At 40.5% G+C, this 66,426-nt stretch overlaps 3 protein-coding genes across 7 annotated transcripts in view; 2 read left to right on the forward strand and 1 right to left on the reverse strand.

The window, feature by feature from the left end:
- The window catches only part of ALG14 (ALG14 UDP-N-acetylglucosaminyltransferase subunit), a 20,641-nt gene extending 2,262 nt beyond the window's left edge, over positions 1 to 18,379 (forward strand). Inside the window, exons 2-4 of the mRNA XM_015636177.1 lie at positions 581 to 732; positions 4,945 to 5,067; positions 18,006 to 18,379. Coding sequence (XP_015491663.1) covers positions 581 to 732; positions 4,945 to 5,067; positions 18,006 to 18,236 — 506 coding nt within the window. The 3' untranslated portion in view covers positions 18,237 to 18,379. The remainder of the gene's footprint in view (positions 1 to 580; positions 733 to 4,944; positions 5,068 to 18,005) is intronic.
- A 15,303-nt stretch (positions 18,380 to 33,682) lies between these two features.
- Positions 33,683 to 57,251, forward strand: CNN3 (calponin 3). Of its 2 annotated transcripts, none has more exons than XM_015636124.3 (7): positions 33,683 to 33,837; positions 52,131 to 52,252; positions 52,700 to 52,766; positions 54,000 to 54,137; positions 54,596 to 54,712; positions 55,444 to 55,590; positions 56,145 to 57,251. In XM_015636124.3, the coding sequence occupies exons 1-7, from the start codon at positions 33,781 to 33,783 to the stop codon at positions 56,490 to 56,492; spliced, it is 996 nt and encodes a 331-aa protein (XP_015491610.1). In that variant the 5' UTR covers positions 33,683 to 33,780; the 3' UTR covers positions 56,493 to 57,251. The 2 variants fall into 2 exon arrangements, with proteins under 2 accessions (XP_015491610.1, XP_015491609.1); XM_015636123.2 differs by lacking the exon at positions 33,683 to 33,837 and adding an exon at positions 33,950 to 34,060.
- Positions 57,252 to 60,888: 3,637 nt separating this feature from the next.
- SLC44A3 (solute carrier family 44 member 3) overlaps positions 60,889 to 66,426 on the reverse strand; it is a 40,732-nt gene continuing 35,194 nt past the window's right edge. For 3 of the 4 annotated variants that reach the window (XM_015636118.1, XM_015636122.2, XM_033516505.1), the window contains 4 exons: positions 64,927 to 65,064; positions 64,218 to 64,454; positions 62,354 to 62,452; positions 60,889 to 61,142 (listed from right to left, as the gene is read on the reverse strand). In XM_015636118.1, the coding sequence (XP_015491604.1) occupies positions 61,137 to 61,142; positions 62,354 to 62,452; positions 64,218 to 64,454; positions 64,927 to 65,064 (480 nt within the window). In that variant the 3' untranslated portion in view covers positions 60,889 to 61,136. The remainder of the gene's footprint in view (positions 61,143 to 62,353; positions 62,453 to 64,217; positions 64,455 to 64,926; positions 65,065 to 66,426) is intronic. The other variant, XM_015636120.1, reaches the window with a different exon arrangement.

Genomic DNA, 66,426 nt, shown 5'->3' on the forward strand with positions numbered 1-66,426 from the left:
GGGGCTGCAGGGTGACACTGCCAGGTGACACTGCTGGGGCTGACATTGCTGGGGCTGCAGGGTGACACTGCTGGGGCTGCAGGGTGACACTGATGCCTAGCTGGTTTCAGTATGATGAGCTGGGGTAGCACAGCCCCTGCTCTGGCAGCTGGCAGCACTGGGCACAGGGCAGGAGCAGTTCTGCTTCCAAGGGGCAGCTCTGAGCCAGATCCTGTCCAGCTTCATTTTGGCCATCAGCCCATGGGGTGGCCTTTGAGTGCAGCCCACAGTGTCACTCTGCCTGATTGTTCTATGCCATTTACAGGACATTAAACACAAACATCAGACTCCTGTGTGAACCTGGTTCAATCCCATTTCACTGGAAAGCGTCCATCAATACTGCTTCCCTGGGAGCTGAGTTCCCTCCTTGTTACCTAACAGTCTCAGCCATCCTCTAATTGAATCCTTTCCACTGAAGATACTTTCTCACTGCTAGTAGTAATACTCATATGCTTTAAAATGAAAAGTGACTGATTCAGCTGAAGAAATTGAAAGTTACAAAACTTTTCAGTTACTAATTGCAGTTTGTTTTGTTTTACAGGTGGGCACACAACAGAAATCCTGAGGTTACTTAGCTGTTTGTCAGAGTCATACTCTCCTAGACATTATGTTTTGGCAGACTCAGATAAGATGAGTGAAGCTAAAATACGTTCTTTTGAACAAAAAAGGGCTGAAACATTCTCCGAGTCCCAGGTAACTTGTTAAACACTCATGTAAGAAAAATGCTCTTGGCATTCTAATTCAAGATAATTGGGAAACGATTCCTTGAAAGGACATTTATACCAGCTAGCAACTGAAGTGTTACTTGTAGCTATAAGAATACTGGAGCAAAAATATTGCAGAGGGAATTTTTTTTTTTTTTTAGTTTGGCATTTCCCTCAGTGACACATAATATTTTTTGAAAGAACCTATACAGAAAAATATTTTATCTAACAAACCTTAATATAAATTTTATTTGCTTTGTGTGTTTCTAGACTGTGTCTTGGTTGTGTTTTTAAAATGAAGTATTAAATGTGTGTTTAAAAGGGGTGCAAGGCCTCTGAATGTCAAGTTTCTGGCTAATGACCTGAGTAAATTCTGAACTCCTAAAAATCATGAAAAAATCATTAAAATATCTTGTTTAATTTTTTTCTCAGATGCTTGCTTGCTTTCAGGTAGTTTGCAGTATGGTTAACAGGCAGCAGCATAACTGCTGACCTAAAGTGTGATCTGACATCCAGTGAAATTAGTAGAAAGTATTAGCGGTATAAGTACCATGGAAATGAGTGTTCTGGCTAAAAAAATATTAAGTCCTTTTGAGCAAATAGTACAGCACACAGTAAATTAATTATTTGCATGGTGTTGATTTCATATGGTGCACTTCCATTGTTTCCAGCAGTGCTGTTGGGACAAAAGACTGTGGGACTCAGTACCAATGATTTTCAGAATAAATCCTTTTAATGTAAGGTAACGGCTGCTAAGCTGAACCACAGGCTCACTAAGGAATGAAATTTTTAAGTTTGTTTACCGCATCTTTCACCTCTTATTGTGCACCAAGGATGAATGTTTATTAATAAAGTGACCAGAGGTATTTCCTGTTCAGAGATGTCTTGTTGGGTAAATAGCCTTTCACACAGTTGTGCTCATTTAGCTGATGAATGTCCAACCCTAAATTATTTGATTTCCTAAAGAAACATATTTTCAGTATTAAAAGGTTATGTAGTTTTCATAGCTCACTTATTTTTGCTAAGCAGCTTCTCTTTTATAACCCCTCCAACTACTAACAGATCCTGTAGTTATGTTTTCCCTCAACACTGAAAGCCAGAGGAGCATTTTTGGCTGCATGTGAGTTTGATGTCTGGATAACAGATGCTTCTTTTCCTTTGACCATTCTCTTTCTACTGAGCAGAAGTATTTAGAGTGAAAATGAAAGATAAATTTTGGAAAGTAAATATCACATATCAAATATAAATATCACCCATAACATATGTTTGCTGAATTTCAGAGTGTGCTTTCATACACACACACACACACACACACACACACACACACACACACACACACACACACATACATTGCATGTGTTTTGTTATTTGGGACACTGGAGATCATGAAACATTTGAAAATTATGTTCTAGTAGCTTCTTGCAGCTTTGCATAAATGAAAGGGAGAAGTCTGAATGCTTCAACGCATGATCATTCCCTTCCTCATCCGGTTAAGGATGTAGATTTTTCCAGACCTAGGGACCAGATGGAAGACAAATTACAATAATGATGTATCAGAAAGCCAGTGATGTAAGAGAAAATTAAACACACACCTCCCCACCCCCACAAATATTTTTCTTTTGGATCTGTGCTCTAGCTGTGCTCTAACAGCTATTCAGGGAGAAGGAAAGAAAGCCAGAATGAGCATCTCGCTTGCAAGAAGAAAAATGCTGCACCTCAGCCCACTATGTCTCTTGAAAAAGAAATTAAAAATGCCTTCTATGAGAAGTCTCTGGTCCTGCTATCACTGGCTTCTTTGTTCTCTGTTGCCCCCCACCTGCAACCACATCTATTCCACATGGATGCCTGCAGAGCTGTTACTCAGGGAACCTTCCATGCTCACAGAGAGCCTGTTTCAGCTGCCAGTGACATACTCTAGCAGCAGAGAGACAACTTATATTTGTTGACTGAAGAACATGAATTCCTAGACCCCCACTGGTCATGTCTGAGATGAGCAACCAGATTAACTTACCTTTACATAACCCTCTTCTGACAATATGTTCTTTTCCATTTCTTGAGAGGCACTATGCTAAGAAATCTTGTTTCTCATCATGGAAAAGAATTATATAAACTCAGTTTCTTTGCAGGCATTGCAGTATTTTCATCTGAGCATATTATAATAATTCACTGTTTTCCACCAGCTTTTCCTTGCATCATTGCAAAGCGGCAGTATTAACTGGGTAAAGGTTTTGAAATTACATTACAGACTTGCCAGTTTGGAACATTTGTGTTCAAATTAGAAAAAAAATTCTGAGTGCATTAAAGATATATAAAAAAAAAATGCAACAGCATGACAACATAGTAGATAGGGGAGAAATCTTTTTCTGGTATCAGACATACTATGCAGTATTCCAGCAAAATATACAGGATGTAGCTTTGGAATGTTGACAGTACTTCATGAGATGAGAGACTGGGATTACAGAAGCATCTGGCAGTGGCTTTTAAACAAGCAAACAACAACACCCCCCCCAGTTTTGTTTTTTTATTTTAATACTTAGGAGTTGTTTGATGTGTGGACTGAAGTCCTAACATGACATAGACACTGATGTGCAGAGTTTCCATCATGTTTTTAGAAAAGCGTAGATAAAATCAGCTTGATCTTGACTTGAATTCTCCAAGCAAATTCCTACTTTGATACTTTTTGGAGTTCCTGCCAAGTTCTGCTGAAATTATTTGGGTTTTTTAAATGATGATGGAAATCATATTCAGTTTTTTTTTGTCAAATACTGTTTCAACACCATTCTTACAGTGAAGGTTCATCTGAATAGTTCCACTGGACCCTGATCTGCCTAAAGCCACCTTATCATATATATATCTTGCAGGGCTGAGTGCTACACAAGGGTCTAAACTCTACTTGGAGTCACTTTTTATCACCTGAACTCTTCCAAAGTTTTAAGAAGCAGAGGTAGAGATAACCAGAAACCTGTTGAATAGGGAGCAGGGGGTATGTTTATTTTTCCATATTCTGTTGTCTGAGTAATGCAATCAGAGTTTCAACACCTGCAAATAAAACATAAAAAAATCAATTTGTAACATTTGATAATGCCTTCCAGTATGAAAGCTGTTCAAGAAATGTATCACAGTGGAACAGGATAATGTCAGTCAAGAAAATTAACATTCTGCATTTATAAGTGTTGGGGGTTTTTTTATTCTTTCCACCTTCTATTTAAAAATAGTCCCAGTTACTGCTATTCAAGAGAGATTTGTAGTTTGTATTTACCATACAGCTTTTGTTAACATCCTCTTTCAGGGGCACAAATCATCAGGACTAAGCTATCACAATTAGCAATGTACACATGAAGTAACTGCGCAGTTTTCAATATTTGGAGTTTCTCACACCCCATATAAGTTCCTCCAGAGTGGTGGTGATCTGGTGTCCCATGTGAAATGAGGTAACAAGCACTAGCCACATGTCAGCATCACTGAATACTGCACTGCAGCCACTACACTTACCTTTCATTCATGCAGTCAAAAATGTCATTGGCATCAGGAGCGCCTTCTGACAGCAATAATTCTTAGGTGCAGCTCCTCTCCCTGGAGGTAAAGGCACCTGCAGGGAGGGCAGGCAACTGCTCCCAGGGTTTCAAAACAAAAGGAAAGCATCTTTGCTTCATTAATTTGATACCTTTTACACAAAATGAATAATCTTCATTTAGGGAAAGAACAAAGAAAGTTACTTCTTTACCTGTTTTTTTATTTAACAATAAGATTTTCTTTCCTGTTTCTTCATGCAAATATTTTGCATTTTGACTATACATCGTGCATATCATTTGAATACTCACTGAGTACTCATTTAGAGGATGGTGATGTGTGCTTTTACCCTTTGAAGGCCCTCTGCGGAGCCGGCTGAGCGGCTGCTGCGGTCGGTGCAGCGGCGGTGGCCGGCACTGGCGGCCCCGAGCGCCCGCGAGGTGCCGCCCTCGCCCCGCGCTCCCGGCGCGGCTGCCGGGACTGGGGGTAACCTGAGACCGGGCTGAGCAGCAGCTGCACGCCTCCGAGTCCTCTCTGTACTTTACACTTTTTGTACACAAGAGTTTCCAAACTAGACGAAGAAAAGTTAAAAAAAAAAAAAAAGGTTGTCACAGACAGATTGAATAAGAAGGAGCCACAGCATTCTCAGAAAAGTAAAAGTAACAGCTCTGCTCCTCGTGCTCTTTTCCAGTTCAGCCTTGATCGCATTCCCAGAAGCCGGGAGGTTAGACAGTCTTGGATCTCCTCTGTGGTAACAACACTGTACTCCGTACTGTACTCTCTTCCTCTGACCTACAAACGGAAACCAGATTTGGTAGGTAAAGTTTAATTTATTAAGAACTTGCTAATCCACAGCGTAGAAGCATTTGGAACATGCAGACTGCATCTCTTATGTGTGCTTAGGTTTACAATTCACAGGAAAACTATTTTTATTGTTAAATTAAATATAGCAGCAATACATCAAGGAAGAGAGAACAGGTTGCACTGCTGGCAAATTAGAATAGCAAATACCAGTTTTCCCTCTCAAAGTTTGCAAGTAACTTCAGAGAGTCACTCCCTTGTTATGCTGGTAGAGCCAGCAAAAACAAGATTGCTGCTTCCTGATATTATCTCTTCAGGATTGCAGCAGCACAAACTATGCCTGAAAGCCTGGTTATCCTGTTGGCTGGACTTGCTTCTAAAATGCTATGACCAGTCTGGCACAGACAGGTTCAGACCAGCATAAATATATACAGATTCAGTTCTTGTGCTTACATGGACTTTTGAGTTACAATGCATATTTATTTAATTTTTGGCTGACTGACATTAATTATCCCATCTAATGACAAAAAGCATCACTGCTGAAGTAGCAGCTCCTCAGCTCTTGAGTAGCTTTTTCAAGCTGTTCAGAAAACTGCACTCTCATGCTAATTACATTTATTTAAAAATATTCCACACACTTAAACAAGTCAGAAGCATTTAAGGTTGTCAGATACTAAGGTTGTCAGATACAGTGGAAATATTCAATCAAAAAACTTTTGTCTTAATACAAAAGGTAGTGCATACAAAAGGTAGTGGTCTCCTAGCTTTAAGTCTTAGTTTTGTAGGAAAAAAAACTACAGCTGGCTTCTTGCTAGAATTGTTGTCATCTTAAGGAGTAAGTAATCTAAACTTGAGGGTTTTTTAAAAAGTATTAGTTTAGCAGGACTTCAAATTAATACTTTATGAGGTTTAAAATACTTAAATGAAACATGTTAAAACTAGTGCAGTTACAAGGTATTTTTCATAATTTAGTGGTAGCATCTATACACACACAGATATTTGTAAGGATATTGGTAAGGAGACTTTATTTAAAATCCCTCTGTGAACTGTATGGCTAATTCTAAAGGGGATTTTTAATGTTTGTGATATTTTGAATGTCTAGAGAGGCTGCTGTGAGTAATGTGATCTCATTTGCTTCAGTAGTACTGGTCAGTTCCTGTCAGATCAAAAGCTACTTGCTTGCTGGACTTTTCAAACAGTTTAGTGTGCAGAACAACAGGAGTAGTTTTTTTTAGCAGTTACTGTTTTTCAAGCCTATTCTGAAAACTGGAGATAAGAACTGGGAGAGGGGAGAAGGTGGCATGCTATTCTTTCTACAGTGGTTTTAACTGGGGCAGTGGTAATAGTCAAGTTTGTTTACATGAGCAGACAGAAAAATGTGAGTAATGTATTTAGTAATCTTTGCTAAACACCTATGTTTGCTACACCTCTGTTAGGTTAGTATATATATATGTATTTTTTTTTTACTTACTGCAAAAGAAATTGACTGGAAAAAAATTCACTGGGTATCTTAATAAAGAAAGCAGGAAGCTACTAATCTAATTCCATGTTTTCTGTTTACCAAAGGAATTTAAAGTGACAGTGAGATTTACACAGAGTTATTCAAAATGGTGTTGGAGTTGATAAACTGTGATAAGCTATCAGAAGACTAACATTTTGAAAAACACTTGTGCTTGTAAAATTAAGGGTATGTTTTAGCAAGGCCTTTAAGCCCTTTGCTGTGTTTAAAGCAACCCCTGTCTCAAAATGAGATCCAGAGAGTCTTTATCCATGGTTAAAGCACTGGAGGGGAATGCAACCCCAATTACTTTTTGTCAGGTGCTATTATCAGCCAAAATTGCAGCTGGCAGAAGCATCCCTGGCATTATGGCAAATCATGTACCACTTGAAAGCTGCTCACATACTACTACTTGTATGTATATACTACTACTTGTATGTGTATCTTACTTTAAGAATTCTGCAAAATATAATAACTCAGAGAGCTGCAAAGATTTTAAAACATTTATCCAAGGAGTCTGGTTTGGGGATTAAAATGCCTCACATTGCCAGTAAAAAGACTGTATGGTATGTGAAGCAACTGGTAGTGTTTAATTGCCTTTCAACAAAAATGTTTGCAGTGAATTGAAACTCTACTCTACTCTTGGCAAAATGTAATGCTTAGTAATGTAAAGAGCTAGAAAGGCTGGGACAAATGCTGGCATTCACAGGACTCATCAATAACTTTGGCATGGAAATCAACAACCAAGTTTAGAAACAAGCACACTATTACATCATGCTGAGAGCTTCATATTTTTAAACAGGAGAGCTTACGGGAGCTGTACATTTTCAGTCTAGACATTGGTTTTGTTTAACTGCAGGGGGGAAAGACAACTTTGAGTTGCTTCTAAGTAATTTAGAGTGTGTATATCATGAGTGATCCCCAAATCCTTACACTTGCTTTCAGGCTGGTCAGAAATATGTGTATGTATGAAGGAATGACTGAAGTCTTCTCTAGGCAGCCAAAAGCTTGAGAAACACAGAAATGTTGCAGTTGTCAAGAAATGCAGGACAAGAAAAGTACTGCAAAGAGAGCCCAAAACCATTAGGTGCACAAAGGGAAGATCTGGAACAGATATGCCACTTATGCCAACCTAAGCCTGTCTGTGGGGTAAAAAGAGAAACAGCAAACCCAGTTGCACAGGAGTTACCTGATGAGCACTTGATATGTGCTTTACTTGATGGGCACTGTGTCCCTTTTGTATCTCACAGTGATCTGGCAAAGCTTCTTATTTACTTTTCCTGAGAAATCAGTTCCATCTAGCCCTTCTTCAAGACAGTAAGTTCAGAAAGAACTGAACAACTTCCAGGAGATCTTTGCTTCTTCTTCTTCCAGGACTTGACCCATGCTTGAAGTGGGCCTCCAGAGAGTTTAGAAAATGTAAAAGTTAGCTTAGTTGCTCAGCTTGAAATCATCTTCAGAAGGCCTATTTCTGAGTTATGAACATCTGCACTCTGCAAAGTCCCTTTAGAGATTAAGCCAAGTAACAATTAAGATGTCAGAAGTGACAATTGGTTTGTGTTTCTATAGCCAAGAATTATAGAAATGTGTCAGAGTGTTTTGCAGGTGAATGTGCGGTGGGATTTTTTTTTACATCATCTATCTGCCTTAGATAGGCTTCCTATAGAGAGACCTAAAATTCCAGGGAAGGAAAGGCTTGTGCCAGCACACACTGCCTACACCCACTTTGCCCCAGAAAAGCTTTTAAAACCATTCATCAGCTGCAGCCAGATTTAGCATGCAGTCTCTGAGATTGCAAATTCCTACCATGAAAACAGGCAGCTGGTCAGAGAAGAGAGAAAGACATTGTCTTCATTTGAGAGAAAGACTAAGAAGAAGCGTAAAACCAGAACAAGTTGTTAAGATCTATTATCTAGAAAAGGATGCAAATCCTTATTTACAGAAAATTACACGAGCTGCACAGAGATTTTTTTCCCAAAGATAAAGAAAATTACTGCCCATTACATAGATTATTTGATAGACAAGAAGGACTAAACTAAAGTTACATCTTTCCTTTAATATTCTTGAAGTCAGTCAGTACATACAAGTTCAAAGGAAACTGGTCTTCAGTTCTCTTGCTGCTTACAGAACCATTGTCCTTGGGCGAGTTTGCCAACCCTGCAACTAAGTTTTCAGGTGGTCTAGCCTTCTGTCTGGATCATGATTACCCTGCTCATTCTGGCATACCTGAAATCCAAACTGAAAATTAAGGATGTGCACCTACCACACAGCAGAAGCTGCAAAATATTTTATCCACTACTTGTTTTCAGCCATAGATGGATCAATGATTTGCTATCCTTTAATATAATTAAATTTCACCTACATTTGTGCAGAAATGCTGCATAAAGCTCCATCCATTAGTAGAATGCACATCCTGGACTCTTATGACCAGACTTTTTTTCTTTTCTAGGGACACCTCTCAACAGTTTCTACTGCCTCAGGGCTCTACAGAGCCTGAAATAAGTAGATATTTTCAGATGACTGCTATTTGGAAAAACCTGGGTTAAATCAGGCTAAGAAGGCGGTCCTCCCACATTAGGGCCTCCTTCCTGAGGGAAGTCTGTAGTAAGTTTACATTTGCACAGCAAGTACGTGCTCTGCTGTCTCTCCCTCCCCAGCAGCTGTCAGTTGAATGAGTCTCTCCTTTATAAACTTCTTTCTAGAAGGCTGAAACCTGCACAGCTCATCATGCTTGTAGCAATTGCCTCTTCTTTTATGACTGCACATCCCATCACATATGCCTGGTCCCCTGACTGGTTAAACTGACTAAGGCAGCTTCTGGTTACAGAAGGGTTTGCACAGTAAGCTAAATGAAAGGAGATCATTATTTCATTTAGCTAAGATTTTCCATTCTTTGTGGCCTGCCCAAAATGTCTTAAGTTCATAACACTCTCACAGATTACTGTGACAAATAGTAATTGTCCCTTATATCACGGTTCTAATTGGAACTTTGTGGAAAGCTACAAAATCTGGGTGGTGGCATTTTTTCTTCATTTCATAACAAGTGAACTTTGTATAATGCAGTTTTAGGACTATCTGCTGCATTCTTTTGTGCACTGAATCTTTCTGCAGTGTTTATAATTCTTTTGGACCAGATTGACTGTATGTCTGATCTACTAATGTTCTTCTAGGATCAAAACAGTCGAAATAATCAAGAGTAAGAACACTGGATTAAGAACTTCAGTGAAACTAATTTCTTTGTCTAAAAAGAAAACAAAGTGAAGGCATCAAAATTTGTTTAACTTCGCAGTGTTGATGAAAACGAGTCTTATTCACCCCTCCTACCTCGTGTACTGTCTACAGTACCCTGCAGACACAATGCAGAATTCCCCTGTGCTGAGCACAGATAAACATCTGAAGCTATTCCAGTCAGCTGGTTCAAAGCTGCTGTAGCCCTGCCCTTTCTGTGATTGCTAATTAGACTTTCCTATAGACACTCCTTTTCAGAGGGAGGACAGGAGTAGCAGTAAAGATGAACTGAGATCTTAGCTTAGATTTAAGGAGGCATTTTTAGACATAAAAGAGTCTTAACTCATCAGCTATCAGGTTGATTATGAACCTAATGAACACCCTGGTCACACTTCCATGTATGTTATAAAGCATAACAGTCTTGCTAAATCTAACCACTGGTATGCAGATGCAGACTGCCAACACCTCTAGGTTTTACACTGGGAAAATATTTCAGGCAGGTATTTGATGCACATTCTTGCTATACCAACTTCAGTGATTGGGCAGTAGTCCCAGAGATATTTTATGAACATTTAAATATCATGTTTAGTTAGCCTAAAATACTGCTTTCAAGCTGAAGTTAAACAAATACCTGATTAATGAAAGACACACTGAGATTTGCAATTAAAGGCTCATTTTAGGCCGCTAATAGTAACATATATGAGTATATTTGAAAGTCTTGCATTGAATTTCTCCTTTGGAGTAGAAGCAGACTACTAGGATAAGCAGTACTTTTTATATAAGGAGATACAAAAATTATTTGTAAAGAGGCTCCAAAAGGTTGGATAGTGTTTCTTGTGGTGACCAAAAGACTGTGGTCAGGTTCAGATTCAGCCAAGGTGACATTGCTGAAAGCCAGCTAGTACCTAGTGTTGGAGCTGGAGATGTAGTTCAGTAACTACAATATAATTTACTTGGCAAAGGCTTTTTACTGAATTCTTTTATGACCAACTTTTTCATCTATACTAGGTCAAATTTCTTCTACTTCCTACTAATTTGTCAGAAGCAATAAGCCACATACCCACTCCATAGTAATGTAGGTAGGGAGTTAGTTTATTTTCCACCCTGTATCTACTTTGGTAATCTTGTTCTTTTTTAACCAACCTATCCATCTCCCACAATTTCTCAAAAGACTCAGTGGTTGTTTTGTTGGTTCCACTGACAGCCTGGGTGTTCATCTAACACTTTAATAACCAACATTAACATTTTCACTGACTTCCGCAGCCTTAGTACCAGCCTCACAGCTGTCATTTATCATTATTTTTAATTGATCATTCTATATTTCTCATTTTTCATTTGGCAGCTAGGCTGGGAAGTATGCTGATGGAAACTACCACTCCAAAGAGCTTTTAATCCCAATGACAGACCTGTCACCTGGCATACAGGGGCTGTTAGGTGTGGTGCCTACAGTTAGACTCCTTAGAAAAAATTAAAGCCTGCATGTTTCTTTAGGCATCCAAAAGAAGATTCTCAAACCTTCCTCACTAAGCTGTTGCCTAACTTCTGACACTCTTAATGACCCCACTCATTTCTTTTCATCAGTGAAGCCCTTGGGCGTACCCACAAGCAGACCTGAGCTGTTTCAAGTCTTACAGTGTCAAATAGCCACATGCATAGCTAAGCTCCTCTGCTCTGCTGAAATCCAGGAGCTGGGAGCTTCCCTCACTGCTTTGTATTCGGAGGCTGATGCAAATCACATCAGCTGCGCCTCTTCCCTGGTCTCTTAGCCCTGAGGACAGTGGGTTGGTAACTCTGGGTCAGGCCTAGAAGGTGGAATTAACAATGCCTTATGCTGTTATGATTAAATCCTTACATCTAGTTCCCAGTGGTCTTGCAGAAGCTCTCCTTTTCTCCCTGGAAAAATACACTAGGTAGGATTTTTCCTCTCTCTTTGTCCCCAAACCTTTAGAAAGTGAGAGCTGCATAAAAGGTGATGCTTCCCAGTCTATTTCATTCTATAATGAAAGTAATACTCAGAAACAAATAGAACCCCAGCTGTGTAGTGTACTAATTTAAGTCCTTGCTCCTCCACTTCTCTCTTCCCCACTCTGGCATTCACTAATCTTATTTATCCTGGTTAGGTAATCTGCCTGTAGGACCACACATGCCTCTGCTTGTTTTGAAGAGCACCTCACTTACTGTCTGTATTGTACAGTAACAGCTACTGTACCAGTGAGATCCAGAGGTGAACAGGAAAGGTTTTCATGGCAGTGCCACAACCTACAGCTGCTGACCAGCTTGAACACAAGCTGTTGCTGTAGGACACTATAACTACCTTCTTGCACCCCTGATGACTCAAGTGATTTAGGCAGTAGAAAATAAAAGTGTACCTGGGTATAATTGAGTTCTGCCTTAATTACCTGATTTACATCACACTACACAGGTAGTATTTTGGCTTTTTTTTTTTTTTTTTTTTTCCTGCCTTGCATTCTGCAGGTAAGTTCAAACAGAAAATAGGGTGTGAAGTTTTAGTTGGTTTTATATGCAGGTGGTGGGGGAAAGTGAACTGGATAAGATCTTCCCTCATCAAAAAGAATAAACCAGTAAGTAGTTTAATGACCTTTCTATTGTGCAAACAGAACCTGAAATTCTTCTTTTTCCCCATCAATAATAATAAGGAATTGTTGAAAAAGGTTCCTGCCTTTTTTAAACCATAAAAAATATTAACAATTCTAAGCTAATTTTCTCAATATTTGAAACTTGAATTTTCAGACATACTAAAGGGCAAGACTAGCAAAAGCTTCCATAAGAACACTCCCTCTCAACGTGCTTAAGTATTTGAGTGTGAAGTTTTTGAAATAGTAATAAAATATTAAAACCAAACAAGGGCTGATGAGCTCATGAGATATTGTAATTTACATAGCAGAATACAAATGAATACATTGCAGAGTCTCTCGTGCCACAGAAACAACAACCTCCCCCACCAAAACAAAAACCACACAAAAAAATTCATTATTCCTATAACATAGGAATAACTAATAAGTTTTTTCCTACACTGTTATAAAGTAGGTATTGCATAGCAGTTAAAAGGTAGGACTTGCATAGATACAGATCATTCAGTTAACCCAGCTTTGGTCCATTTTGTGTCACTCCACTTGTCTTTGCCTCTTTCAGTAGTTGTCTATCAGCAGCACCTCCTATTCCCTCAGTGTTGTCTCCAGGTGTTCAGCACTGTGGAGTAGGGAGCCCTGCCAGAACAAAGGAGGCCTGAGCAGTGTCCTAAAGGTACTCCAGGAGGCAGCTCCATGCCTGGTAGGCAGCACAACTTCAGCTCACACATGCACATCCCCCCAGCAGCAAACAGCATCCCCACACCACCATCCTCCCCAGCCCCACGGAGCAGGGCAGTTTTTCTGCTCTCCACCAGGTGACAAAAGGCCAGTCTCTGCACAAGTCGTTAAGGAGAGCAGTAGGAGTTGCCAGTTTCCTATGCAAAGCAAATTGCAAATTAGTTTTCCACTTTCTACTAAATTTAGGGGACTTCTGTTGTCCTCCTTTGGACTGTTGTAATTTGGGCACATAAATAGTACTTAAACACTTGCTCTTTAAAAGATAGGCAGCAATTGTATATTTACATACTTAGGAGGAAAAATGCAAGTTTACTGCTTTACTCATTTTTGCTTTGACCAGTGACATTTAATCCCAGTGAAGCTGCAAGCTCTGCTTTCAGTGCTTTCCCTGGTAAATGTCACTCTGCTACAGTACTGCATTCACCAACTCTAAAGCAGCTTTTATCAGCAGTGGTGCCCTGTGCCAGTGTTCCTGGTGTTCCCAGACTGCTGGCTTAGCTTATTTTCTTTCAACAGCTGTGGAAAATATCTGAAACACAAAGAACTATTCCACTTTTATATAAAAGTGATTAATAGGAAACTAGATTTATAGAGCTGCTGAAGGTAAATGTTGTATTCTGATCCTTTGCTTTTAAACCTCCATTAATATACAGCTTGATTCCTTTATTGTACTGTTTAGAGTTTGGTTAGATTGAATTGGCAGAGAATTTTAGTATGTAGGACTTAGTATATTGGTCTAGCTGTGAGGCCAGGCAGCCAGTGGACCCATTTAACATTGAGCAGGACATTTCCTTGCATTAGAGGTTCTTATAAATGGTGTAGAGAGACCTGCAGCATTCTCTTCTGGAACAATCCATTACAGTTTCTTGGCAACGAAGTAGGGACCCCCAATGACCAGGAAAGTCCTTGGACAATTGCAGCTCAAGAGGTCACAAAAGTGACACAAAAATTGTCTTTGGCCCCTTTTTTCCCCCCTTTGTGATGCCTTATTAAGGAAGGCTGAACTCAGAGATTTTTAGAGGCACATCACAAATACTCCACAAGCAGCCTTGTGGCTAAAGTAAATAGATACTGAGGAAAACAGATAATTTTGAGTAGATACTTGAGGGAAACACCCCCCAATAGCTGCTTGACCTTACAGAGGCCCTGGTCCCTTTTTGTCCAAGAGATGCATGCCTCTTCCCCAGAGCATGCCATGGGCTTCACTGGGACATACTGGTATTTTGCTGATGGGGAAAAACAAAAGCTTTGGTCTTTTCAAGGTGTAAGGTATCAATCATTGTCCAAAATTTACTTTTGAATAGTGTTTTGAAATTCACAAGTAGGACTGCTCATCTTCTCATCTTCTCATCTTTGAGGAAGGCTGTAGGTGATTCACTCCCTTTCCATCATCCTTTCCAGTTTGTGTACAGGCAGGAGCTGAACAGCAGCATTTCTACCTTACACCTTCTGCAATGGTTCCTCTTCTTCATTATGTACCTATTTGTTTGCTCAGAAGTTTCCCCTGTATTCCTCGAGGAGTGTATGATACTGGACTCCAAGCAGAAGGACCACTGGTCTCCCTTCCTGCTGGCAGTGTGAGAGGGAGTAAGTAGGACTGGTCAGATGAGATTTTTTGGAGGGGAATTGCCACTGCAATTGCAACTGCACCAGTTCTAAGCAGGACATGTCTTGGACATGCACTGAAGGGGTTAACCGAAGGTTAATTTTTAGTTCTGACTTACAGATCACAGCTACCAGTTCAGATAGAGATCTGTTTGTGGGCTTTAGCAGGTTTATAACAGTCTCTTTCAGGGGCCAGTTTCTAAATCCAAGCATCTGGGGATATGAACATCTATAATCAGAGTATTATTGTGAGCATTTTGCATACAGAAATCCTATAGAGTCATATCTGCTTTGTCCTGTTTGAACTCATATGTGTGGAAGGGGAAAGAGCAGAGGACATGAGTTATGATCAGACCATGTTTTTTTTAAAGATGCCAAGCCCATAATTTTCCTGATCCTTTTTCCTGCATGCAAGTGCTTTTCCATGGATCAAAGGGCATCTGAGATGCAGCTTACAAATTATAAACAGTCAGTAGAAAGTATAAACTGAGTGCATCATATCAAAACCTGAATATAGGAGAGGTATTTTATTATGATTTTATTTTATTTTAATTTATTTTTATTTTATTTTAATTTTGATTGCTGTCTTTCTGTTTTGTTCCTCAACAAAGTAATAACAGCAGCTCAGTGTGGCCTTTAGAGCTACATAGAGGTTCACAAATAGACCCATTTACTGGTATTTCATTACATGATCTTTTGTGAGTACACTTAATTTGGAATTCATTGTGGCATTTACCTTTGTGTGTGCATCTAGACACAAGGATACCAAAATACCAGAAGGACTGGAGCTGCTGGCCAGGCTTAATAAAGGGGAGAAGTAGGATAAAGTCTATGGCTTGATAAAGACCATGATTGTAAAAATTCAGCTTTTTCTAAAACCTGTCCTACAGTTCTCAACTTCTGGGCTCAGTAGAATGTTATGATGGCTACCTGACCAAAATAATATCCACAACTGATACATTTTGTGTCAGACTGGGGAAAGTAAGGGACCAATATTTAAGCTTTCATAGTAGGTGGAGGCTAAAAGGGTGCAGAGCCATTCAAAAGGGAAAACAGCTGGAAGGCTGCCTGAGAACAGGGATGCAAAGAGAGATGAACACCAGTGATCACAAAGAAAACTTGGAAAGAAAGGATGGGTGGGAGACATCTCAGAGGATTGGGTAGAGTACAGAGAAATTGATGGAAAATGATGGCACTGAGGAAGGGACAGGAGAGAGGATGGCAATAGAACGGAGAAAGGGACAGGGAGCAGTGAAGATAAAGCAATATATGTACTCCAGGTAGTGCTGCTAAAGGAAAGTGGAGTTTCTGTTCAGCAGTAGTGCACATTTTTGTCTGTTCCCTTAAAGCTGAATTTTGAATAGAAGATCAATAGTTAGACTGTGTACAACAAGACTGTATATTAAACTCACAAAAATAGTAAGTAGTAAATAATTTTTGGGGGCTTCAGGTGCTTCTTATGCTTCTTCAGGGATGCTGGTGGGTTTTGCCTGCAGACACAGGAGAGCACATTATTTCCTATGCCTATATTTAGAGTACAGTAACAAATGTTATTACAAACAGAGATACCTAAACATGCCTTAAGTTACACATCAATAGCCATGTTCCAGTATCACAGTCAACATACAAATTAATCAATCTTTCCAGGAAATACTGCAAAATGCATCATTTAGTTCACAGATCTGGAAAAATTTCTTTGAAATGCAAAAAGGCAGCGTGTGTGGTTGGTTTATGTCCTTACTAAATGTAAAAAACAGATTTTCATTCTCAGTAGATTGTAGAGTAGGATTTAAGTGTGGATGGGCTTGAAATCAGGTTCTGCAGGAGGTTTGAAACCACAGTATTCTACTCTGATTTCAAAATTCTAGGATGCAAAGATGATGTGTTAAGTTTCTTAGCTATCTAATAAAAAATAATATAAAATAACTACATCATTGCAAGTTTCAAATTTGAGTATCTGTGGATGTTGATACCCTAAAATGTCAAGATTAAAATGGCATACAGCATATTACTTGTCAGGGACTCTGAGAAAATATCAGTGAAGTCTTGTATTAATAAATAGTTCAGTTAAGATCAACAATAAAATCAGGACATTTTTAGAAACAGTATTACAGTCTGTTGATTCTGGTCAGAAAACACAGCATTAGAGTAATCACATCCCCAAGCTGGATTTCTGGGGCTATGGTCAAGGCAAAGAATAGGTGAGAGAATTTGGAACTCCATAGCACCAAATCTGTTGTTGCTTTTAGCTAAAGTTAGGTGCTCTTAACCAGTTTATCAGTGAGATCGTGCCATGAAGCAGGAAAGGAAATGTTCTGAACTGTTACAGACAGCCCTGAAGCAGAAATTGAGATTTTTCTCCCAACCAGTATATTATCTTTCACAAGCTGGTGAACTTGGAACAAAAAAAAAAAGTGACTTTATGTGGTATAGGGCCATGATTTTATAAAAGAACTCTTTATTTCCATGTAACCCCAGCTGTGCAGAAAAGTGCTGATTACATGGTAGTATTTAAGTTTAGTAAGAAATTTCTTGCCTGAAATCAATTTTGATACCAAGTGGAGTGCCTAATATACCCCAATTTAAACCTTTTACTTTTTTAAACAATCTGTTTTTCAGTTGAACAATATCTAAAATTAAAAGAGTACTTTCTTTCATTGTTAATGTTATGTGAATTTGAGATCCTCTGCTCAAAGGACATGACATGTTTTTACCACTACGCCTTCCTTTTGTATTTGCTTTTAACTGTCTCCTAGTGTTTATTAAAAACAAAAAATAAAATCTAGTCACACATATCAGCTAACAGATTCTTGTGAAGGTCCTAATTCATCAGCACATTTTTGATGAATTCTTAAGTGTTCTGCTGACTTAAGCCAACATTCAAGATGTTTGTAACTGAATCCCAGGTTTAATCCTAATTAAATTTCTTTGGCTTTATTATGTGCACGGATTTAATGACTGATATAACACAAAGATGAGAGTGGAAGCTGTTTTGGTTATATACCCACAAGTCAAGGAATTGTAAACTTTTCCTTCATAGAAATAACTGTCCCATCTCAGAGGTCTTTTCCTCCTTCGTGACATGCAAAGAAATATGGTATTTTTGACAGCTACTTTGAAATAGTTTGTTTTGTTTGCCCCCCCTCCTGTTTTTTCATATTAACTTGCCTTTTCTGGGTTTAAAAAAAAATAATTTAAAATATAATTTTTGTGTAAATGCAATGTTAAATAATTCTTTACTGTATGAAGGAACTAATTATTTACTTTTGTAATGTGTTTCATCTCTTTTAGATACTGTGCAATGGACCAGGAACATGTGTTCCTGTCTGTTTATCTGCTTTTCTTCTTGGCCTTCTTCGAATAAAGAAAACAATCATCGTCTATGTAGAGAGCATCTGCCGTGTGGAAACTTTATCCCTGTCAGGAAAGATTCTTTACTACTTTTCAGATTATTTCATTGTTCAGTGGCCTGATCTAAAGAAAAAATATCCCAAGTCAGTATATCTTGGTCGAATAGTGTAAGATAAGCTAAGCTTTACCTGAAATAGACTCTGCAAGCTCCTCATTTGCATTCCTGTAGTAATTTATTTCCAATAATTCCTGTTAAGAAATTAGGCCAGTACTTTAAAATGAGACAATAAAGATTTCTCTACATCTAAGTAAAATTTTTGTGTATTTGTATTTATTGCTATCATGTGGGTCTGTTCACCAGTAACCCATAGTGGCTCAAAGTCTGTGCTGTCTGTTTTCTTCTAGTTTTCCTGCTATGTGAATGGTAATTTTTGTCTACAAATAAACATGGGACTTTGTATGAATGTAACATTTCCTGTAAGGAAGCTTTGTGTCATTTTTAAAATTGTAAGCAACAAAGTCTTTTTCTAGCACAACAGACTTTATTTCCTTTATGCTAGTGGTGAAGTCCCTTGTGAATCCTTCGAGTATAAAGGAAACAGTTATATTAGGTTGGCTTCATGACAGTTTGTACTTTACAGTCTTCCAAAACCCCCAGAGCACTAAACCAGTATCATTTTCCCTCTGGTCTTGTCTAAGCAGTCCTTATAATCTGTTGTGCACCTTTTGAAAATTCTTGCTCACTTCTTAAGATAAATAGAAAGGTGACAAGTGTCATGCTACAGGCATAATACTTACCCATTTAAGAAGACTTTCTTCAAAGCTTATGTGCAAAAAGCCTTACCAAATCGACATCAAACAGAGCAAAACTGTCAGCTGGGGAGATTGAACTGGTTCAAGCTCTGAAATAGAGAAAAAAAATCAGTAGTAAGGGAAGGAACAGAGTTTTCCTCTTTTTCTGATACAGTGAATTTGACTTTTGGTGTATCCTGTTTTCTCATTTTAAGCACCTTACTTTCAACAGTACAATATACAGTCAAGAGTTTGCCATGAAAAGTGGTATCATGTACATTGGAACAATTTTTAAAAGGTATTTTGTTGGCTGTGTGTGAGAGCATACTCCAGCATTTCACATTCATCTGGCAAAATGTAATTCTACAGCTATCCCACCTGTAAAGCAATATAAACACATCTGTCATCTGTGCTATGTGGCTGGCTATAGACACATAAACAAGGAGAAAAGCTCAAAGAGGAGTAGAACCTCCCTCCAGAGTGCACAGCCTGACTGGTGAAGCCAAGAGCAGCTCCTCACGCTGCCCCAGGAGGAGACTCTGGGAAGGCTTTTCCTCAGCATCGGGTGTCAAAACATTGCAGCAGCTATTCTGGTAGGGAATGGGGGGTGGAATTTAGCTCAACAGGAACAATGGTTCCTGCTGTTAGGAGACAAGGGTCCAGAGGAATTGGCTGCTTCATGCAGAAAACCATTAGGAAATGTCAGAAAACAGTGCAGAAACTTACTGTCACAATATTGCAAGGCCCTGCAGGGGCCTGTGGGGAAGCCAGCTGTTACAACCTGTCCAACAGGCTTAATAATCCTCAGCATAAGCAGAGTCCTTGATGTGGTCACATGTGAGAACAGGGAGTTTTTGTGGGTTTTAACCAAGATTATGTCTGAAATTGAAGAGCAGTTAATAGGTCAAGGCTATGTGAGAAGGACTTTATGCAGCACATACTGAGGTCCTGGAAAATTACTCGGTTGAAGTAAATCTGATGTGTCCAAGGGCTTTTCTCCCCTGAAGCAGAGTCAGGACAATCTTATCATGACTTTCTGCACAGTTGCAGCTAGTTTGATAAGTTGGAGACACACTGGGCTCTATTATGGCTCATGGTAGTTTGTTTTTGATCAGTGCTTTCTCTCCTGAATCTTGCTTTCTGTTCTGCAAGGGAACTAGAGTAGAGGGGAGAAGGACAGGCAGCCTCTTCCTCTTCTCTGGGTAAGGGGCAACAGCACCGGATCAGTGCCCTGGGTTCAGAGAAGCCAGAGCAGGAGGGGCCAGCCTCGGCCTGCTCAGATTTTATAGTGCAGTGAAAGCATCTCTGGCTGCTCTGCTGCTCCCTCAGAGCCCTCCCCAGGGCAGGATTTGGGGTTTTGGTGTGTGGCCCAACTGCGGGTTCATAAACTTTGTGAGCCTGCCTTTGAACACTGTGGAGTTCCAGGGATTTTCTTTCGCCTGTCACCTGCATGGCAATGACTACTGCTAAAAGAAAGAACTTGCCTGTTCAGATCTGTGACCTCCTATGTAAACACTGAGGGTAACAGTAGATTTCTTCACAAGAGGCTGTCCTGAAAAACTGAATTGCTCTAGGCCATCTGAAGTGGAGGAGTCTCATTGTCAAGGATTTGGGAATACTTTTCCCACTTTTTTTCACTGCCAACCTTCTGGGGGTGCAAAGTGAAGAGTGTCTCAGCCTATGTTGAGATGTTCACATGCATGTTCTTTACTCTGGTAAAGCACTCTGGGGAGCACAGCTTAAAACAGCACATATAAAGTGGTTTTTAATGCAGATTGTTGGCTGTGAGGGTGTGGGATGGTACCCATTCCCTGGGACTGCTATTTTCCTTACTGGTTCAAGTGCCTACTTGAGTTAAGGGCATTTACTGTTCAGCAGTTTCTAATTAGTTCTAGCAAGTGAAAACTTGGATTAGAAAGGACCCAGGAGACTCTAGAGTTGAAGCAGGTAGAATTGAAGTGGGAAGATCACAGCCTAACTGACCAAAGCCTTCAATGAAACACTGCATACAGTCACAAGAGATTGCTCAGAAAAATACACTTCTGCCTCCAATTCTCTTGAAGTTTTGTTATCAACCAGTGACTTTCCTTGAGAAGATACTCTCAAATAACTGCTAGTTCTCTCCAAAAGCACAGTGGAGCTGAAGTAAACTAGCATTTTGTTATTGAGAAGCTCTTTCTTATCTTTTGTTTTAAGAAGGTGGGTACAACCAAATAGTCTATTGTTCATGGGGAAAACTGCATTCTTCCTCTCCCAGCACAGAACAGAAAACAGCTCTCCCAGGGTCTAGCTAAAGACTTAAAGGTCACTGGCTGGATTCATTAAGTTTAGATTCTTGGGTTTGCTATGTCTCGTTTTTTCTCTTAAATATTATTATGGCAAACACATTTGCATTGCATACAAGGAATGTTTGATGTTAAATACATTACCTCTTTTTCTCCATTTCCAAATGAGGAAACCATAATACCTTATAGATTTGAAGCAAAATGAGGAAGAAATATATTCTTAAAGAAAACAAATATGACTTCACGGAAATATCATCATCAAAATTGGCAAAGATTTTCAATGAGAACAGAAGGCATCCAGAAATTCGTTCTCTGAGTCCTAGCATGGAAGCCAGATTCTACATTAATTTTCTTTATCAGATTGTTTTATCTAGATATGCATTAGCTGACAAATATTAAATATTCAGAGTTTCATCTCTTTTGACCTGGTTGTCTCCTACTGGAAAGTATCTAATGTACATCTAAAACCAGGAAAATTTTATTTTAAAAAAGTAGTAAGGGAAGGTAAAAGAGGAGCACCAGTTAGAATCTAATAAAATAACTGTATAAGAAAAGGTGGACTAAAAACAGCTTAAGAGATTATTTTCATGTTATACCAGAAGAAAGCTAACAGACAGATCTATTTTCAACCAATGATTCAAACTTTCACAACTCAGTCGTGACCATTCCAATAAATTATGCTGTTCTATTTTGCAAGACATTAAGGATTTCTGGAAACAGTAGTCAAAGTCTCAAAAACAACTTCTGAAGTTGTACTCACACAATTCTTCAGACACCTGTTATTCCATTCAAAAACACCCTGTCATAACATAGGACAGTTAATGCCTTGAAAAAAAGAGTGCTGTAAAAAATACCTCATAGATCATTTTAAACATACAAGATGCAAGTCATGTTTGTAAACAAAAAGATCCTCTAAATCTATGCAAGGACGCCCAGAGCATATCCAGACCCTAAGTGACCAACCACCTTTTCCATCCTCATTTTCACCTCTGAATGTGCTGCTCAGTGTGCCTTAGCCAATGAGCAATCACAGACTGCATCCCAGCAGCTGCCAGTTTCCTGGGACAGGACAGAAAGCAGAATGCCACAGGGAAGAGTAGCTCAGAGGGAGTTAGGGAGAGGCACTTACACAGAAACCTTTACTTTGTTTAGTGCCAAGGGGCACCATCCAATTAAAGATATTTTTGCCCCACACTTCAGGCAAAAAGCACAAAAAAGTCACTGTCACCATTTCGCTCTAGCAGCTGTGTCTCTTAGATCTTAATGGAAATGAAGGATTCTAACAGGCCCTCGGCAGGAGTCTCCAACACCTCCAACACATGGTTGTTCAAACACATTGCATACACAGTGCTTGTGCCTCCCTTCTAATCGTATTTGTGTTTCCTTTTCCCCTCCTGATCTGAGAACCAAGTCACTGTTCTGGGCTGGGGAGTTACTGCCACAGACACGAGCTGCTGATCTGAGAGCGACTTTTAGTTCTCCAAAGGAGCTCCTGCTCTCCTGGCAGGAGGCTCTGGGAATGGACGTAAGCAAACAAGGACTGCAGCCACGGCAATCCCACTTTGTTTCTGGTACCTGGTGCACTTAGTAAAAGCCTGACATGGATGACTACTAGGTCATACATGTCATAAATGTTGGAGCTCTAAAAAGTCAGTTTAAAAAATTTGATTTATAACTTAACTGTGCAATTCAGAAACACATTTTTATCTAACACTGGCTATTTTAAATCTATTGCAGGCTTAAGTGATAAAATTCTATTAATAAATATTTTCTACAAGTTGCAATACCCCTTTTAACCTTGTGTAGATAAGGGGAAATTGAATTCACATTGTCCCCAAGTGTATTTCACACATTTCCTTGGACACAGATAGTCTTCAGTAGCAGTCAAGCAAGGAGCATCAACAACCATGGTACATAAGAGCTTTGATCCTGGGGTATGTGTCAGACTTAGCTGTATTAGGAATTTATTAGGAAAATAGGAATAGACCATATTAGGAAATACTAGGAATAGACCATACAACCTTAATCTATATTTCCAGGCTGACTTCAGGAAACTAGTTCACATAGGTAATTATGAGCCGGTTGTTGACTTTGGTGTTTAGGACAAACATTCCCTAGGACATTAGTTTTTAAGCTTTATTTCAGCAAAATTGTCTTCACTAATTTATTAGTGAATGAAGGACAATTTACATGCTATGAATACACAGTGATTATTTAACTGAAGCTTATGGCCAGTGTGGTGGGAGGATGGTGTCTGTATTATGGGACAGAAAACCAAAGAAAGCAGAGCACTGGCAGCAGCATGCAGGGTTTTGGGGAAGCTGCCTGGCTCTCTGTCAGTTCTCTGATGGCCTCTCCTTCAGCTGGCACCACGTGCTGTGCCAGCAAACTCCTGCCCGTGCCAGGAGCTGGCTGAGGATCTAGGAAAGTAAGCATTGAGCCCTCAGGCTGCTCACAGCACAAACTGAGCTCTAGACCTTTGTGAAACTTGAATTTGACTTTTTCTGAAGATAGCATAGTGGTAGTCTCATGACCACTATTGTTGAAATCAATAGGAAGTACTCAGAGGCAGAGGTCACATTGCATGGGCTGCTTGGAAAGAAACAGAATTTTGCACAAGAATCCAGGAAATCCAGTAGCTCTCATGGTAACAACTTTGGACACTTTTCCTCTCATTGCTTTTTCATGCTGCAGTGGCAGTGGAGAAGGAAATGAAAGTGACATGATACTTGAAGATGGACCTTTGTTGACATTTAAACTCAGGTCACTATTCTGCAGAGGGTAAAATTTCCATTTAAAATTTCTTGTATCTATTTTACCCCCTTGCCCAAAAATTCTTAACATGTTTTATAATCCAGTTCATTAACTAGTCAGACATAAATATGCATGCAACTGAGATAAGCACATTTAGCTGTGCCTAGGATAGGTTTTAACCATGCATGCACCTATAAAAAGATGCATTTGTTGATTGATAATGTGAGTTTTACACATACCTTGTGTTATCTTTGTGTGTACCTGAGGAAGAAAGCTAAACAAGATGTTTGATGTGTTTGTTATTCTCTAACAAGAGACAGGGTAGGGGTAATAATATTTAACAGACAAAAATGGGGGAAATCAGGGTCTCTCTGAGGAATGTTTAATGTTAAAAAAAACTTATAACACTTGAGCAACTAAGATATTATGCATATTAAACAAGTTATTGTAAATTGATGAATTAATGAGTAGTAGCACAAACATCAGTTCCACCCAAAATGTTTCATTTGCAGTTTGGAGTGCTTTTTTTTGTTGTTGTTTTTTGGGGTGTTTTTTTTTGTTTTTTTTTAGGAAGTTTGTTGGGGCCATGGGTTTTTTAATAAAAAAGTCAGGTATTGATGACTATGCAGTGAGATGGCCTGGACTGTACTGGGTTTAGGCAAATGCTTAAAGAGATTTTGTATAAACTTCAGAGGAAGAGAAAGAGGATATAATAATAATAATAATTTTTAAAGGAGTCCATTAAAAAGTTGTAGTATTTTTTATAATACGGTGACTTTAGAAGTATTTTAGACCCTACAGTGAAATTGCTGTGCATAATCCTATCTCTTCTATGCATCGGTGCACAGTCGGTTCTTAAAATCAAAAAAGCCCTCTGCTTGGTTTGAGAAAGAGTGGATATTTGTAATGTTATATCAACAGTCAGATCTGCTCACTTAGCATTACGGTAAATTCTACTTTCAGCTGCCAGTAGCTTGGCAATTAGAGTTTCCTGCTTTATTGTTAAACACTGCAATTGAACTCTGCTGCTTTTCATTTGTGATCCAGCTTGGGATGTCAGCTGACACTGAAATGAATGTCCTAACCTCCAATTCAGTGGCTTAAAGGATATCTCCCCAACATTCACTGCCAAGATGATATCCAGAAATTATTATTCCTCAGCAGTAAACAGGGCCTGTTTTTGCAGGCACCCATTTGTAAAAAAGCAAGCATGACAGCTGGCAATTACAGTTAAATGTGCTTTTTATATCCACTCTGGAAAGCAGAATATTAAAAGTAATGTAGCTGTATTTGTGAAGAAGCACTTAAGTGATATCTTAGCAGCTCTGCATTAATACTTGTAGTAATTCCTTTAAAAATTAACTTCATAACAAGGTATACTAAGTTAGATTTCCAGTGGAATTAGATACAAAATAAATACCTCCAAAAATTATTGGTGGATCTCCACTATTCTGTCACTTCCAGATAGAAGATGACCACTGACAAGCAAAGGTAATTATCTCAGAGCACATCCCCATTCTAAATACACTTTTCATTAAACTCCAGACTAGAGATAATTCATGAAAATCTTTATCTAACTTTTTCTTTGAAATTTTAATTTAATTCTACTGAAGGTAGAATAGGCAGGCTGAGGAAATACAGAGGGAGATGCTTCCACGTAAAATATTACTTTGGAAAGGCTGAACAGGTAATTCTGAGAAGAAAGCAATTATTATTGCTGCCTTGCTCCCCTAACACACCTCCCACCCCAGCCAAGTTCTTTCAGGTTTATTGAAGAATCAGAATCTATGACAAAGCAATTCAGGTTTTACACTGGTTAGACTGAATTTGCACAGTTCAGCACTGTGATGTAATGAACATTTCTATACAGTCCTTTGCCAAGCTTTCCCTCTGAGTAAAGTTCATTATAGACCACAGATATAACTTTATTTTGTATCTGTTTACTTGCAGCTTTAACCTCCATGACCAGAATTTTCCTTTGTGTTTACAAGTAAACTTTACCAGTACTTTCAACTCCATCCCACAGCCCCTTTTGGAGATGGGTCAACACATGTGGGAACTGCAGATACAGAACTGAACCATCCCAGTACTGCGTTTGCTACTGAGCAAGCACACCAAGCACACACTAAGCACATCATATTGATGTAATTTAGTCTCAAAAAATAGATGCTGCTTGCACTAAAAGTTGAGCAAATAATTATTTAAAATATCAGTCTCTGTTTCAGTTTGGGAGGGACTAAAAAGAAAAAGAAGGGGGAAAAGTACTTTTCCGTAGCACCAAAGAAACACAAAGCCAAAATAAACAAGCAAAAAAAACCCCACCCAAACCATCAAAAAAAACCCACACTCAACATCTTCTGGAAATTCTGAAGTTTTGCGGGATGCAATGCGAGCATAAAACAGACAAGATTAATGATCTGGGATAAAGTGGCTAAAAACCTCAGCATTCTGTGTTCTGGGACAGTCTCAGTTATCTGAGCATCAGCTATTCCTAATTCCCTTCTCTCCCCCAAGTCTGAATCACATCCTCTGACATGTAGTGAAGTACATTAACAGTGACATGGATTATTTGAAACCTCTCTTATTCAAACAGATTTGGGATCCAAACCATTGTAATAACTGAGTTTCCATGCCATGGTAGCCAGCCTCTGGCTAAATGCCACTGTATCTCAGCCAGTCACTCATGTGCAGCACTCAGCATTCTTTGCTTCTTTGCACCATTCCAGTCCCAAATAACCCCATAAAGCACTCTGACCATCACTTGCTGTGTAGTGTTTTGCTCTTGAAATTATCTTCATTTCTAGTTATAACTTTATCATGAGATTTCACAGGATAATGAACTAAAGTTAACAGGCAAAAACCAGCACATTTTCTCAAGCTTGTGAGAATACCTTGTCAGAGGTGGAAAGTATTTCTGACAATGGAATTAGTCTCATTTAGGAACTACTGCCTAGATAATTAAAATTGGAAGAAGTCATGGAATTAGGCAGCAAGGAGAAGGTTTGTTGTTTTTTTTTTTTCCATATTAACATTTTGATAATTACAACTGAATGAAGATTATTATTACTGGATAATTAACCAACCTTTTAAAAAAACAGCATTGCCCAAGAGTAGTCTTGTTCCAATAAGTGAACATGAAGACTTTAACCATCAAATAACTGATCTGTTCACAGGTCAATTGTAATTATTTTGTGTTTGGCAGCCAAATTAATAAATTTGAATAATGCAACATGAATTTGCATATGATAAAGGTTACCATGTGCTATCTTGAATCAATCCTCTTTGAGGTTATTATTGGGGTCCACAATTGGAGAATGAAGGAAAAAATTGGTGTTAACACCAGGCCTTGAAAGACGCAAATTCATCCAGACCTGTTAAGAGCTGCACTGAAATAAAAGCAGAGAGAATGTGCTCACATGGCATAAAAATCAAGTTTGGGGGTTCAGGAATGGAGATAAAGTGTTGAAATCAATCTCAGATCATGCTGAGCAGGATTCAGCCAAATAGTAAATGTAATAACTTCTTCTGCATCCTGGAGAGACAGAAATTGCTTATTCAAAATATATATGTGAAAATCTATATTTCGTATGTATATATGGAAAGTTAAAGTGGTAACTAGAAGCCAAGAATTACAGAAGCACAAAATACCACAAAGTTACAGTTTTCTCCCTTTCTCTGATTCCCTGATATATCCCCTCCAAAAGAGAGGGCAAAACTGACTCGCGAAGCCTCATAGAAAAATAAGGAAAGTTGCAGACTTCAGAGTCATTCTGCATTAGAATTAACCTGTTATATCATTACCTTTTGCATCCATTCAGAGTTTAAGAGTGCAACACATCCTTAATATTCAGTGTTTATAATTCTGAGGCAGCAGGCATTCTCCTCAGGGCAGAGGTGCTCCCCCAGCTCCCGGAGCTGCAGTTCCCGTGAAGCTGCAAACAGCAGAGCTCATGTGAGCCTTGGCCTTTCCCTGTGTCACCACAGAACTGCAGTTCAAACACAGGTGTGGCAGTAGGGGTGTGTATTTGTGTGTGTGTCTGTGTGTGTGTGTGTGTGCCCATCCCCTGTGGCTCATCCTCTGCCGTGGGGAGGAGAAACTCTGCTGTGTGCCAGTTGCTTGGTCCCGGCCTTGGCTCATCCAGCGCTGCCAAGGAAGCTCGGTGAGCTTCAGGAGCTACGGTGTGACTGATGGGAAGTTTTAGGAAGAGCCATCAGAAGCAAAAAAAAAGAAGGAAAAGGCCACTTTAAGTGCTCTAGTGTTTGCAAGTGGCACAAAGATACAGTGCCAGGTTATTCACCTACCAAAGTCTGCCTTGAGATACAAGAGCTTAGTTTTTTGGTTTTCTTTCACACACATGAAATAGAACAAGGAAGAAAAACACACAAAGTCTTGTCTTCCTCGTAAAGAGCAGTTCTGGTAGCATATGCTGTCCCTGCAGCCATTTCCTTCTGTTGTGGGTAAATATCACTGTGAATAAACCTGATGGCTGCTAACACGGAGTCAAACACGTCGGCACCTGCGTGCTGGAGACACAGGCTGGCTGTGAGTGTTTATGTCCCACTGCTGGAGAAGTGCAGCCATCAGAAGAGAGGGAGAAATGGCACTCTGACTCAACAGATTGCTGTTCCTGTGCTTGAGGAACAGAACTGTAAAACATGTCAGGCATTCTGATTGCACAGCAAGCAATCTCAAGTCCTTGGTTGCCTTCTGCTTGTGAACTGGTTTTTGCAAGTTAAAAACCAGCACCAGCAGCAAACCTTTCACCTTTCAGGCTGGGAGGAGCCAGGGAGGGACATGTGACAACACAGGACCCCTAACAGAACTGGGTTGCAGGTAAATTATATCTGATTTTTTTTTTTTTCCTATATTACCACAGAATGTACTTCAGAACTCAACTATTCTTGAGCTATACCCCCACTGATAAGCATGCAGCTTTCACATTTTAAGAGGAGGTCATGAGCCTAAAATAAGTATTAAAAAAAAGCAGAAAAGTCTGCCTTAAGCTTATTTATGAACAGCTAGCACAAGCACGTAACAACCCCCTCCCCCATTCCCATAAAAGTATGGGGGACAGAAGATGACATCAGTGTTAGAAGCAATGAAAAAGTGATGGATTAAGAAGCAAACATTTAGATATTTTAATAAACTGAATATATAGTTTTGTTTAAATACAGCTTAATCTCTAAAACTACAAAAATGTAAATAAGTCTTTCCCTTCAGCAAGTTATTTTATCAGAAACATGAGAACATTTATGTCCTTAAAAATTAGTCACAAAGAGTAGTCTTTCCCTTTCCAGTTAAGACTGGGCTCCCCGTATTACAGCTGCCAGAACTGATGCTTAAGTTCCCTACTCAAAAGAGGGATTTCAACAATACACTTTCAAGAAAAATCTGTGTTTGAATATCTTTTTTCTTTTTCTACTTCAGTATTTTAGGTTTGGTCCTATGTGATTCTCTGAGCATTTTGGCATCATGCACATCTCAGAAAACCTCTCCATATAAGGGAATTTACTCAAGTAATGTAGGGAAAACACAGAACACAGATATCAGATAATAATTCCATCAAGGCTGAATTTGGCCCCATGATTCAGTTTGTGGTATTTGAAAGAAGTCTCTGTACTTAGTTTTTCCAGATGTTGATTTTAAGACACTTTCAAGCTACCTTTGGGTAGAATTAATGACTGTTGAGAAAATGCTGTCTTCTGTAGTCTGGTACAGAGGAAGGAGGAGTGGGCTACGAACACCTCTTAGTGGCTGTAATTGTTCTGCAAGGCAAGGGGATCTCTCATGGGATGAGAATGATCTGGTAAAGTAGTTGAGAGGCAATACAGCACACATACAGCACGGCATGTTTAATCAGAGTACCAAAGGCAATGCTGCATACCCCCAGATTGTTTCAAAATAAGTAGCAGTATGAACACAGCAATGCTTTAAAGGAGATATTTGAGGTAACATATGAATAAACCTTATACCAGCTTACCTAGGATATACATTATTTTGAAAAGGAATCCAAATAAATGGAAGATTAGGAACAGTTTTGGCTAGTGCTAAGGGTGTTCTTTAGAGGCCTTTGTTTGCAGTTTCAATACTGCTGCTAATGTTTGGTCTTGACCATCAGTAAGATGCAGGTCTTACTGGAGTCACAAGACATATTTATCCTACAGCAATTTTAATAACTTTAGTCACGTAAGTTAATTAAGCTAAAACATTACTGAGTGTGAGCGTCACTACCACCCTGGGACAGGCCATTTCACAACACTGGGAGTAGTTAATGCACTGATATGACAGCCTAAGAAAACTCCCCCAAATTCAAGAGAATTGCAAAAGGGCTAAGTTAGCTCCTTGTCTCAGCTGAGGCACATCAAAGGGGACGCAAGCAGCCCAGCCTTCCTTTGGCCTTACCAGGTCAGCTCACTCACTCACTGCTGTTTTTTTTTTCCTTAATCCTTAGGAGAAAACATAGTTGTAACTCAGAAATTCTAGAGTATCCCTCCCCTTCCTCAAGCAGCAGGCTACTGGCCAGCAGTGTCTTTAGCCAGCTCCATCGATGGCAGTGCAGGATGGGGCCCCTCGTCCCACAGTCACCTCCTGCTGTCCCCGGGCAGCACAACTCCTGCTTTAATTCTCCCTGCACTCCTCTGCTTCCAAACCCTGTAGCTCCCACCCAGGAACCTACTCCTCTGCTCCAGGCAAAAATCACACCCATGACCACAGTCACACACACAGTGGTGTATTTATTTCTTCATCTGCTTCCACCCAGCCCCGTGGCTGGCACCACCATTCTCCCCAGTTCAGAACCCCATTGCCCTCCCTCAGACCAGCCACACCACTCAGCAGCGCATTCTTCCTTCCCTTATGGATCACCCTTTGGAGCTCATCCTGGCAAATTATCTTCCTGTGCACAGTTTAGCTCTCCCAAACTATCTCCCTTTTTCCTTTAGGGAAATCATCCCACTCCTCAGCTGAGCCAGCTGATTAAACCAAGGTGCTTTATCAGGATCGGATGGGTAGGAAGGAGACAAGGCTCCACCTCTGAGATGGTTGGGCTCACCTCCACCATTAGGACTCACCAGTCACCCCCTTGCACATCTTCAGTCACTGAGCAGACAGAGAAATCAAATATGTTTTAGAAGTTTGATTGGGCCACATTAATTCTATAGATTATGGTGGAATTACACATGGGATAATTGAAACTCAGGGAGTTTAACAGGACTACACATATGCTTATAATAATTCATGTGCAAGAATATTTGTAAGACTATGGCCCACGTTCCAAGAAAACAGACTTAGTCTCTCCAGAGCTCTTTTTCTCTAGTTTCCAACTGAAGTCAACAGCACGTGTTTATGATATTACGTGTGGTGGCTGAAGAAGTTATTACAATGTCACAAAGAGGATTATGATTTCAGGTAGGGAATAATTCTTCTACAAATCCTCTTTCCATACAAGCAGCCTTAGTAATAAGAAATGTGGAAAAATAGGGCAAAGATAAGAGATTTACTCATAATGAGCCAGATTGCCCAGCATGCTCCAGCTGCTTTGTAGTGCACTGACAGGCTTAAATTTGCTTTGTATTGTCAGACTGATGCAAAACAGAATGTGTTTTTAACTGCACTCAAGTATTTCTTGTACAACCTCTTCCCCCAGGATGTGATCATATTCCTGGTCACAGAATAAAAGGCAGCAATCACCCCAAAAGATTGGTAATTTTCTAATCAGATATTCAGTATCAACATAAAAACAACAAATCTGTGTCCTGCTCAGATGAGGTAAAACCCCCACAAAATACAGGATTTATTTGAGGATAATTTAAACTTAATTATGCAGCAATAAAAAGGTAGGCCATATTTTTGTCTGCTAGTAATCAGGACCATTTTATTCAAAAATTGATGAAACACATAATTTATGGAGTTGAGAAAAACGTAACAACTGTAAATGTCTCAAACTTCCCAAGTCACTGTGTATTGCAGCAAAAATGACCAAGAGCATTAACAGCGTCCTGATCCAGCATCACTTAAGTCAATGGAAACATCTCCAAGGACTTTGGAGGCTGTTGAATCCAGCCCTAAATCACATGTTCTCTGAGGTCGTGAAAGATGAGTTTATCCCAACACGAGTATCTAAAAACTAATGAACTTTCATTATGTTGATGTGAACTGCCATTTCCCTCACCCCATTCTTCAGTTTCCTGCTCTCTTGCACAGTTTCCTTTCCCCAATGGGTTCTTTAGGCAGTTCTGCTTCCTTTAATTAGGAACAGCCCTGGCTGTTTTCCTTAGAGGCAGTGCAGTGGAGAAGCGCTTTGAGCGGAGCTGATCCACAGCACCGCAGCACAAAACAAGCTCCGGGCAGCCCTGCGAGTTCCTCAGGACTGTTACAGCCCCACCGCAAGTCTTCAGAAAGAGCCCCGCTGGTTTCAGCCGGAGTTAAGAACACTTAGTCCTGATATTTTGCTATGACATCAAAGCGCAGACCTGTTCTCTCTGTGGGATGCCAAGTAGGTGGCAAAGTGGGCCACAGCTCCAGCAGCCTTATACACCTAGTCCTACCAGTGGACCATTTTGCGATTTTTATTTTCAAATCTGTTTAAATTTAACCGTATTTGAAAGGTTACTTTGCATGCCTAGGGTTTGCATGCCTAATGCTAGTTACTCCAGCACTGAAGGAAACACACTGCTGTGTTGTCGGGTCAGAACTTCACTCAATGGACCAAGTGTTCACTGTGTATTCACTTCCCAGAGTGGCTTCAGTGCCGCAGCCAGCCGCGGTCCGCCGCTGGCTCCCAGGAACGAGCGCTCCCTGGGCTGGGTGCGGTGTAATCCCGCTGGAACGCCCAACACGCGAACCTCGTGCGTGCCCTGTGTTTTCCACAGAGGGACGGGACTCCCACGGCTCCCCAGCGGCCACTAACACAGCGCAGCGCTGTCCTTTAGTGCCTTATCGCCGCAGGGAAGGCGTGACCCGCACCAAACTCCGTGGGTGCGAGCTCCGGCAGGATCCGTGCCCAGGAGCACGTGGTGCCGAGGAGCTACGAGATGGAGACGAGCATGAGCCCGCCGTCCTGCTACACTTCAATCGCTCTCGACAACTTGCGCACCACTTTCCTCCCTCTTGCTCCGTCTCCCAGCGTCGTTCCAAGTCTCGTGATACTCCTTTAAAAGGAATTTCACAAGTAGCTCAGGCCACGGCACAGCGCAAGAGAGCGGTTTTCGTAAGCGGCCGAGGGTTTCCCCAGCACCCAGCCCTGCCCGCGGCCGGTCCCGCTCTGCCCCGGCTCCCCAAGCCCTCCTCTCCGGCGGCGGTCCCGGGCCCGAGGGCGAGCATCGCCCCGAGCGCAGTCTCCGCCGTCCTCCCGGCTCCCTGTCCTCAGTGCCGTCATCCCGCTCCGGCGGGGGCTTCCCACCGCCCGCGGCTGTTTCCTGACGGGGCGGGGGGCCCCGTGAGCAGCCGGGCAGCGCCGGACCGCGGCCGCCGGTCCCTCGCCGAGATCCCCCTCCCCTCCCCGGACCGCAGCAATCCGCGGCGGGGGCGCATTCCCCGGCGGCAGCCCTCGGTGCCCGCGGATTCCTTCCCGCTGACGTCCCCCCGCTCCGCTCCGCTCCCCGCCCCGGCCGGACCCCCGGGCGGCGCCCGGCGGCGGCGGCGGCGGGCGGGGCGGTCCGGGCGGGGCGGGCGCCCCTCCCCGCGGCCCCGCGCCCCCTCCCCGGCCCGCCGGGGGGGCTGTCCCGGCCCCGCGCCCCGATTGGCGCGCGGCGGCTCCGGCGGCCGCGGGGCCGGGCCGGGGGGGAGGGACTAGAACTTTCCGCGGCCGCGGGCGGACTGTCGTCTCAGCCCAGAGCCTCCAGCGCCTGCGATCAGCGCCCCTGGACCGCGGGAGACCGCCGACATGACCCACTTCAACAAGGGGCCCTCCTACGGGCTCTCCGCCGAGGTCAAGAACAAGGTAGGGGCGGCGCGGGATTCGCCGGGCTTTGTCTGCACCGGGGGGACGGGACGGGACGACGCGGGGCTCCGCTGCCTCCGGCTGCCGGCGGAGTCCCGCCCGCCCCGCGCGGTGGAGGCGCGCAAGGATGCGCCCGCCGCCGGCCCGGGACAGCGCCGCCCTTCGCGGCGCCGCTCAGGAAACTTGCGGACACCGGAGAGCTGTCAGCGCCGAGCGGACCCGCGTAAGGAGCCGCGGTTCGCGTCGTCGCCCGGGCTGCACCTGCCCGTGCTGGCAGCCCTGGCACGGGACATCCCGCTTGTGCCTTCTCCGCCCGCCGGAGCCGGGCGGGGCGCGGCGCTGGGGCCCGCCGCCGGCCGAGCGGAGCGGAGCAGGCGTGCCCCGGCGGGACAGAGCCGGGCATGGCGCGGGCGGGCCCGCCGAGCGGGGTGGGAGCGGGGGGCGGGCGGCGCGGAGCGGATCCCGGTGCGGATCCCGGTGCGGAGCCCGGTGCGCGGGCCCCCGCGCGGCGCATTCCAGCCGCATGACATCATGGGCACGGGCGGAGCGCGGCCAATCGGCGCCGGGCCCGCACAGACGCGCATTGTCCGCCCGGGCCCGCCCGCGGGGCGCACAAAGGCGGCGGGGGCGGGAGGGGACGCGCCCCGCGGGGAGCCCCGCCGGAGGGGCGGCACCGGCAGCCCGGCACCGGAGAGCCCGCTTGAAAGCGGCGCTGACAGCAGCCCCGCGGCCGGAGCCCGTTGTGCGCGGCTTCGCTGAGGTTTTTCTCATACTCTTAGGAACAAAAGGTGTCTCACGTTGCCCTGTTAGACCGGCCGCTGCCTTGCAGCGAACAATTACTTAATAAGAGTGAAAACCTTTGCAATGAAAATTACACCGCTAAACAAGCGGGGCTAAGTTGGTTCTCAGTGTCTTTACTCACGGGCTTAAAATCTAAACGTGGTCTTTAATAACCGGTTGTTTCACACGCATGTCTGGTTTCAGGCTTCAGCAGATCCCCAGATCCTGTTTTACTTGTAGCTGAGTAGAAAGGAGAGCAGGGAGAAAAGTAGTTACTTTAAACATTGTAATTTATGCTTTACAAAACAACATTTTGCCTTGGTTTTTGTTGGTTTTTTTATTGGCTTTTTCAGGATGGTTGTGGGTTGTGCTGTAAAGTTTGATGACATCATGTAACCAAATGTCTTCCAGAGTGTTTGCTTCCAGCATCTAAACTTAGTGATTTATCTACACCATTACACACTGAAAAAAAACCCAAAAAGCATCCCAAGACTAAAACGTGTTGTGTATTACTGTATGTGAATTAGGAAGAAAGTAGATGCCCTTCTACTTTAAAGGTTATTGACAAAATGATGTCGGTTTAACAGTGATCCCTTAATGGGGACAAGATGGGAAGGAGTTCTTTGTTCTTTCTTTCAGTTTCTTATTGCCATCAGCTTCCTTAGGGCCTCCTGAGGAGCTGTTCCAAGCCTGTGCATTAGCAGAGGGCTTGAAACTGGTGTATTTCACGCCTTTATGCGAAGGGCCTTCTGCCTCGTCTTGCTGAGTTTTGTTTTGCTCACATTCTCTGCCCCCAATGCAAATATTGCAGAGGAGTGGATGTTTTGGGGCAGCTCCAGTTTACTTGTTTGCAGGTTTCTGCTGTGTTCTTTGAAAATGTCAGTGTAGCAGTGCCATAGAAAACAATTCAAGTGCACCAAAGACAAATGAACTCAGGTCCTTTCTAAGAACCCAAGCAAATGAAAAAAACCTCCAATGAACAACCAAAACTCCAGAAGAGATGCAGCTTTGAGCTTTTAGAATATTATTCTCACTATAAGAGATCAAATTTCAAAGGGATTGTTATATACAGGTATATTGTGTACCTCCAATCTATTTTGCATGGGTTTGTGGGTGAGATGTGTGTCTGCTCTGTATAATTTTAGAAGATTAGCAGATAATGTCTCTGTAAAGATCAAAAATTCCTTTTCCCAGATTTTTCTATCTCATGAAGATTTGAAGAATTTTTTTCCAACTTTTTGAGGATCAGTTTTTGCTGCCAATTATGATCACACTTTCTAAAATACTGGCCTTTGTGCAAACTGTTGCGTTAGGGTTTTTTCATGTGCTGTTGGGGTAGTGTTTGTAAGTAGCTGTAGAACCTCCCTGCTTGAATGATAGTTACTGTTAAATACCCTGGTTTGAAATTTTCAGTGCTGATCCCCAAGCAGGGTTTTTCTGCAGTAAACAGCTTCATAGTTATGCTGCCTGAGGGTCCAGCTGTGCTGGATAGAAAAATCGCTTGGTTTTGGCTTTTATTCTTAATTTTCTCATTTGACATTGTATTAGTGTTCAGAGAGACCATTTGTTTGCTATGGTATTTGAATAGATGAAGATAAAATGTCCTGATGCTTTTTAAGAATTTAATTTAGTTGAGGTTCAGGAGTCAGTCTTTAAGCTTAAAATCTACGTCTAATTTGCTGTTTAGGGCTGCTTCTTTTTTTTATTTTCCTCTCCTTTTGAGGCTCCACCCTTCTCTTGTTTTGCTCCTTACCTTAGTTCACATTAATCTGGTCTCTGTTAGGGATCTCTTTTCCTCATTCCTACAGAGAAGGCATGAAGTTTGTGTACTGGTTCCCAGCTGTAAGGAAACTTGTCTGCATGAGAAATGTGTAGGTAGTCAAACTAGTGTAATCCGTTTGAAGCTGTTTCCCTGTTTACTTGAGATCACAAGATAATAGATCCAAAACAAATATTCAGTGGGGAGCCCTTTAAACTGATTGAAATGGATTCTTGCCTTCTGCAGGCAAGAAATAATTTTCTTCTTGAGCAATGGGTAGTTTCTGCAGTACGTGAGGTTGGCATAGCATGAGATGGTGATGCAATTAGATAAAGCTGCAAACTCGATTTTACATTTGTCTCTGATTTATGCCCCATTGTCTCGCTGCAGAAGGTGTGGAGCAAACAGGAACATTGGGCAGCTGCAGGAGAGGTTCCAGTCCATTCAGCTGCTTCCTAGCGGCTCCACCCTTCCCATTGAAATGTTATTTGTATTGGGCAGGCATTTATCTTCTCTCTCCTCTTATGTTTGATACAGTGCCAGTTTCATCTTCATAAGAAAGTGAGGGTGGCCAGGAGGATGGTTTGTGTGGGGAGTTAAATTAAATTTTGCATAGCATATGGCTACTGTGCATCCCTGACTTTCCCTCTGAGCCACCCCTGTGTCAGGAAGCTGTCAGTGGGCAGTTCCATTTCCCAAACTTTTTAAAGACAGCAGAGTAACTGAGGTGAGTTATCCCGGCCTTGCAGCTGCCCCCTGAAAGGTCAAGCCCTAGCGAAAGGGAAGAGGAACAGAAACAAACTTTTTAAAGTGAGGGCTGTTAGACAAATGAAGCCTGTAAACAAAGTATCTCCTTATTTTGCAGGCGTGTAGGACGGCAGTAGTGTTTCCTGCTTCCCTTCTTGAGGGTGAATACATGTTAATGAAAAAGAATTGAAGTCTGTGGTGAATAATGCAAACCAGTCCTAGGTGTGATTATTGTGTTCCTCTTGAAAGTGCTGAGGAGAAAATTCTTGTCATCTATTCTACCTGCTACAGACCAAATAAACAAATTTAATTGCTTAGTCCAGAAATTACTTTTTTTTTTTTAATAAACATGTTTATCTAGGTACCAGATATAAATTATTAACTTTCAGATTTTTTACTTAGTGATTTAATAATGAGGTAAGTTTTGTCTGTTTGTGGTTGAACTGTTAGGCCCTCTCCTTCCTCTTTCTCACCCCTTCTTTCAAAACAGACATAATACCCTTTTTCATTCTTAAAATGCAACTCTTCCTACCATTTATTTACTCTACCATTCTGTGCTTCCTCTAGACTATTTTCCTTTAACAAACCTTTAGGTTTGCTCACCAAATGTTGTGAAGCCTAGGTAAGAATGTTTGCTGCTGATAAAAGTGCATTTCTATTAATGTTGTCTGAAATGATGCAATAAATATTGAGACTGTACTGGATAAAGGCAGTGAAAACTTAGGCTTTGAGAGCAGAGGAGAATATCTTCTGTCATCATAGGTGACACTGTAAGATCTCTGCATTCTATTCTCTTGTATGTAGACATCTACATAAATTTTAAAGAAGTAATATCTTTCATTTACAAGTTTTGAATTGAATTCAGATGTTTAGTTTAAAATAAAATCAGCCTGCATGACCATTTGCATGACACAAATCTTCATTTTGTTACATGGGGAATAAATAAAAATCTAATATTTTGATGCTATATACTGAAAGGAATTTCAGAGGAAATGGCAGAAGAATTTTTAGGAGCAAGCATTAAACTTCAGTTTGCTCTGGTTAACTCATGGTTTCTGATAGTTGATCATGACTCTTGAAGTTAACATTTCCTAGTTAAATATCAATTTCACTGTGGAAAGCACTAAATCTTTTCTCTTTGTGTCCAAATTTTGTGTTTTTTCGAAGAACTGTGAATTTCTTCCAGCTGGATCCAGGCATTGGTAACAGATCTGCAGTTTAAGTGAGCTTCATAACTTTGTACTTAATGATACAGTTTTGATAATGGAGTCCATAGCAAAACTGTCCATGAAACATGAATATGACCATGGAATAATTCCATAGCTAAACTTACAATCAATCAATGTTTGGCACAATAACTACATGCATCACTAAAAACACATTAGTGATATAAAATATGTGACCATCTATTTTGTCAGTTAGTCTTAAGCATTTTTTTAATGCTTTTAATGTATCAGCAACCAATTTATTAGAATTCTCCAATTTGTTTACAATTTCTCTGCTGGTTACTTGGTTCTGATGCTTAGTTTCATTTTGACTGACAGTATTAAAACTCAGTTAATTAACAGTATTAATTATCAGTTACAACACTGCCCTCCACTTCCAGATCATGCCGTGTTCCTTTTCTGGGCAGACGCCTCCTGCGCTTTTGAGAATGTGTTTGCCACCTCAATTCCTGAAACATGAGATTAGCCTCTTGCTGGAAATTTTGCAAAGGATTTTTTTAAAAGAAACCCAGTGAATCACTGGCTTTATTAAGCTGTAGTAACCAATTAATTTGTATTCTCCTAGTGTTAGGTCCTGTGTGTGAGGAGTTCTCGTACTGACTGAGAATCAGTATTGACGTGGATGAATTTGATTTTTTTTGTTGTTGTTAAACAAGGAGGGTAATCCAGCAGTGGAGGATCATAACTACAGTGTTTCCACTCATCTTCCCCCTTTAGTGTCTATCTCAGTGTGCCTGTTCTACCTTGATGTGTCTAATCCATTTGCCATTTTCACTGTTACGATCTCAGGACAGGTCTGTTCTCTTAGGCATGGTCAAGTAGAGGTTTTCAGTTCTGTGGCTACCCCAAGGGAAGCATTAACACTAGAGCAGTAATCAGTTGTCCTGCAGATGAGTGCAGAGTGATGGTGATGGAACCCACGTGGCATTGGTTGACAGTTCATAGCAAGGCTCCATCTCTTACCCTGAGCAGAAGCACGTGGCTTGCCTTGGAAACGCTTCCCTTGCCAGCAGCAGCTTGGATGTTGGCACCGTCCAAGTGCCTGTTCTGGAACCTCACCTGAGCCCACAAACAACGGGGCTCGCCCTCGGGAGCCCTCGCACAGCCCCACCTGGCAGACACGGCCTGTCCCAGGCTCACAGCTCAGGAGCCCTGGGCAGATGTGTGAAAGTGGCTGCCCCAGGACATCTGGCAGGAAACCACTGACACAGGAGTTGTCTTCCTTTGCCCACAGGTTGTGTTCCCCAGTAAATCTTGGCTCTTCATTGCCAAGCTGGCGGTTGTCTTTGGCAGTGCTCAGACCTGAGGCGCGGAGCGGGCTGGGTGTCGCTGCCTGTGTTAAACCCTGAGTGAGGGGTGTCATTTCCAGTTCTGCCTCTCGTCTTACACTGTTTTTTCTGGGAGGAAGGTGATGACTGGCATGGCATAGCCAGGATTAGCTCCTGCTGCCTCATGGACGTGGAGGCAGAGGTGAAGCCCCACGAGGCTCTGCTCCTGTGTGTGGGCACAGCACAGACAGAACTGCCAGTGCTGACCAGCACGGGGCACAGGACAATGAACAGTGAGGTTGTTTGCTGAAACTTTTGTTATCTTTAACCTTAGTAAGCACCCTGTGTCTGCACTTCCGAATTGAAAGCATTTTCTGCCCATGTATAAAATTATTTACTGTGACCTTGTTTATGGTGGATTAATAAACTTTTAGTAAATCTTATACTGGTTGTAGAAAATCATAAAACTTGCTAAGGTTAATTTTTAAGGATATGAGACCAGTATTTTGCATCCTTTGAATGCAAGCTCACAGTGTACCTCCTATGACTAGAACACTTCTGAAGAAAGCAAATAGAGCTTGACAGTCATGACAATTAAATGGGATTAGCAGCCTCAGAAAATAAAAACTATGATTTGCATTACAGTAATGCTTGCTTGTTTAAAATTTACAAATGAATGTGCTCTTTGTGTGGTTTCAGAGTTAGACTTAGTTTAAAATTTAGAGAAAAATAATTATAGTCCTGTTGCTGAGTCAATACCCATAAAAGATAGATGGATGGATGCACACGTTCTTGTGGGACACAGCAGCACATCACTGATTTTTGTCTCACCTTGTCTTTTTTTGACAGAACATTTATTTGGATGCTTTTTCTTGCTTGCAAATAGTTTATAATTTGCCTTGGAGAATAAAGGATAGAAACTTCTTTGTACTCGGAATTGTCAGCTTCTGTAGCTGCACAACACGGTACACACTGGGCATCTGACACGTCCTTTTAAGGCAAACTTTGTAGAGATTCCCATCCCCTATGGAACTGTACAGGAAAGGCCTTCAGTAAAAATGGGCTCGAGGCCAGGACACGTAGGGCAATTTGAAACAGATTTTTTCTAAGTGAGATCATGTGAAAATCCTTATTTTTTTCTTTAAGAGGGACTCTTTTACTTAAAAATGCTTTTTGTAAGTATCTGATTCTAAACAACTGTTAACTTGTCTAGCTATGTTCAGCAGCAAATACTTTCTTTTGAGTAAATACATTTGGTTCTGCAGTAATGCCTCATAGTAACTTCTGTCATTGTTTCTATTTAGTGGGGTTGAATGACAGTGATTTTCTCAAAAACTGTTTTGGCTTTCTTCAGGTGGGTGGTTCTGTGTTTGGGACACTTTTTAAAGCCACAAAAACCCCTTCCCTCCTCCCACCCACACTCACTCTCCTCACCCCCTTTTTTTCACCCCTCCTCCTCACCAAACCAGTGCAGATTTTGGTAGTTATTTAGAGGGAAACATAATGAAACATAATGTTGTTGGTTGTACAAAACTCTCTCTTATCCCAAGTGGACGCTGTTCTGGATTATCCCTGGCAAAGGCTGGCAGGCATCAGTGCCCCTGGAGGAGTGGCAGGAAGGGAAGGCCAGTGCAGTGAGGAGGAAGTGCTGCTGTCACAGCCACGCTCTAGTGCCCTGCTTGGACAGTGCCCAGCACCTCAGCCAGTCCCAGCAGGGCCAGGCAGGCTCTGGGAGCCTGAGCTTGCCCTGCTCACTGATACTCACTCATCACCAGGCTTTAACCATTCACTGCCTTTGCTGCTTCCCTTCCATTCTCTGCTCTGCATTCTGGAGTCAACACGGGGTTTTTCTTTAGGCAGACCTTTATTTAGACAACCTTTTGGTTACTGGGTAATCCTTAGGAGGTACAGTGAAACTGTGTGGCTTGTGCATACACACAGGACCTGAACACCAAGTATTGGCCTAAATATTTCTGCACTTTCTTGCTGTTCTGAAATGCATGAAGATGGAATCTGATCTATTGAAAATCCTAGCTGGCTGAATTATATATGGATTCTAAACAAATCTTCTGGTCCTGCTTTGCATGTTTGTACCATGGCTCTTCCCAGGAAAAACTAGATGTTACTATTGCAAAAGCCTTGCTTTGCTCTCCTGTTAAGAAAGCTCTCCTGTTACATTGTTTTCCTGAGGATACTTCCACTGCTACCGCCTCTTATTTATAGACAGCATTATCTTAGTATCCCTGGTTTTGCTTGAATAAGAATAATTTAATTACAAAGTATTTTTCAGTTGGCCATATACTAGAAGCCTGCACAGAAGAAGGTAAAGTATCAAACACGTATGCATTTGGGAAGGGGTTAGGTTATAGTTAAATGTTCATGGTGAAAAGCAGCTCCTGCCTTGCTGTTGACATGGACTCCAGCAGAATATTTCCCTTCTTTGTTGAGCAAGGGCAGACCACAAGTCAGAGCTCAGGCCACTACACAGCAGCAGAAGGATGTGTTGGAGCAGGACCTGCACTGCAGCTCCTGTTGAGATTCCCACTGTGTGACCAGCCCGAGCTGCCACTGCTTCGTTTCTCTTCATAACACTGCGGGGGATCAATTACAAGTTCCATTATAGATCATAATTGGAAGTCAGTGCTGTGTTAAGTCAATGAAGCATGTGTAGTTCAGGCACGTATCTGGTGTGCTAAGGCTAAATGCTCTCTGCTTAATTCTGCAAGAAGCTGTTCCCTTCCCTTGCTGACATTGTTGCATTAATCATGCCCTTTTTACTATGGTCTGTCTTGATGGCAACCTTTGTCATTAGTAACTGATGGCTTGAAAATGTCTGTGATATGAAAAGCTACTTCTATTTGAAAGAATCTAGCTAGTTTTAATAAAAAAGTAAACAAAGACTGTGAGATTAAATATCAGTGATAAAGCACTGGTATTTGAATGGATGGAACAGAATTGGAACAAAATACAACTGATGAAGTTCAGTCAGTGCACCTGAGCGTTTTGTTGTGCTGAACAATAATGGAACCTTAAATAATTGAGGATATTGAGACCTCTCACAGTCATTTACAGCACAGCCTTGCCCACACATTCTGCTGGGTGGGTATTTCAAACCCACTCTCAATTCAGGAGTGCAGCATAATGACACAACTTGCCTTGTGGCGTCCTGAGTTTTGGATGCTGTGTGTAGGTGCTTCTCCTACCCACCCCCAGCAGTGCCAGCTGTTCTTTCTGCTTGTGTTGAATTGCTGAAAAATAGTGCTTTGAGAGCTTCTACAGGATATTGAGTCAGAATCTGTTACTTTGGAGTTTGTTTTTTCTACTTTCGCACTTGTACTTTCTTCTTAACTCATGAACTCAAGTGTAGCAGGCTTATGGCTTGATTTGTACATTCCTAAAATTACATTTTCATTGAATAAAAGGCTAAGCTAGAAGTTCATGTAATCATAATTTTTTTTCACTTTGTCTTACTTTTCTTAGACTTTCTTCTTAAGAGGTATATTATTAGAAAATTAAATTAAAATTTTCTAATGTGTTTATCACCCTTAAAAATATATATATGTATATAATTATAATACTTTTTATGTGGTTAAAGCACAACTTGTCTGGGTGGCCAAATCCAAAATATTTTTGAATGTTCCCTGGATTATAATCAGTGTTGTGCATCACCACTGAACTTAAATTGGTCAGAGATATACCCAGGAGGAGGGGAGGGCCAGGAGCAGCAGGTTATTGTTGTCTTTCATTCTTTGTGCCAAGTTCATTCTTGCAATATTTTTGCTGGCGGTAAAGCAAAACAAGAGTGTGAAGCTGTTGATAGACAAGGTCTTCTAAAGCTCAGGGTGTGAAATCTGCACTACTTGTGCTTCTAAGAAAAATAGCAATGGGGAAAATTACCTCAACCAGAAAAACATGCTATGCATGAATTGAAAGATTTTGATCTACCTTTATGAAAGATAAATTTAGGCAGCTCCTAGTAGCTAGAAGCAGCTAAGGAAGTTCTCAAGAAATCATGTTCTCAAGAAACCAAATCATAAAAAGCCAGATTGAATCGTTATGTGCAAGGATGGCAAGAATGAGAGGAATCTGTGTTTTCTTTATGGGTACCTATCAGAGGCACCTGGGTGAGCCTGTTCAGCTAACGTGAGCTCATGGAGTTAGAGCAGGGCAGGCTGCCCGGTGCCATCCGTGCGGCCGCTGGGAAACACCGGGAGCTGGGAAATGCCGGACACCTCAGGACCTGCCAGGACACCTCAGGACCTGCCAGGACACCTCTTCATTTCCCAGTCAAGCCTGGGGCTGGCACCACAGCTGGCAGCAAGGAATCAGGTACCTGAGTTAACTGGGTGGGGGCAGATTAGAGCGATTAGAGTAGAGTCTTGAGGTTTACCTTTGGAAAAAGTGCTGAGAAAATGCAGCATGGACTGTGCCTTTGCTGGAGGGGCAGGAGGAATGTGCATTTAGCTTTTATAGCAACACTTGCAGTGACAGACCTCAGCTTTCTTTAGCCAGCTTTTCTGAGAGGTTTGTTTGAGTTACCAGTTACCTGCTTCCTGCTGTAGAACATAATTACTCTGGTTTAGGTAAGTGAAGAGGGTTTGAGGAGAAGAAAAAAGGTGTGGCAAGAGAATGAAGTAATCAGACTCTGCAGTCCTATTTGGAAGGTAAATTTGAAAGACTTGTTAACACAGTTGGGCCTTGAGGAAAGACTACCAAGTCACAATACAGTTTGCTTATAAATTACATATTTGAAAGCCATTCTACTGAGGAGAAAAGTGAATAAACTTGAAACAATATATAATTTCCTGGGCTTCTGTAGTTGCAATAGATGAGAAAAGTATTTTGAGAAAGATTGAAGGATCATTGATGTTACTGTTTCTCTTTGCAGACTCCTTCTGGGCTTTGAGAACTACTGTTCCACCAGTTACAGTAACAGTTGTCTCAGGAGATGCTTCCTGGGTTACTGTGTAAAAACTAAATTGTTTTCAGATGCTTCAGATTTTTTTTTTTCTGTCTATGCACCAGAATGTTCTGTATATTTTTTTTCCCTTTCCCCCACAAAAGAAGATTAACTAGGCATCACTGAGGTTTCTCAGATGACCAGGATTTTCCATGCAGGACTCCGTGTGTTGTCTCAGGAGACCTTACTGCTCGTGATGTCAGAGCCTGTCCAGATTTGCTGTGTCATATCAGTCATACTGGGGGTGGGTTTCAAAGCAAGGAGAATTCCATTCCCATCAGGGACTAACAGGCTTTTTTTGTCCATTGGCTTGGATCAGCTGTGTCTTAGCTGAGAACAAATTTCATATCCCAGTGGTTTTTTGAAACAAAAACCAGCAGTGGTTTAGCATAATAGATAGTGGATACTACTGGAAGCATGTTCTGTGAAGAAATACAAATAGTTCAGCAGTATACAGACTAAATAAACATAGCAAAAGAACTGGATACCAAGAAATCTAAAGTATGGTGGCATGACTTACATGCTACAGTTGACAGTGGAAGCTGATGGCTGAGGAGAATTGGAGTTACAAGCTAGGAAGTTGTGACTATGGTAAAACATGGTAAGAGCAAAAAGCAGGATAAAAACAGAATGTTTGGGTAAGTGAGGGCTTGTGGCAGCTGCTGAGAGCGAGAGGGAGGCAGCACTCAGTCCAAGGGCAGGCGTGTGTCCGGCTTGTTGGTGCACTCTGGGGGAAGAGATGGTAGCACTGGCTTCTTGAATAGCCTGCAAAATGTCATAAAGTCCTGCTGGACAGCCAGGGAGTAAAACACTCAGTTCTTCCAGCCAGCTGATCTGGCAGCAAGCACTCTGCATGGCTGCAGGTATCTGTACTTGTAAGATGACTTGGAAACTTTGAGGCATGGTTTGTTCTCACTTCACAGAGTTTAAACTGGTGCCTATGGGAAGAGTGCCAGGAATTTTGGACTAATGCTCATCCATCTCTTCTTTAAAGATCGTAGCCTGAATTTTGATTTACAGAGAAAACAGTGAGATGTTGGCAGGGTATCAGTTACACATAAAATCCAAAAAAATACTGTTGAATATTAAGCAAAATGGATACAGCTGTAAATTTTTTGTGCTAAGTAGCACTTTGGGATATAGTGAGATCTTTCAGTGGTAATGTTAATGCAGTGTTCTCTGCCTTTCTGTACAACAGTCCATAATGACAGAAAAAAACTGCATCCTCAAATACCAGGGCATACTAAATAGTGACTTTGAGTTTTTGAAGTACTTTCCTCTTTGGTTTTCATCTGGATTGTCACATTCCTGTTACATTTGGCGTTCTTGTGCACAAATATGCCTCCTCTGACATTTGCTTTTGCATGCAATCCAGGTCAACATACATGAAGTTACCGGGGGATTTTAATTTGTCCTTATGATGAGAGCTCATTGGGTTGTAGTTCAAATGGCAAGAAGCTCCCCTTGACAATCACCTCGGTACCCTCTCACTTCCTCTTCTTACTCACTTCCAGTAAAAAACAAAACTTTATATTTTTCCACTCTTGAGTCCTCATTCTCAATTTACAGCGTGCAATTTGTTTACTCTATGACCAAATAATCAGTGTTTATGTCCTTGCCACTCTTAACACCTCTGAAACTGAAGGTTAGACATGTACAATAATCTGTTTGCACCATAGAATTTTAACCAGAAAGTTTTAGCTTGCCTGTATAATTAAAAAATACATTAATAAAATCCTTCTCCCTCTTCTCTAATGAGAATTTACTCTTCTGTGCCTTTTTCTTGGTTATTCACACAGCCACTAAGCTCTTAACACTTTTTGTCTCCCAGGTATTTTTCTGTGTAAGTTTTAGGTGATTCAAAAGTGTGTTCTGTAACAGCAGGTGATGAACAGGAATTCTGGATAACAGCTTGGGATTGGCTGTGGTCTGCCTGACTCCCACTTCTGAGCAGTAAGGGCTGTCAAGAGCTTCTTCTGCCTTGATACCAGGAGGGAATTTTGCTTTCATCTTTCCCCATACCATCATAAATCCTTAAAAGGGGGAGTAAAAAGATTTCATCACAAACTAGTGCCAAGCAAATAAAAAAGTATTTTTGGCCTCAGCAGGACAAATCACTGCTGAAGGTAGTGCTTGTTTCAATGCAAAGGGTGTTTGCAAAGGCAGCACTGAAACCACAGCAATTCAGTTTCATTAATTCTGAGTTAATGAAGATTGAAAAGTTGATACAGGAACAAATAGCTGCTTAAAATTGAAACTACAGCCTTGGGTCTTAAAACTGGGAATTTTTCATTTGTTGTTTTTATTTGATTTCAGTAGTTTATGATCTAAATGTGTAAAAGTAAAATTAATATTAAACCCTCTGGCTAGACATGGATGAAATTCTGTACAAGATGAATATGCTCCTATAAATTCAGTAAGCTTCCTCTACTCAATCTTGTTTTTTAATTGAAAAGTTAATAATTTTGTGTCACTTTAAAGAACAATATGGGCCATGCCAAATTTCTCCCAACAAAGAATGTTAAAATCCAAAACTTAGGCCTCTATCTATTTTTCTGTCCACTTTGGTGAAAAAGCATATATGTAACATCTTCCTATCCTATGTTGGAGTGAAGTCCTGGTTATTTCTCTTGCCATACATGGCCCTGTACTTCATTTACGTTGAAAAACCAAAATGTACAGTCTACTTGCTGAAGTTTTATATGTATGTACATCCTAAGTTTTGTCAACAAACACAGTTCCTTTAATGGAGTTGTTGATGTACTTTGACAAGCACGTGTTTTCTGGTTGGAACTTAAGACTGAAGAGCAGTTTTTTTCAAATGCCTACTAGTACTTTAAATTTAGCATGCTGCACATTAAAGCCTTGACTCCTGCTGGGGAGGGCAGGAAGCCTGCAGCTTTAATCAGAAATTTCATCAGAACTAAGAAGTGCAAGCTCTTACGACATGATGTTTAACTTCAAAAGTTTTATCTTTTATACCTTCTTTTTAACTTAGTAAGATCTGTGTTTGCTAGTCCCAGTGTAAAAAGAAGTGCAGTGTGCTTAAGCTCTTCCTTGAGCTCCTGTTTCAGTATTTTTCCAGAGTAGCAGCGGTACAGCCAGCTGAACTCTCAAACCCGAGATTTGGCACACACGTAGCCCTTAGTGTACAGTGTGTACTGTGTAATTTGGAAAAGATTAGTATAAAAGGACAGTTCAAAGTCCATATGATATCAGTTATGGTGTGAAGTACTGGTTAACATCATCACTCAAACTGAACATGCTACAGGCACACAGAGTAACTTCGAGGGACACACAGACAGATCATTAAAGTTGGCCAGCAGAACTTTGCTAGCTTCCAGAAACTCATGGGCTTGATAAAAGCAGTGGTGATTGTTTCTGTCCCTGTACTACATGGAGGGAGTTTTACACTCTAAGGTCTCCCAAACAGGAAAGTCCCACCTGAACAGAGCTAGGTGTGAGGATCAGGTGTGAAGCTGCCAGAGGAATCAAGTTTAACCCAAGGATTCCAGCCTGAGGCGTACATTGGCATTAATACATGTACAACAGTTTGTCATAGGCGAGTAACACCCAGCCTTCTCCTTCTACAACCTTGGATCACCTTGTATAACCTTTGATCACTTGTATAAACATTAGTTTCCTTTCAATGACATTTCTATTAAACTGTACCTCTGAAGCATCAACAGAAAGAGCAACATTGACAACTTTATGTATCTTTCAACATCTGTCAGAAGAAAGAAACGGTTGGCTCCTGTTATCTGATATTAAATTTCTGTAAAATCTTACATCCATTGCTACAATTGAATTATTTCTACAGTATTCTGAAACTGTAGAGGTTTCTTTCATGGCACTGTTGATACTTTGAATGAAGCTGCTTAGCTACTGCTTTCATCTTCAGTAGTACAATACTTTCTTTTGCTGTAGACTTCTAAGATTTAAGTATCTTCCAAGAAGGTTCAGTATTCATAAAGGATCAAATGTTGGCATATTTTTGATTAACAGTAATGGAAAAACACTTAATTTTTTAACAGTTATATCAAAGATTCTGGCTTCACCTCATAGATAGCAATCGAAGGAAAACTGGAACATCTCTGATATCCACGTGTGGAAAATATGAAATATTCAGTAAGAGCATTACATAACTTCTGGTTGTGCCATTGGGAATAGAAGAGCTAAGAATTCAAAAAAAGCATAATGCCTTATTTCTGATAGTATCTAATCTGTCATTCCCTGTTTAATCCCTTCTTCCCATATGTTTAAAGCCTGATTCTAAAGATTCCACATCTATAGCTTTTCAGATACATTGAATATAATTTGCAGAGAAACTAGCACAAATTTTTATTTTTTGTAACTTAGTTTCCCACCAGCTCAAAAATCAGAACAAAAATAATCCTTTTAGTGGCAGTGAGAACTCTCCGCATGTGTATAAGCATTTTTTACTTCCTATCTCTAGATAACCACTCTTGTGATACCCCAGGGCAATTTAAAACCTCTTGAAAAGCTCAAGATTTGAACACATGGTAAAGTACTCCAACATAAAGTAAATATTTTTCAGAAGTGATAAAATTCCACCCGATTACTTCTAAGGTCCCCAAGCAATGGGGTCAGCAATTTAATATTCAGTTCAGTTGTAATCTCACATATGGAATATGGAATGTACTTATTATTAAATGAGGAAAATTTCTGCCTTTTTTTCCTTTTATATGCTTGCCAATAAAGATTAAAATAGCCACACTTGCAGAAGTCCTTAGGGTTGTTTCTCTTACTGGCTTCCATTTTTACTTTTTTTAAAATATTGGGAAGGAAAATACTAATCTTTAAACTACGATCACAAACAATTTCTCTTTTTTTTTTTTTTTTTTTAACCAGCATTTAAAAATAAGTGGTAGAAACACAAGTCCAGTTCTATTCCAGATGATTTCAACTGCAGGATGGCTAACACTACCTTTAAGCTACGCTGAAACTGCCTAAACTTTCAGAAAGCACAATGTTCATTATGTACATAACTAAAGAACTGTGGAGGAGATTAGCTCAAGCCCTGCTTTGTACCCACATGCATGCTAGAGTGATGATTTTATCACAGTGTGAGCTGTCAGCATACAAATGACCAGCCCAAATTACCTGCTGTCTTCTAACTGGAGCATTAGAATAGAAAGTTCTGGCCTTTCTATAAATCCTGTTCCTTCGTTTGAAGTGGGCTACAGAAATAAATTATACACTCTATGTCTTGCCTGTACATGTAACTTGAGGTTTTGTGGGTGAGGTCACTTTTGCAAGATTTTAATAGGTTCTCTAATGTGTAAGAAGAGTACAATGCTACAGTTCAGTCTTTTGGGGAAGATGTTTTGGTATTTTTCTCCCTTGCACATGTATTTATTTTCACACAAAATCTAACTGTCTCAATTCTGTCCAAGACTGCTTCTTTTCTGTAATTTTGAACAAGCTACTTGGGTTCTGCCAGATGTTACTGGGGAGAAAAATTAAGGCTATGATTACGTAAGCTTTGCTTCCATAGGAAGTAAAAATATCCATGAGAAGTCATTTGTAAGCTAATCACCAGGTTAGGAAGGAGAAAGATGACAGCTGACTTCTTTGTTCAGCATTTTCAAGATGTTACCCACCCCTTGCTATTATTACCATCACTGGAAATGAATGTGGTTGTGCTGCTGCTGTGCCAAACTTAAGAGAGGTGCAAGGTACCACCCAAGAGATGACAGCACAGCCATGTCCTTTGAAGCTGTGACCTTCAGTTAGCTTTTCTAGTCTGCTTCTAATCTTAGCTAATATCCAAAAGGTGTGATTAAAAAATAAAGTCATGGCATTTTCCTTGTCAACTTGGACAGAACGCTGCACAGAATTTTACACCTTAGTCAAGATCTGAATGCAGGAATGGATTAGTCCATTATCCTGAACTGTAACTAAGGCACCATAGCACCACTATTACAAATAGTCTAAGGAAAATAAGTATTACTCAGACAAGATTCTGAAATAAAGCCAGAGATACAGGAATTTTCCATTCCCCTTAGAAGAAAAGTAGGGAACAGAGTACTGTAATTTGTAGTTTGGTCAATTTGGAGACAGGGATTACTAATGCTGGCCAAAATGTAGCAATTGCCTCTATCCAAGTAATTCAGATATGTTGGAATTATAATCTCCTTCAGTAAAAATATAGCTGCTAATAGCTGGCCTTTCTTGGCTGAGGTCTTGCAACTATATGTAAAAGGTCTGAAATATACATTTTGGTCTAATGTCAGTGGCTGTGGGCGAGTTCCTTGTTAGGTGTTTGTAAGCAGCTGGTGTAGCTGAGCTGACTTTCCACGTGCTGGAAATGCTGCAGGAACACTCTGTGCTTGGTTTCTCAGGTAGCTCCCTCACTTCCCACCTTGCTCACTGACCCATGCAGGACAACTAATGAAGGTGGAAGTGCTGCCAACCTCTGCCCCAGTGGAGGTTATTTATCCAACACAATCTTCTGCTCAGATAGTTCCTTTTGTTTGCAGAAAAAGTAGAGATGGTTTCAGAGATAGAATCCATTTTGTCCAACTTGCCAATACTGAAAAGGATTGCAAAGGTGACAGGTTTAGCCTGAAGGAAGTTGGAGCTGCTTTTTGGTGCATTCAGGAGAAGGAGAACAAAGGGCAGAGTGAAAGAACACGGATGCTGTTGACAGTCGGTGTTGAAGTTCACTGCTTTTAAGCATTCCTTCCACATGGATTGATTTCTAGTGACTGAAGCATAAACTTATACACAGAATAGTGAAGCTTGAACATCTGGAAAATTAATTTTTAAGTCATCTTGCTAACAACTCTGGGCCTCTGCTTGAAGCCTTAAACTTCAGAGATTATTGCAAGTTTGGTTCCTTTGCAATTAAAATATGAGATCACATTTTATTCCAAAAGAGTCTTCCAGGAAGGTCAAAGAGAAAAGGAAGAGCAGGGATACTAAAGGTTAGCAGTAAACCAAGACGCACACACAGCCCCCAGAGTCCCCAGGGAGATAACTCTTAATGTTGTAGCAACAAGGAAAAAACTTACTAGGACATCTCCATTAATCATAAACTAGCTATAAAAGCAAACCCACTATAATTTTCAGCTGAATAACTTTAAATTGATTATATAAGATTTCTCGTGTAGAAATCTGCATGTGAGCATACTACTAATGGCATGGCAATTCAGAATTCTTGTGTTCAAAATATACAATTTCCCTTCCTTACTTCCTGCCAAAGTATAACTTGGGTCAAATATTTTTTTCAAAAATCATTCCTCTGCAGCTGTCAAAAGACTTTTTAGGAGCTCCAGGAATTCTTACTCAAGGAAAAACTGCTACATGCTTAAAAGTGCTTTTTCCAAACAGACATTTAGTAAAGCCATGAAAATTACAGTGAAAGGTTTAAAGTACTTACATCTGTACCCCGATGTATAAAATACAGTTTAAAAATCCAACAATAAAATTATGGGATGGCAGCTATAGCATACTCTGAAATGGAATTGGGGTGGGGAAGAGTTGGAGATTTCTCTCCTGAAGTAACTTTATGACTGCTTGTGTTACAGATTGCCCTGAAATATGACCCCCAGATAGAAGAAGATCTGCGTAACTGGATAGAAGAGGTTACAGGGCTGAGTATTGGTGCAAACTTTCAACTGGGATTAAAAGATGGCATAATCTTATGCGAGTAAGCATTTATTAAGTAACCTTATTTTTAGGAGTTTTCTTCTTTCAAGGAACTAAGAAGGGACTTTCTGAATATTCCCCTTCAAAAGACATCAACAGTTACAGTCAGAGATAGCTGACTGTAGGGTGGGAGACAACTTCTTGGAAACTGTTGGAAAAATGAACACTTACATCTCCTTTATATTTCAGCTGAGATTTCAAAGTGTTTCTAAATTTAATGGTGTAGCTCATTTCTATAGTAATCAAGTGGCACACAAAAATTCTTAGTCTGTTAGACTTGTGGGACCTGAGAACTGAGCTAGTCCACTGTTTGAGCCAAGAAATTAACCATTTTGATGAAACTAATGCAACTAATAAAGCATGAGTGAAAGTATTATATAATGCCTGCACAGATGGTATAAGGATGAGATTTATTGTTTAAGCATTTCCCTCTTTTTCACCTTCCCAGGCTTATAAATAAGCTGCAGCCAGGATCAGTGAAGAAAATTAATCAATCAAAACTAAATTGGCACCAGGTAAAACAAAAAATAACCAACATCAGAACTACACCTCTAACCCCTTGAACCCTCAAACAATACTTTTGTTCTTTATTAACAAATTTGCTGTGAAAATGGTACATCTTAAATCTCAGTAGCACCAAGTTTACATATGATACATATCCAAGAGTTGAGGATGCTGCAGACATGAGCAGTGTTCAACAGAATGCAGCTACAGCTGAGGTGGTTCATCAATGGCAGTTGAGTACCTGTATTTAATAGCAGTGCTTTAGCTGTTCAGGGAAGTATCAGATGAAAAAACAACCTAGAGCCCTATAGCAAAGCCTTTTTCCAGTTGAAAAAAAATATAAAAATAAATCTTTTTATTAAATCACAACTGAGTTTCCATCCAGGCAGTGCTGCAAGGTATTAGGTTGACAGCTTGCCTGTACCTAGTCATCTCTGTATGAAGTATCCTGCTGAGAAGGTGTCTGGAGAGGATGCAGCATGCATTTGGAGCAAGCATTTTCCAGTGCTGTTGCTGCCTAGAGTTACTGCCTTTGCTGTTGCTGGGTCTAGCTTAATACTGTTATGTCAACCTCCTGGTTTTCTTGGCATTGAATGCTTCTAAATATGGGCGAGGATTTTTTGTTTTTTTAAAGTTTTAATACCTCTTAAAACTTCAGAAGGGAAGAAGAGATTCAGTCCTTATTCTTTGTATTCTGTATTGCTTTCCAATTTCTACAGCACACAGTGCTAAAAAGTGCTAAAAAAACCCAAAGCTTATTTGTCCCAGTAGGTGAGCAAGATAATGCCTTCAGTCCATAAAAGGTTCCCATCCACATAGTTATGGTTTTATTTTATTCAAAATTATCAGTTCCTGAAGTCCAGTAGCATGGATACTATGTCACATTTTCCAATTTTGAAGCAGGTTTTAGGTTAGAATTTCTCTTGGAAGGGACAGACAGTTGAGACAAGTTTTCTTATCAAAGCCCACTCTAACAAAGTATATGGTACTCACTGATGGAGGGATGCCAGGCTGGATAACTTCTTAGTCTGATTTCTGAAGTCAGCATTAAAACTAACAAAAAAATGATCCCAGACCTTCCACCAGTCACTCTTAACCATGCCAACTCTTCTGTCCAATTTGCACAAAGCAAAGGACTTGAGTAAAACAAGCAAACAAACCAAGCAACACCAGAAGGCTTTAAAATGACTTTATTTCTGATTCCAAGCACTGTGTAGAAAACTGGCTTTTTTGTTCCTGTTTAGCTGGAGAACATTGGGAATTTTATCAAAGCCATCCAAGTCTACGGCATGAAGCCACATGATATTTTTGAAGCAAATGATCTTTTTGAAAATGGAAATATGACTCAAGTACAGACTACTCTAGTGGCACTGGCAGGTCTGGTAAGTATTTGTACCCCTGGAGTTGGCCCAAATCCACATGCCAGTTCAGATGCACCCTTACAACCCATGGAAATACAGAAGACAGCATCCAGCCTGTCAGGAGAGGACAGAGTACGGAGGCTCTGAGATACTGCAGAGGTTACACTTCAGAGGGCTGTGTGCTCCCTTGTGCCCCAGGGAAGACTTAGAGCTCAGAGTGAGGGCTCCTGACTGCTTCCATGTGCATACACAGAACAGGGGAGGCTCACAGGAGAACTCTAATCCCTGCAGAATATCCTTGTGACTCGGGTGGCTTTGGAATGCCACCTTCAAATGGTGAGGGGAACTGGTACCTTCTCAGCCCTGACACAAGGTCTCATGGAGATAGACCTGCTTCGTTTGAGAGCCCAGGCTTAGGGTGTGGAGACTGAAAATACACTTCAAACACTGAATATTCTATTTTCCCTCTCCCTAAATAGGCAAAAACTAAAGGTTTTCATACTACAATTGATATTGGTGTCAAATATGCAGAGAAACAAGCACGGAGTTTTGATGCAGGAAAACTAAAAGCTGGTCAAAGTGTAATTGGCCTGCAGGTAAGTATGAAATTCAAATTTTCAAGTTAATTTGTTACTGTTGAGAACAACTTTCTTGCTTTGATTAACTGATACATGTTTAAACCAGGTGCAGAATAACAATATATTCTTATCCTGGAAGGAGGAATGAGCTTTTAATTCTTGTAAGCAGTTGATTGGCTTTATAAGCTCAAGTCACTGCCTGGAAGGTCGGTTTGTTTGTTTTAAATCTGCTGTAAGAGTGATAAGGAGAAAAGGAGCAGCTAATATTAGCAACATCATTTCTGTCTTTTAAAGTGGTTTTAAAGTAGGAGTCTTTGGATAGCTAAAGTTCTTTGTATGGTAGAAACTTTTTTTCCTCTCCTCTTTCCTTAGTAATCATAAAAGCCAAAGTAAAATCTTAAAATTCCTGTGGTAGAGAAATTGTGGCAGTATAAATTAATCATTACTGTCCAAGGTAAAAGTTTCTTTTGACATTTTGAGACATACATCCATTCCAGTTGCAGTGAGGTTGTGCAAATGACAGTCACTGAAATGCCTTAGGATGACAGTTGCCTTTATTTTTACTTTTGAAACTCAGTAAGGAGAAGGGGTAATTTATTACAGTGGTCAATCTATATGAGGAAAACAAGCAATGAAATTACTTTTTTTTGTGTCAGCCATCACAGTTACCAACCACATTTTTTTCTTTAGAATACACTTAATGTACAAATAAAAATAGTTTTTTCTGTCTACCTCTTCCCCCAATAAAGATGGGCACCAACAAGTGTGCCAGTCAGGCAGGCATGACTGCTTATGGAACTAGAAGACACCTCTATGATCCAAAAATGCAAACTGACAAGCCATTTGACCAGACAACAATTAGCCTACAGATGGGCACTAACAAAGGTGCCAGTCAGGTAAGCAGGACTGTGTGTTATGTGCAGGATGGACACAGCTCTCAGCCTGGTGGGACAGGAGAGGCTGGAGTGGTGCCCAGGAGCAGAGTCTAACAGGCAGCAGTGGGTGGGTACGGTTCAGCTGAGCTCTTAAGCAGTAATTGAGGAACTTGAATCTCTTAGTGTAACCACTGTGCTCTGTACTGGGTGTCTTAAGGCATAAAAATGTCCCGGTGCTTCTAGAATTTCCTGCTGGCAGTGTTATAGCAGGAGAAAACAGTAACTTCATTTTAAGTATTAACTAGACAGAGGCAAAAAAGAAATTGCTTACTGGCACTACCTTAGTCAGAATACTTAGCATGCTCTTTCCAAAGAGGAACATAAACTGTACCTTTCTGCAAGGACTTTCTTCTGTGACTTACCTACAGGTGGGCGCTTGTTACTGTGCTGTGTTTCGTTATACTTGAATTCCTACTTATGAGCACTTTCAGTGAGGCATTCTAGTATGATATCATAAATCTAGGAATCACAACTCTTGACCTTCTTACTGAACCTCTACAATCCTGTTTCATTAGGCTGGTATGCTGGCACCAGGTACCAGAAGAGACATCTACGACCAGAAGCACATATTACAACCTGTGGATAACTCAACTATTTCATTACAAATGGGTACAAACAAAGTAGCTTCACAGAAGGGAATGAGTGTGTATGGGCTTGGACGGCAAGTGTATGACCCCAAGTACTGCGCTGCACCCACAGAACCTGTCATTCATAACGGCAGCCAAGGAACAGGAACTAACGGGTCAGAAATCAGCGATAGCGATTATCAGGCAGAATACCCGGATGACTATCACGGAGAGTACCAAGATGACTATCAAAGAGATTACCATGGTCAGTACAGTGACCAGGGCATTGATTACTAGCTTTGCATCGAAAGTTCAGTATTAGTCCATTATTTTATTCAGTAAGAACGAAACTAGCCTTGTGGAATTGTTACCTGTCTTTCCTACACACTACACTTAATGTACCTAAAGAAATACTGCCTTACATACATTCCTTTCTCCTTTCTCTGCCCTTTCCCTGTCTAGTTGCCTTTAGTGCTGTAACAGTTGTAGTCTACAGCATAAACAATAACTGCATATGAAGTAAAAGGAATACTGTGAAAGGGGGAGTGCTCTCATACAGCCAGGTTGTTTCGTAAGGAGCTATGCATTCTCACAATCTCTACTTAAGTAGGTTTTACATACCGAGTTAAGCCTTCATTTTACATATTTACAGCTTTTCTCCAGAGGAGATAAAAGAATCTCATGCTTAAAGTTACATGTGGTCTTCGGCAATTAAAGTTAAAATATCTCATTAGTGATTTAATATCATTGCTATTTTTTAAGGTATTGTTTGCTAATGGTAAGTCTTGCATTAGACATAATTGTGCATTTGTGATTGTGTATTCATTCCATTATCAACACTGACCAAACTTAGAAATAGTTGTCTTACTAAAAAGGGAGCTTGTACAAAGTCTTGAGCCAACAGAAGTTCCATGATTGATGGTGCATTTACCTTTTATTGTGCCATAATATATCCATGTAGAAATGCTTTTTTCTTCCTTGAACTGTATTTATTGCCACACTTCTCAAACTGATCCCATTGTATTTTTATAAATAAATATTTTTTTCTTAAAGGTACGTAGATGATCTTGTCTCATTTGTTATGCTACCAGTCTTAAAGATTAGATGCCACAAGAATTATTCCCAGATAAGCATCACCTTTGCCTGTGTTAAGGGTAGTGTAGAACTCCCGTCTGTTGCAGTTTGGGTTCATTCTTTTCCATGGGATTTAATCTAACAATCTTGTAAAAATCTCTCAGGAATGAGTGACACTGACTTAATGGGAGAGGAATGTAGGTCCTTCACAGCCACATTCACTTCCCCTCTTCATGACTCTGAGGTTATGACCAGAGATCCTTAGCTGTTCACTAAATCCCTGCCATTTTCTCAAGGCAAACAAGGATTGCACATATTTATTGCTGCCTCTGTTTCAGCCTGTTGCCTTTATACCATCACTTGGAGAACTCAAAACACCCTTGCTTTAGATTATGTAATGAGATACACAATCTTTTTTTTTCCACTGGCCTGTAATCCCAGGTACTCAGTTACTAATAGCAGAACTTTATTCCTAAATGGAGGATGCTTTCTTCCTCACTGTGGAGTGCAGAGAAGCTACACTAACTTACCTACACTGTTTTTAAAAGGAGAAAAAAGAGCTTGTCAATGTTGGGGCCAATGTTGCAGTTTCTAACTTCTGTAAAATAATTCAAGGTTGTCTTAAAAGCGTTCATTGCAGTTTAAACTTACTACATTCACATATGAAATGTTTTACATTTGCAAGTTCTGGGTTTATGAAGGATTTTTTCCCTTGAGACTGGAAATTGTGTGTGTTCGCTTAGTTTCTATCATCTTTGAACATGATGTGGTCATCTGACTTTCAGCTGACCTATTTGTTGTGTAAGTCTTAAGCTTATTTATTTTACAGAATTTAAATTAGAAAGGCTCTCTAGAGGTCACTGGTCCAAGCCCTACATCTGAGGCAAGAGAATTATTAGCAACAGATCTGTTAAGACCTGCTCTTCCTGAATGATACTATTTCTCCTCCTTCAAAATAATAGTATTTAATTATTCAGAAGTGTTGTATTGAATGCTAAAAAGCAGTTCTACAATCAACAGCAAAGTCTGTTGTTTTTATAGTTTGGGTGAAAGCAATCTCTTTTTGAAAGCCTGGCCATGCCCTCCTTCCTTTTGAATCTAAAACTTAGTCCTTAAACTACTTGCACACCCTTATTATGTACTTGAACAGAAGAAACAAACACACAAGCTCTTGTCAGTATGCATGTTTTCTTTCATCCAGAGAGATCCAGCAGAATCACCACTGAATTGAGAGTTTGAAGGAGACACCAAGCAAGACTAAAATCAAGCTTAAACAACAGGCTGCAATACTTAGCCATTTTCTGGTTGAAAAAGTTCTAGCAGACACCAGTAGTCCCTGTCTCCTATTTTTAAGGAATATAATTTTAAAAGTATCTTTCATTCTACTGAATCTAATCTTCCATAGCTGCAGGAAAGATGAGTGCACACTTTCTGGGGTGCATTGCAGGGCAGACCTCAAATTACTGGAGGTGGTTTAGCCCACCCTCAGAATCAGAAGCTCTATTCCCAAGAGCTGTGCCTACATACAGCCTCCTTCACAGCTGCCTGACTACAGCCCTGAGAAACAAGCACTAAATAGCATCAGCTTCTGTAGCAGAGCCTTATCCCTCTAACTCAGGTGAAGGCTCCTGCCACACAGGAATGCTACAGCTGGAGGTTGTTCACACAATTGCTAGCACAATGTACGTAAGATTGGGAGGTCTTGAGTTGTAACTGAAAGCTATAAAGTTATACTTTCTGTACAAATTTAATTAAAAGCTATATATTTGGAAGTCTTATCTAAAAATACGCACAGTTCTCAAAACTTATTTTATAATGTAATTTCTGGATTAATGACAATACAGTATTCCTTAAACAGAACACACTCAAATACAGCTTAACTGGCATTTTTCAGTACCTTCCTTCTTTAAAAATTAACCCAGAATTTGTAGGAAGTGCATGAGTCCTTTCTCCACTCTGGAGCTGCTGTGAATGCAATGACACTGTATCATAATTGCAATGAGCAGAACCACAGACTTGTTGAGATTGGAAGGGACATCTGAAGGTCATCGAGAGGTTATCTGAATACAAGGACATACTTAGATAAAAAATTTCCCTCCCTTTTTTCCACCAGAGTTCCTGAGTCAAAGGCCAAAATTTGCAGTGAGTATCAAATACAAACAGGAAAAAAAACCCCAAACCCAAATGTGTAAAAAGAACTGGGGTATTTCTTAGCTTCAAAGCAAACCTCTTATGCTCTGTGAATTGGTAAATATCGTGTTTACATTGTGAAAACACTGCTTCTTGAAAGCAATCTTGGCAAACCCATGGCAGACTAAAAGTTTTTTGCCTTTGTAAGTACCATATCTGCACGCTTGCTCAGGGTTAGAGAGCTATTGCTTACTCAGGACTTTTCAGAAGTTCCCACAGCATCCACAAGCTGAGCACAAGAAGTATCCAAGGGTACAGATTTAAATAAGGAGAGGTGGTGAGTCACAGACACTACATTATCAGCTTCACCTACCAGGCAGAAAGTATTTAATCTATTTCTTTCTCTTTTCCATTATTTATCCTATATTCCACAACTTCCTGAAGTGGTTCATATTAAAGTAGACTGAAATTAATTAAATGGTAGATAAAAAGCAAGTATTTCTTAGTATTTCAACATAACTAATCTCCTTTGAACAGCAGGAGACCAGACAGTATTTAAATGAAACAGATTTCTTATTCAGGCATCAATGAGCTCTTCTGTACATAATTTCCAAGCTGTGACTAATCAAGAGTTTATCAATCCATTAAGACAGTTCTGAGTCACTTACCTGCAGTGATGTCTCACTTCCTATATTGATACTTTACTGAAATCCCCGGTTGGCATCATTTTCCCACGAAAAACCTCTCCTCAAATAAAATTTAAAAGAGCTTTTGAATGAAGAATAAAATGCGCCACTGAGTAAAATAAAAAACTACTCCATACTCAGAACAAGGTGGAGTCTGTGAAGTGTATTACTGTAAGGTTCCAGGTACAAAGTTTAAACAAGCTTTAAAATTGCTCACAAGAAAGTGCTGGCAGACTGTTGCTAAGTTAATTTTTTTTGAAAAGTGTCTTCATATACATTTCTCTTCTGACTAGAGCCCTGACAGTTGCTCCATTTCCTCCATTATTTATTTCATACCCATGTTACAGCTAACATTTCTATAAGGTATTATTTATAACATTTTTATCTCATGTCTATCCTGTTATTTAGTCTCTGTCATCTGCTACTTTGTCAAGAGGGAGGGAGGGAGGGCTATTTCTCATCTGCCCTTTGGAGAGGAGATGGACAGTTAATGATATGAACTTGTAAAAAACATTCCCAAAAGAGTATTATTAAAATAAAGACACCTACTTCATAACTGCTAATTATCTTGACTACAGAGAATTTCTATCAAGGATAATTTCCATCAGTGAGCTCAGTCTGTTCCTTAATTTGCTGTTCAGATATGCAGAATAAATCAGAACAGTCATCTCAGAGCGCCTCCTCTACAAATGTTTTTGCATTTACTCTTCTAGGGATGACTGGCACAGCATTCCCAGAGAAGCATGGGAAAATCATGTTAGGTCCATGACCTTTCTGACTTACTGATTTAGTCTGACAACAAAGAAATTTACAAACAGTGAGTTTATTATCAACTTTCTGACAATAATAACAAGTGTAGGAATAGAAATCAGATGTGATGACATACAAAATATTTTATTCATACAAACAGACTGTGTGTTATTTTACCAGTGCAGAAGATACAACAGATTTACAGAACCAATACTTTGTCCTGGGGTATTGGTAATCTTTATTGATATGACCATTTTTGCTATTGCTGCTCTGCTTCCACACTTCCTGGTGTTCTTCACATTCATGTCTACAAAGAGAGAAAAAAGGAGTCAAATGTGTAGCACTGTTTCTGTTTCTGCATTTAGATGTCATAAGGGTAAACTGGGAAAGCAATTAAGGTTCTTTGATATCTCAAATCCACAATCTTCTTGCAGGGAATAATGCCCACCCAACCTCTGGTATCTGTACTTGACAAAAAAATACCAAAGAATGCAACAACAGATGCAAACAATAAAATAATTTAGTACAACTATCCCTCACTTAGTAATAAACTGGAGGAGTGCTCTGCCTGTAGCAGAATGCCCACAGGATTGTGTGAGAGCTTGCTAGAGCCTGGTACCTTTTGAAAGCAGATCAAGAAAAATCACCAACATCTGTTACACTTGTGCAAGTAGCTGTGACAACAGAGGACTTGCAGCAGTGCCCAGCAAGTATGGGTGCCAGAGGAGCGGTTCCTGCAGAATCTTTCTGTAGCAGCCCTAGCCTGGACCCCACAATGCTTGGGGAAAATCAGTCCTGATTCTGAACTTGCTGGGGCAGCTTCTCAGGTTGGGCAATTTGCAGTATTTTTTCAGATGTCAGTTGACTCTGAGGACTTTCCCAAGCCTGGGCGTGGGGAAACACTCCCTTCTGGCACCTCAGCTTTGTTACTCCATCATTAAACAGAGTAAATAAATATATGTATTGATAAGAAAGGAAAAGAAAGGAAAGGGAAAGAAAGGGAAAGAAAGGGAATGAAAGGAAAAGAAAGGAGAGGGGAAAAAAAGCAGAAAATAAAAAGAAAAGAAAAAGAAAAGGAAAAACTAAAATAAGGAAACAAAGGGGGGTTAGGGGGAGAGGAAACTTCTCTTAGCTCTGTCTTACAGGTCTGGATCTTCAGCAGTTCTGAAGTTAAGCAGCCTACCATTCTTCTGACTTTGATACAGCAGGCACATGAAAGACTATCTGAATATTATTTATCCCCCACCCCCTTGGCACTATCCAAACATCCTCTGCTTCTGCTGGACACAATGGGGAATGTGAAGAAAAAAGAGAGGAATTATTTGGTCCATCCATTTTGCAGTAGCAGAGGGTTTCCTGAGGAGGGAAAGCAATAGAAGAGGAAAACAGGGTACTGGATACAGCATGTAGGTTGCTGTGAGATGTCAGGAGATATGTGATGACCTCCATCCCTTCTTGGAACATAAAGGCAAACACATTAGCTGGCAGGTAAATACATATCCCATGCTCCTGTCTCACCATAGGCTGGAGCTCTGTCCCATCTTCATTATCCTGGAATGGTCTTGTGTTTCTGTGTTCTCGCCCTTCTGTTAACTTGTTACTCTGACTCACAAAGGTCTACAAGCAAAAACCAGGGTGAGATCGTTTGTGAAAGGAAACCATTATGCTAATAAAATTACCTGGTACAGGAAGATAATTAGCTCAGGGCTAAGAAACTGTAGCTGATTCCTGGCTGGATGACATTGAGTGATACTGGGAGGGACTGCAGAGGCAGCAAAAGTGATGAATGCAGCTGAGAAGGATGAATCAAAAACCTCTGTTACATCTCCTACTGCAGGAATGAAGATTCTGGCTGTATGAAATCCCTCCCCCGGCTCTCCACCCACTGCTGCATATTGTCCTGAGGGCCACAAAGCCTCCCTTCCACCCCCGGGATGTTTGTAACCTGACTGTAACACAGACAAGTCAAATGCCTTCATGTGTTGGGAAACTCCAAATTCTTGTCTGTGTTAGCAAACTTCTCTTGATCATACAATGAGGAGGAGTTTGGATGTGCTGCCCACAGTTTTTCCATAGAAGGGTACAGAGCCTGTCCTGCTTGGAAGACTCCTTTGTCCCTGTGGGAAATCCTCTTTTCACCCACAGCTCTAGGGCATGGCTAATTACACAGAATTAAGACCAGAGTTAAAGAGAAACTACCACAAAGTTTGGAAGCGGAGAAAGGAGAGCCTCTGTTTCATGAAGGAAAATTGGCTTAAGAAGTGCTTTAGAATTTGGCAAAACAGAGAGGGAAGAACAGAGGTCAAGGCTTCAGAGTTTTCCATTCGGTTTCATATTCCTAGCCAGGCAATGTGCTTAAGTACTATTCTGAACCAAAGCCAAAGAATACATATCTGCTTTCTTCTGTACAAAGGGTTAAGCCTATCTTTAGGCTGCCTTTTTGTTGTGCTGCTGTTATTGTTCTCAACAAAATTCTATGAATATTACAGAAACTCTAACAGAAGCATTAAAAAAATAAATAAAAACCAAAACTCCAGAACAGTTCTGACATTGTCCTGAAGAAATCCATCCAGAACATTGGTGTCATATGAGCTACTCTGGCTGCTGGTTATTCATTTTCATGGATCACTAAGATTTTCTCTGTTGTGGAGTTTGTAAGGGAAAAGACAGAAGTGTCAAAAATAGCACAAAAGGAAAAAAAAATCTTCATCCTCAGGTATTCTCTTAATTAGAAAGGGATGACACATATATTCAAAGACTTCAGTTACAGAACTACATCACTATTAGCTAAGTACTGAAGGTAATACAACACAGTAATTACCAGGGTAAAGATACAGAACAACTTGTCCAGAGGAAGAAGAGTTTAATCAAGAGACAGAAGACAGTGTTTTGGCAAAAGAGTCTGTAAAGGTATGAAGCAGAGCAATTCAGATTTGCATGAAATTTGTTCAGAACTACAGCATCTATAGGATGGGGAATGGATCCCTGACCTGCTACTTGTTTATTTTTTTCATCAGTGTACAGTGAGTCACAAGAAATATAAGCATTAATCTTAGGGCACCCCATGGATCAATTTCTGCAGCTAGCTCATCTATTTATTTGTATCTTTTAATTACCAACAATAAATTGAAGCTATATCTAATTAGGCCTAAATAATCAGCAGAACTTAACATGATCTAAAAGAATGCAGCAGGTCGTAGCTAGCACACAGGAGTCAGAGGGAACCATCTACTTCAGTTTACAAATTAATGCACTTGTACTGCTGAGTCCATCCTGTTCTAAGGTGTTGGAAAGGAAATAACATGAGTTGTGGGTTGGGGAAAGAAAAAGTGCTTAAAAGCTTAGAATGCCACAAATGTCTGTTCTAATCAGTGGGGTTTACCAGCAACTCCTGATCCACAAAGTATGGCTTCTCTGCAGTTCCATCATTTGTTTCCATATCAATAGCAAAGCAAAGGAACATGGCATCTGCTGTCACTTCAAACACAGACAGAAAGCTGTGGGACATCAGGTAGGCAAAAAATCCAACCAGCAACAGAGGAACTACCCAAGCTTGCAACTCCCGGTTGTAGTTAAATGCCATCAATCCTCCAAAAACAGTAAAGCATACAACAAACACCTGTAAAGGGCAGTGAGAGAGAAATGCAGCCTCATTAATCATGTAGAAATATTTCTCATAAAAAAACCAATCCCCCCAAACCCTGTGGCAAATACATTACAGCCAGTATTTTAAGAGCACATCTCATCTGGGAGATAGCTAAGCAGTTTCCAGCATCACAGAGTTGTGACACTTTGTGTTCAATTCCATGTGTAAATTCCATAGGGCAGAGGAAACCTTTTGCCATGTATTTACCAAAGACTTGATGCAATTGGAACAGCCAGAGTGGCTCCAAGGACACTGCTATCATACAACTAAGTAACTCTGCAAAGTTAAATTCCTCAAATATTCTTCTCTCCTAAGCTTATTTTATAACATTAACAACACCGAATTTAATGAAGATAAACTTTATTTACTTTAGGTATATGAAACTATAATCAAACTTGATTTTTCATTTCATTTTTACAGAACAATTATTTTTATTTACTCTTACCTTTCCTAAAAATAGGAGAAAATCTCCAAAACAGTTAATGGATGTAAGTTTAGCAGAATTCCTTGCCAAAATACAAACAGCATCCTTTGCTGATGTACAAAAATTTGTCCCATTTATGGCTGTAGTTGTGTATGCATGCTGAAATGACATAAGATAATAATGCAGTGAAAGAGGAAAGACTCATAATCTAGATTTCACTTCAGCAAAATGCAAAGTCTTAAGCACTATTTGGAATTGCTGACTTTATGAATATAAAGAGTTATTTTGCATAATATGGCGATTTTATTTTAAATTACTATAATAGCCATGCTTCTAAATTCAAAGAGTTACTCTACATAATTTCCACCATTAGCAAACATTAGAATAGTGACCAAATAAATTCCTGAAGCCACATTTATCCAGTTTATTTTAAAACACCGAAGTTCTCTACCCCAAAATTTGGGAAAGAATATGACACAATTACCAGAAAACACCTGGAATCACACTATCCAAACATACTGGCTATCTATCTCCAACACTGCTGGCAAACTATGTAAGTGGAAAAATGAAGTTATGTATTTACTGGGTCATTAAAGGCTGATGATTAGAAAGCTTTTATACATGGCTCTTTCAAACACTTTAGTGAAATTCAAGCTTATAGTCATAGCTATTAAATCTTTTCATGAAGGATCCTGGACCAGACTGACTGTAAGGTCATGTGCCCTACCCCACTCTGAACAACAAATAATTGGGGCACTCCCAGTTTTTCAGTGTATTGAGAATTTTACATTATATCACTTTGTTGAAGCTTACTTGGACAGGTGGCGAAGACAGAATATTCCCCTTCATGGATCTGATTATTTTTGCATAAATTAACATATATGTCCCATTTATGTAACTCCTCAACAAGGTTTTGAAACTATGTCCAAAATATCAGCTGAAAAAAGCAACACTCATGATACATGAAACATATGCTGGGCTTTACCAGCAATTCTTTTAAGTAGTTTCCCTTTACCCAAAATATTAGAAGGCAAATTATGCCACAAAAACTTTAGTCACATCTGATATGGTCAGTAAGAACTACAGTGTGCAAGGGATTACTCTTCTGAAGGAATTTATAAATCCAAACATGTATGCTTACAATGCTTACATTGCTTTCTGTTTTACCTGGAAGTGAAAAAAATCACCCCATAAGGGGTTTGCTGAAAGTGAATTATAATGGCCTACTGAAAACCCTTCCTGTTCAAAAATCTGATTTTTTTTACTTACAATTCAAAATACACATTAATTTCAGACATCTGAAGCAAAGAAAATCTATTTCTATAGAGTTCGGTTTTACCTCTGAGCAATTTCTGAAGCATAGCAAAACTGTAACATTGTATGACAGTGAAAAAAGAGAGAGAGAAAAAGAAAGAGACAGAAAGAGACAGAGAGACAGAGAGACAGAGAGACAGAGAGACAGAGAGACAGAGAGACAGAGAGACAGAGAGACAGAAAGAGAGAAAGAGAGAAAGAGAGAAA

This window comes from Parus major, chromosome 8 (assembly GCF_001522545.3).
Source record: "Parus major isolate Abel chromosome 8, Parus_major1.1, whole genome shotgun sequence".
Taxonomy (NCBI): Eukaryota; Metazoa; Chordata; class Aves; order Passeriformes; family Paridae; genus Parus; species Parus major.

Coding starts and splice junctions, on each gene's coding strand:
- CNN3 (XM_015636123.2), top strand. CDS start 33,965: ATGCGCCCGCCGCCGGCCCGGGACAGCGCCGCCCTTCGCGGCGCCGCT. Junction 52,767..53,999: donor CAAAACTAAATTGGCACCAG/GTAAAACAAAAA, acceptor GTTCCTGTTTAG/CTGGAGAACATTGGGAATTT. Junction 54,713..55,443: donor AAAGTGTAATTGGCCTGCAG/GTAAGTATGAAA, acceptor CCCCCAATAAAG/ATGGGCACCAACAAGTGTGC.